This window comes from Primulina tabacum, chromosome 18, assembly GCF_025594145.1.
Source record: "Primulina tabacum isolate GXHZ01 chromosome 18, ASM2559414v2, whole genome shotgun sequence".
In the NCBI taxonomy this organism is placed as follows: domain Eukaryota; kingdom Viridiplantae; phylum Streptophyta; class Magnoliopsida; order Lamiales; family Gesneriaceae; genus Primulina; species Primulina tabacum.
Window position 1 is genome coordinate 23,615,944 of NC_134567.1, and position 72,089 is coordinate 23,688,032.

Sequence of the window (72,089 nt, forward strand, 5' to 3'; positions counted from 1 at the left end):
CTCTGCATGCTCAATCATATTCTTCGAATAAATCAAAATATCATCAATAAAAATGATCACGAAATCATCGAGATACTTCTGAAATACACGGTTCATCAGACCCATAAACACAGCTGGAGCGTTGGTCAAACCAAACGGCATGACAATAAACTCATAGTGTCCATACCTGGTTCTGAACGCTGTCTTCGAGATATCAGAATCCCTGACTCTCAGCTGATGATATCCAGATCTCAGATCGATCTTGGAATAAACTGAAGAACCCTGCAACTGATCAAACAGATCATCAATGCGAGGCAACGGATATTTATTCTTTACCGTTGCTTTGTTCAGTTGCCGGTAGTCGATACAAAGCCTCATCGAACCATCTTTCTTTCTCACAAACAGTACTGGAGCACCCCAAGAAGACACACTCGGTCTGATATACCCCTTGGCCAGTAAATCCTCCAACTGTTCTTTCAACTCTTTCAACTCAATTGGTGCCATTCGGTATGGAGCTCTAGATATCGGAACTGTACCTGGCATCAACTCAATGCTGAAGTCTATCTCTTGAATCGGAGGCAAACCAGGAATCTCATCTGGAAAGACATCAGCAAACTCACACACCACTGGCAAATCAGCCAATGATGGACTCGATTTCAGTAAATCAACTGAATAGACAATGAATCCCTCCGCTCTTTTCTGTAAAAATCGAGTCATATTCATAGCAGATATCAAAGGAATTCTGGATCGAGAACCCTTACCATAAAATTTCCACTCATCGGCCATCTCAGGTCTGAATCTTACAATCTTGTGGAAACAATCGACTGTAGCCCTGTACTTGGTCAACATATCGATATCGATAATACAATCAAAGTCAGATATCCCAAGCACAATACAGTCTAACTCAATTTCATGCCCATCATACTGCAGTATACACGATCTAACAGGCTTTACTGATATCAAACCCGTCCCCAACGGAGAAAAGACAGACAATACCGCAGACAATGATTCAATAGGCAATGCATGACTCAATGCAAATCGCTCAGATATAAATGTATGTGATGCACCAGTATCTATCAATACATATGTAGGATAACCAGAAATAAAGCAGTTACCTGCAACAACATCATCAGGTGCATCCTGTGCCTGCTCCTCAGTCAAAGCGAACACTCTGGCCTGCTGTCTCGGAGGCTGGCTCACTGTCTGGCTTCCTCCTGGCCTCTGCTGTGATTGAGTAGACGGTGCTGGCTGGAAAGAATGAACAGCAGATGGTCGTCTCCCTGTCTGAGCCACTGATCCAGATGACTTTGCACCCTGTGATCTCTGAGAATCTCTCTGAGGACAAACTCGAGCAAAATGTCCCTGCTGCCTACAAATACGGCAGCTGCCGAACACTCCTCGGCACTGCTCAATGGAATGCTTCCCTCCACAGGTGCTGCAATAAGGTCCTGTATAACTCTGGCCCTGACCAGTCTGTCTCGAGCCACTAGAACTGGTAGAAGTGCTGCCAGACTTCTTGAACTGCTTTCCCCTAACTTTCAGGAAATCTTTCATTGCACTCCCACTGCCACTCTCAAATCTGGGAGATGGTGGAGGCATCTGTGGTCTCGGTGCTGAAGGCACAAACGAAGCTCCTCTCTGTCTTATCAGACCGGCTTTGGCTCCCTTGGCTTGGTTCAGGGCATCAGTAAAATTATTCGGTCGCCCTGTGTTCACCAATGTAAAAATCTTGGGATTCAAACCATTGATGAACTGATTTGCAATAGCTTCTTCATTTTCGGCCACATGTGGAGCAAATCGCAGCAAGGTAGAGAACTTAGTCACATATTCCTCAATATTCAATTGACCTTGCCTCAAGTTTGCAAACTCCGCTCCCTTATCCTTCCTGTACGACACTGGAAAGAATCTCTGATAAAATTCAATTCTAAACACATTCCAAGTAATAGTCGTACCTCGATGCTCCAAGGCCCGTTTTGTTGTGATCCATCAATTCTTTGCCACATCATGCAACTGGTGCCCTATCAGTTTCACTCTCCTCTCATCAGTATAGTCCAAGGACTCAAACAGCATCTCGATATCATCTAGCCAACTCTCACAATCCACCGAAGTCTCGGTACCTTTCAGAGTGGGTGGATGAAATGACTGAAATCTTTTCAATAGTGTCTCCATAGGAGTGGCTGTAACATCCATGGGAGGATTCGAAGTGCTACCCTGTTCCGGTACGCTTCGGGGAGGCATATCTGCTTATCAAATAGGTTAGCAACAAAATACAACCAATCTGTTTCAGTCCTCCACCGGTCATCTTACTGCTGATCCAGAATCGGTGCTGATTCATTCTCAATAAAACATATTACCATATCAAATCAGATAAGCAAGTAACATGTATTAAAGCAGTAAGACATACTAGCATTCAAAAGCAGGAAAGAACACACATTCTACCCCGCTCACTAGCTCCTATCTCAATCTAAAGGATCTATCGCTCTGATACCACCTGTTGTGGGGACCCGGACACTAATCGAGTTCATAATCGTCATTGGGACCATTTAATCAATTATAATAAACATGGTCTAAATTTTTTTTTTAAAATGCGGAACGTAGTGGAAATCATACTAGTATACATATCAATATAACATAAGGTACAAGTCCTGTACAGCATACATTCAATACAGACGAAGGTTCAACAACTAGCTATCAAGTGTTCAAACCCTATCTACAGAAACATCAAAGTCCGTGGTCTCCACTCTAATCATGATCTCTCGTCATCTACTCGACCCCGATCCTGTCCCACATGTTGTCTTGCACACATACAAACACGACAACAGCCGGATAATTCCCGTGAGAATATAATCCCAGTATAAATCAACGAACATGCAATCATATAATCAATATAAAGCATGAATCAGATATCAGATATATATATAAAAGTCTGAAACATAAATAATATAAAACTATCAATCATACTCGTGACTCCACGACTCAGACTAGACTCAATCCTAGTCTAGGGATCCCGATTTTCAGACGTTGGTATTCCTATATCGACCAACAGTAATAGAAGAAACTCTGATTCTATCCACGTCAGGTATAACCAAACATCCAGTGTCTTGACCTATCCGTCACAGACTGTGGCACTATCGCCAATACACTATCTTGTGACATCGTGCAATGTGCCCGTGGCGATCCCACCACTATCAGGCACTTCTGTCACAAGATCACTCGACTAATACATGCTTTCCATACATCCATAGAACAAGCATATCAAGTCAAATCAATGAACATAGTAATAAGAAGTATGTGATTTGGGGAAACTCAAGTATATCCTACTTGAGTCGATCTCCCAATACCACATTGACTTATACCTTTCGTTCGTAGTCTCGGTCTGAAGCAATAACAGTTTTGAACCCAAGACTGTCTCTGTAAATCTGAAACGACGTATCGAGAATCATAATATCAATATTCCATTCTCAAGTCAACACTGAATCTGATTAATCTGGATTTAATTTAATTCGCGGCATAACGGCACAATCTCAGTATCCCCGTCAATACCATATCAACAGATATCAATTACAAATCATAACTCATATCCGATACAATCTGTAATTCATTCATAATCCAAATATGTCCGATTTCAAATCAGTATAATCAGAAAATCATAACAATTACATAATCAATCTGTTCTTCGATCCGACTTTGATTATGCAATGTCTAGTATTCCCAGAACACATCATAATGATCAAATAATAATTCTCCCAATACATAAATTTCAAACCATATCAGAAAGTAATGAAACTTACGTCCTTGTGTAGTAGGTGACGAGAGGAGCACAGAACTGTGTTCGGATTAAAAATCGGATCACCGGTACATGCAAAATCACAATTCTAGTATCAAATGAAGCTTGAGAGAAATTTTCTGGAAAGTCTCGATTCTTTCTTCCTGTAGATGCCGAGGGAGATGAGAATATATATCTCAAGCAAACATGGTATGCCAAGTGTCTCACTCAAGCCAATATTGCACTTTAGCCCCTGAATTCTTCACTATTTGCAATTTGGTCCTCAAATCTCTTTTTAATTCTCTTTCAATCCTCATTAATTACAAAAATCGTGGAATTTAATTCATCATTCCAAAATTCATAAATTAAATAATCTCGGATTGAAATGATATAATCTCGGGTCTTACAACTACTGCATCCAGAAAATGAGTGTTATGAGGGGCTCATACGATCTGATGGTTTTAAGCCATGGAGTGTAACAAAGCTCTATAACATTGACTCACACTATATTTCTGCACTACAAGAAAAACCGTCTTCAACAATGCACATACGACAACGGTTTTTACTAAAACCGTTGTTAAAAAACTTTTAACAATAGTTTTAGTGAAAACCGTTGTCGTATGTGCGTTTTTTAGCGACAGTTTCAGCAAAACCGTCGCTAATTAAAAAATAGCGACGGTTTTACTTAAAACCGTCGCATGTTTTAAATTAGCGACAGTTTCAGAGAAACTGTCACTAATTTTAGCAACGATTTTAGCGCAACCGTCGCTAAATATAAATATAGCGACGGTTTAACCAAAAACCGTCGCAAATTGTCTATAAATATCCGCACTTTTGGTCCACTTTCCTCCACACCACTTTACAACACTTAAAATTTTTCTCTCTTACACGATTTTACCACTTCACAACATTTAAAATTTTTCTTCTTACACAATTTTAGTTTCGATTTAGGGTAAAAAAATTTCGCTTTAATTTTTGATAAATTTTTAAGTGTTAGTTAAGATCATGAATACTGTTAGCATAGTCAAATTGTAAGTTTTTTTAGATTTATGAAATTATTAAAAGTAATTTTTTTATTTTACTGAAAATATTAGCGACGAAAATCATGAAACAATCGTCGTTAAAATTAGCAACAGACTTTATGGCACACTGTCGCTAATCTTAACGACGGTTGTGCATAAATCCGTCGCTAATTTTATTTGCTTAAAAAACCGTCGCAAATTGTATCTACCACAATGGATAAAAACCATTGTTTTTTAGCGCACCCTTTAACCATAGGGCGTTTAACAACAGTTTTACAGGACCTACCGTTGTCGTAGGCCCTTTTTTTTTGTAGTGCTTTTGCAACAGCAATTTAGTGTCAATTAGTAAAGGAAATTAGAAATTTATTTACTTCTGCCTTTTTGGGGTTATAATCTGAATGATTCCTTGTTTTGGTTTAATATAACAGACAGATCTAGATTTCTGTAGGCTTAGTATTTGCGAGAGTTTATTTTTTAAAATTGAGAACATGGTCAACATCGTGTTTTGGGTACAGGGCGTGATATTGTATATAGTCAATAAGTAGAAAAATGACTTGTTGAGGTAAAAAATATTGGAGAAATTTTTCTGATAAGATGCATGTGACTTGTGAGTTGTTAAACCAATATATATAGTTGTTCTTGGTTTAACAACTCACAAGTCACATGCATCTTATCAGAAAAATTTTTCCAATATTTTTTACGTAGCTCTTGTTGTAAATCCCTATGAACATTCTTCGATCTCCGAATCAGGTCCACGACTGAATTATTTGTTCATCTTCTAATTTGCACTAGAAAATTAGAAGATGTTTTGCGAAGAGATAAAACACCAAAAAATCGACTCAATACCCAAGCCGAATTTTTCTTTTCAAAAGAAAAGTGTTTCGAGAGACTTTTGAATTAGGAAGAGCCGAGAATAATGAATTTCTTGCCCCTTGATTTTCGGATGCACCTTACGTCTAAATAAGAATGATAATCCTCATTATTATTTCTAATAATTTCTTAACTTAATTAATCAAATTAATTAAGTTAATTAAATATTCCAAAAAATTAGCATCCCATTTATGGTGAATCTCGATTAATGCATCTATATATATTTGGAAAATATCATGCATTAATATTATATTACTTTGTGTGCAAGTTTTAAAATTATGGTATCATGAATATCTCCATATTGCATAAATCAATTTCATATTTAATAAAAACTTAATGGGCTATATTTTAACTCAATTAAAATATAATTAATTATTAAAGTCCATTTGAACTTTAATAAATTTGCATGATGTGCTTATACTCTTACAAGCCCACGATCCATGCTCCCATTACATTAATCTCATCATAATCCCGATCGACGATCCAATATCATCGATGTGACAATTTCAACTTGTTTGTTATTATGATGCACACTTTAATTTCGAGATCACCAATATCTAAATAAGACAGGTGTACTCCTTTGACTGTCTTAACAGTTATGCTCTCAAATTTCTATAAGCTTTTATAAACTTTATTTATAAGCTTATCGATTGATCATATCAAACTTATTTCTTACAAATTCAACTCATTGAATTTATTATCTCAATGGGAACAAGTAAATCAGTACTTGTGTGACCCTCAATGGTTCAGGGATACAGCTAGCCGTGGGTTCACAACTCTTTGTGATTCAGGACATATTCTTTTATTCGGGCTTACCCTTGTTAGCCCCATTCTTTTCATCAACACCTTGATTAAGAATGTCAGAACTCATTTCTGATTGCACCCATCGGATCATGGTAAGAGCGTCTAGTAGCATCGCCCCATGATCCCCTAGGTATCACTGATAGTGCCTGCAAGAACCAGTCGATTATGATTAACGTACAGTACGGTCCCATCATCTCATATATCCCGATCGAATCTGTAACTATTGGTTCATCGAGGGTTGCATATTAATTCGATAACTATGTGATACATATAAATAGTGGCATCACATGTACCATTGGAGAACTCCTTCTCCAATGTACATCTCATACTCTGGCCAGAGATTCCACGCACTATTATTTCATCAGATCACATAGGATATCCACACCCGTAGGTGAGCGGTGAATCCCCGACTACAATGCACTGGCTCCTACATGTGTCGCAAATGTACCCAACCTCGCCACCTGATGACTCTCCTGGAGTCGGTAAACGAGTCAAAGCACAGCTCTAGCATATAGAGCCTCAGTGTTGTCCCGATTCGTAAGGACTAATGGTGTACAATCATAACCACGGACTTATCCTCTCGATGAATGATAACCACTTGGAAAGTCCGAGGGAGGGTTGTTCGGTATAATCATCATATGACTACCCATCTGTATGTTTGGACATCTCCATGCCCTTACCAAGAAACGCAGTACACAACATCACAGATGCTAGTCTCAAGCTCAAGCGACCTTTATCCATGTTTTAGGCAGCTGAATCGACTAGGAACGAATTTAGAATATGCAGTGTTTACAAATGAGTTTCAACATCGAATTACGATTCATTTGTATTAAAGCATAATCAAGGATTTTATCTATGCTGTTTGCATGGGTATACAGATAAAGTATAACAAGACCATAAAAAGTTAAATTATATTAAAATAAAGATTGTTTATTTCCCTTGAGTCAATAAATTCCCTAGCCAACCGTTGGCTTGCAGGACATCTACTCTAACAATCTCCCACTTGCCCTAGAGCCAACTACCCTTAACTTTAATCCCATTACTTCGCGATGCTTATGAAACAATGGTCCTGGCAAGGGCTATGTAAGTGGATCAGCAACATTATCTGCAGAGGGGACTCATTCGACTGATATGTCTCCTCTTCCCACAATCTCCTGTATGATATGGAACTTCCTCAGTATATGTTTGGATCTTTGATGAGACCTTGGTTCCCTTGCTTGCGCAACGGCACCAGTGTTGTCGCAGTACACCGGGACTGGATCAACTCCATTAAAAATGACGCCCAACTCTTGGACAAAATTCCTCATCCAAACTGCCTCTTTGGCTGCATCAGATGCAACAATGTATTCAGCTTCAGTCATGGAATCCGCAACGGTGTCTTGCTTGGAACCTTTCCAAGAGACAGCCGCACCATTAAGCATGAATACAAAGCCAGAGGTCGATTTCGAATCATCTACGTAACATTGGAAGCTAGAATCAGTGTAGCCTTCCAATTTCAATTCTCCACCCCATAGACCATGAACAAGTTCTTAGTCCTTCTCAAGTACTTAAGAATATCTTTCACGGCCTTCCAATACATTGGACCAAGGTTCGCCTGATATCTGCTTGTAACACTCAAAGCATAAGCAATGTCAGGACGTGTCGATATCATACCATACATGATACTACCAATGGCTGACGCATATGGAATTCGTGTCATCATCTCTATCTCTTTATCAGTTTTGGGACACATTGCCTTATATAGAGTAACACCATGACACATTGGTAAGTATCCTCTCTTGGACTCTTCCATAGAGAATCGTTTTATAATGGTATCGATATAGGTGGCTTGGGTGAGTCCCAACATCCTTTTGATCTATCCCTATAGATTTGTATTCCCAATACATGGGATGCTTCAGCCATGTCCTTCATGGAGAATTTACTTACCAACCATAATTTAGTTGATTGCAGTAATCCTACATCATTCCCAATGAGCAGGATATCATCAACATAAAGTACTAGGAATGTCACCGCACTCCCACTAAATTTCTTGTACACGCATGGTTCCTCAGGATTCTTAGTAAAACCAAACTCTTTGATAGTACTATCAAATCTGAGGTTTCAACTCCTTGATACCTGCTTGAGACCATATATTGATCTCTGAAATTTGCATACCTTATGCTCACTTCCTACTGAGGTATATCCCTCAGGTTGAGACATATAAATTTCTTCTTTGATGTTTCCATTGAGGAATGCAGTCTTTAAATCCATTTGCCATATCTCATAGTCATATCATGCTGCTATGGCTAGTAGTATTCTAATGGACTTAAACATAGCAACTGGTGAAAAAGTTTTCTCATAGTCAACTCCTTGCCTTTGAGTATAACCTTTTGCAAGCAGTATTGCTTTGAAGGTCACTGTCTTCCCATCCGCCCCAAGCTTTCTTTTGTAGATCCATTTGCATCCTATGGGAACGATTCCCTCAGGTTGATCCACCAATGTCCAGACTTGGTTTGAATACATAGAGTCCATTTCTAACTGCATTACTTCAAGCCATTTGGTTGAATCAGTATCAGATATTGCTTCTTTGAAATTCATTGGATCACATCCAACACAATGCTCATCGTGGCTTTGTTCATGAAGAAGCGTATATCTTGCAGGCGGTCTAATAACCCTATCAGACCTTTTAGGAGCTTGTACTTCAACTACTGGTTCTTGGGAAATGGGTTCAACTTCTATAGTTGAGGGAGTATCTTGAATTTCTTCAAGTTCTATCATCTTGCCTTTCTATTTAATAGAAATTCCTTTTCCAAAAAGGTGGCATTTCTTTAAACAAACACTTTTGCTTCATTGGGATGATAGAAATGATATCCAACAGAATTCTTTGGATATCCTACAAAGTAGCACAAAATGGATCTACTATCCAATTTGTCTCCCACTGTCTGCTTCACGTAAGCAAGACATCCCCATATTCTCTTGTAAGAATATTTGGGAGTTTTTCCCATCCATATCTCATATGGTGTTTTATCAGCTGCTTTAGCGTAGACATTATTCAACAACATTGCCGCAGTTTCAAGCGCAAAGCCCCAAAACGATGTAGGCAATTCAGTGAATCCTATCATGGATCGAACCATGTCCAACAAGGTTCGCTTACGACGTTCAGAAACACCATTCAATTGTGGTGTTGCTGGTGGAGTCCACTGTGAGAGAATCTCATTCTCTTTTAGATAACCCAAAAATTCAGCACTCAAGTATTCTTCATCTCGATCAGATCGAAGTGTCTTAATACTCCTTTCTAGCTGTTTTCCTACTTCAGATCTGAATTCTTTGAACCTTTCAAATGCTTCAGATTTGTGTTTCATAAACATAAACAAACCCATACCTCGAGTGGTCATTAGTAAAGGTAATGAAGTAGGAATGTCTATATTTTGTGCTAACACTTAGCGGGTCACAAACGTCTGTGTGGATCAAATCCAGTAGACCATGCGCACGTTCCACGTTTCCATCGAATGGAGTCTTGGTCATTTTTCCTTTTAGACAGGACTTACAAGCAGTTAGAGAATTTTTGTCTGACAAGTCAAACATATCTTCTCCCACTAGCTTGTGCATCCTTCTTTGGGAAATATGACCTAGTCTAGCGTGCTATATTTGTGTGGGATTTGGATTATCTAACTTTATTTTGTTATTGTTGAAATCATGTTTACTTGGACATTCACTTATCATTTCCAGAACATTTCTGGCACATATAATTTTTTATGTCCGGACTTCATGCAGTGAAATAAATATGTTCTAACTTAGCGGGCTTTGTAGGCCTTTTAAGTGTTTTTCGGAGTTTGCCTCTTATTGGGATTGTTTTTCTTGTGAAGGGCAGAACATTTCTTTCCCTTACATTGTGGGTCATTTTCGTCTGACGAGAGGCCCATAAGAAAAACAATAATTTCCTGTTTTATGATGATCTCATAAGTTATAAGTGTATTGACTAGCTCTTCAAGGCTATCATCTATCTTATTCAAATTGAAGTTCACCATAATTCCGTCAAATGAGGAAGAGAAAGACAAAAATTTATGTCATCAATTAACTCGTTAGGAATCACATATTCCAGGCCCACCACATTTTCAATAAGCCCAATCATACGTACATCACGCTCATGGGCCAAAACCCTGTCTTGCATGTGTGTAGTCATGAGCTCCTTGAAAGTGGTGTGCATAGTTTCATGCACCATGCAACTCTTGCACGTGCATTCGAATGTCAGCAGCATTCAAAATTTCCTCAAACTGTCCCTACAGTTCATTTGACATAGAAGCGAGCATGTTACACTTTAGCATGTATACTATGGTCTTATCATCTTGCATGCTTTGTCAGTTCAGCAGGACTGACAATAGTGTGTATGTAATTTTCTCCGAATTTAGAACAATTTTTTTAATCAGTCTTGAAAATTAGATTCGGTTAGCTTGTTGATAACAAAAATGGATTACGTGACGAAATCGAAAATATACTGAAATGGAAACAGAATAATGGTTGCTGATTATTTTAAAATAATTTTAAGATATAAAATATGGATTTCATTTTATAAATTTTCCTCCAACTTTTTGACATTTTCACCACCCTCTGATGAAAAAGAGAAATCGTATTTCCTTAGTGGGCACGTAGAGTCCAATTAGCCAATTATAATCCCGAATAATATCAGCCAATTATAATTTCTAAAAGGTAGAATCCAATTGCATCCCTATGCAACCTCCGCGTGTTTTGCCTCACGTTTAATAAGGACCCAATAATATGACATCGTTTATTTTCACGTGTCAAACCAACCCATCAATATTGAATTGTAGTAGATGGTCGCCATGAGTTCCCCCAATAATATGAGCCGAAGTCATGGGAGTTCCACTCAATTCACATCATATGTCCGGTGGAAGTCATAGCTTTTCGGCGTACAGGCCTCCCCAATAATATGAGCCAGACACTGTCCGCGGGTAGCGATCAACATGCAACCACGGTTGATGGAAGGCAAGAAAAAATTAAACTCTTTTAATTTTTACTTTTACGGTTTGATATAAATTTTGATTCATATTCAAAATGAGGGATTTTAATTTTAAAATTTATCTCATCATTTTAATTTAAAAACGCGTGCCACAAGTTTGTATGTTTGCCGGATCCATGCAACTATATTATCTAATAATATACATACATGCATACTACTATATATCGCATATATCATAATATGATATTCAATCAATAAATAAGGATGATCGATCGCCACCACTATTAGATCCATGTGAGCCAAACATGGATCCAGGTCCAAAACCTAGGTGAATGCAGGGATGTAAATGCAACTATTACAAGAGCTTCCAATATTTTACATGTCTTCATCTCGTTCATCATGCCCACCATCTTCCAGTCTTGATCTCCCACTATTTCTAATAATTACATTTAAATAGCCATGGCACATAAGTGATACATCTCATGGGGTGGGAACGGACCATAAACCAGGCTCACTTTAATAATATCAAATATTAAAAAAACGAATAAAACAGTAAAATATCCTAACATACACCTAACACATTGGTCAAGGCTCTCGATCATCCTTCATGCATTTAATATCAAATATTAACATCAATTTAATTAAACAATTTAATTAATTGATAAATCATATATCTAATAATTTTATCACTAATCACCACAATTATTAAAAGATTTAATAAATTAAATAAACTCCTTTATTTAATTTCCAATTAAATCAATAATAATTGATTTCTTGTAAAAACTCATTTTTACCATAAATAATTAAAATCATATTTTAATTATTTATTTTACAAGAAAATTATTGATTTTTCAAAAATTAATTTTCCAAAATAAAAATTGAACCAATTTTCAAAAATATCAATTTTGCCCAAAAATTTGAAAAATCAGAAAATTGCACCCTGGGCCCAAACAATTCAAGCCCGCCATTCAGAACGCATCCCGAGACGATCCCGGGCAGCCGCCCTCGCTGCCCGCCTGCTTCCCAAACGTTTCGGGCAGTGGCGGCAGTCCTGCGAGCGCAGGCGCGCGCGGAGCGTCACGCCGCGCGGCATTGCGCGCTGCGCAGGGCAGCGCGCAGCGTGCGGACGATCCGCACGCCGCGCGGCGCTGCGCGCTGCGCACGGCGTGCGGACACTCCGCACGCCGCTGCCGCGCTGCGTGCACTGCCCTGCACGCGGGTCTGCCCGGAACAGTTCCGGGCAGATACGAATTTTTTTTTTCTTTTGTTTCTGGGAAAAATAATTTTTTTTATGGTGCTACAATTTTCTGTAAAAAAATTTTGTGTGGTTAGAAATAAATTATTCAATATTAAACCATACGTTTTAGAAAAAACCTTGGCTCTGATACCACTGTTGGATCTCGGTTTTCTACACGCCCAAATGCAGCGGAAGTTTAAAAAAAATTTATTTTATTTTGACAATCAAAATATGTTTTGCTTTGGGCGCTCGTATGATTTAACAAAATAAACATTCATAGAGCGTTAGAATTTTATACCTTAGTGAATAATTCACTTGGCTCCAACTACACCGGTATTAGCGGACGTAGCTCTTGTTGTAAATCCCTACGAACATTCTTCGATCTCCGAATCAGGTCCACGACTGAATTATTTGTTCCTCTTCTAATTTGCACTAGAAAATTAGAAGATGTTTTGCGAAGAGATAGAACACCAAAAAATCGACTCAATACCCAAGCCGAATTTTTCTTTTCAAAAGAAAAGTGTTTCGAGAGACTTTTGAATTAGGAAGAGCCGAGAATAATGAATTTCTTGCCCCTTGATTTTCGGATGCACCTTACGTCTAAATAAGAATGATAATCCTCATTATTATTTCTAATAATTTCTTAACTTAATTAATCAAATTAATTAAGTTAATTAAATATTCCAAAAAATTAGCATCCCATTTATGGTGAATCTCGATTAATGCATCTATATATATTTGGAAAATATCATGCATTAATATTATATTACTTTGTGTGCAAGTTTTAAAATTATGGTATCATGAATATCTCCATATTGCATAAATCAATACCATATTTAATAAAAATTTAATGGGCTATATTTTAACTCAATTAAAATATAATTAATTATTAAAGTCCATTTGAACTTTAATAAATTTGCATGATGTGCTTATACTCTTACAAGCCCACGATCCATGCTTCCATTACATTAATCTCATCATAATCCCGATCGACGATCCAATATCATCGATGTGACAATTTCAACTTGTTTGTTATTATGATGCACACTTTAATTTCGAGATCACCAATATCTAAATAAGACAGGTGTACTCCTTTGACTGTCTTAACAGTTATGCTCTCAAATTTCTATAAGCTTTTATAAACTTTATTTATAAGCTTATCGATTGATCATATCAAACTTATTTCTTACAAATTCAACTCATTGAATTTATTATCTCAACGGGAACAAGTAAACCAGTACTTTTGTGACCCTCAATGGTTCAGGGATACAGCTAGCCGTGGGTTCACAACTCTTTGTGATTCAGGACATATTCCTTTATTCAGGCTTACCCTTGTTAGCCTCATTCTTTTCATCAACACCTTGATTAAGAATGTCAGAACTCATTTCTGATTGCACCCATCGGATCATGGTAAGAGCGTCTAGTAGCATCGCCCCATGATCCCCTAGGTATCACTGATAGTGCCTGCAAGAACCAGTCGATTATGATTAACGTACAGTACGGTCCCTTCATCTCATATATCCCGATCGAATCTGCAACCATTGGTTCATCGAGGGTTGCATACTAATTCGATAACTATGTGATACATATAAATAGAGGCATCACATGTACCATTGGAGAACTCCTTCTCCAATGTACATCTCATACTATGGCCAGAGATTCCACGCACTATTATTTCATCAGATCACATAGGATATCCACACCCGTAGGTGAGCGGTGAATCCCCGACTACAATGCACTGGCTCGTACATGTGTCGCAAATGTACCCAATCTCTCCACCTGATGACTCTCCTGGAGTCGGTAAACGAGTCAAAGCACAGCTCTAGCATATAGAGCCTCAGTGTTGTCCCGGGTCGTAAGGACTAATGGTGTACAATCATAACCACGGACTTATCCTCTCGATGAATGATAACAACTTGGAAAGTCCGAGGGAGGGTTGTTCGGTATAATCATCATATGACTACCCATCTGTATGTTTGGACATCTCCATGCCCTTACCAAGAAACGCAGTACACAACATCACAGATGCTACTCTCAAGCTCAAGCGACCTTTATCCATGTTTTAGGCGGGTGAATCGACTAGGAACGAATTTAGAATATGCAGTGTTTACAAATGAGTTTCAACATCGAATTACGATTCATTTGTATTAAAGCATAATCAAGGATTTTATCTATGTTGTTTGCATGGGTATACAGATAAAGTATAACAAGACCATAAAAAGTTAAATTATATTAAAATAAAGATTGTTTATTTCCCTTGAGTCAATAAATTTCCTAGCCAACCGTTGGCTTGCAGGGCATCTACTCTAACATATATATATATATATATATATATATATGTATATATATATATATATATATATATATATATATATATAGTTTGATCTCCTGGGCAATCATGCATGTAGGCATCTATGTGACTATCGTTGAGTTGACGTCCACTTATTGGATGCGATGAATAAGTATGTTCGAAAATTATTTAGATAGGAGATCTCATGTTCATTTGGTTGGGATTCAGTTGTTATTTATTAGATTTCACTTCAATCTTTATAGGTTTATGGAACTTCATGCCCATACAGCCAAAGTAACCTATCAAGTGGATTTGAATGAGACAGTTCGTTCTTCTAGTAAAAGTAAGCTTTCATAAATTTCGCAAGTAAAATTAAAAGTCATATTTTTTAGTACAAATTGATAGTTAAACTGAAAAGGAAATATATGTTTTGCATGGGTACAATACTTAGAAGAAAGAACAACCATGCATGGAGAATTGCAGATCTATGATGTAGGGTTACTGCAAGGTTGGTATACAGACCGTTTTCGCAGGAACCTACACGGGGTTTTTTAATTTATAAAATTCTTGAACTCTTAAATGATTCCCATTGCTTTTTGTTTTTCGAAAGTTATAATTGGTGATAATTATTTATTGAATTTTTAAAATTATATGACAATTGAAACACTAATTTTTAATTGCTTCCCTATGATAATTATTGTTTCGAAACAATTTATCTCATTTCGATAACTTTACCACCTTGCAATTCATTGCTATCGAATATGTGGAGACCCAGTGATGTGCGAGCATTATTATGGATGTTCTCTTCTTTAGAGGATAGATATAGATGGTGTGTTAGAGTAGATGTCATGTGAGAAAACTGTTGGTTAGGGATTTTATTGACTCAGTTGTAATAAACAATCTTTATTTTAATATAATTCATTATTTCATGGTTTGTTATTTCTTTATCTGTATACCTATACAACATAGATAAAGACTTTGATTATACTTTAATACAAATGAATCGTAATTCGATGTTGAAACTCATTTGTAAACACTGTATGATCTAAATTCATTCCTAGTCGATTCAGCCGCCTAAAACATGGATAAAGGTCGCTTGAGCTCGAGACTAGCATCTGTGATGTTGTGTACCGCGTTTCTTGGTAAGGGCATAGAGATGTCCAAACATGCAGATGGGTAGTCATATGATGATTATACCGAACAACCCTCCCTCGGACTTTCCAAGTGGTTATCATTCATCGAGAGGATAAGTCCGTGGTTATGATGTACACCATTGGTCCTTACTACCCGAGATAACACTGAGGCTCTATATGCTAGGGCTGTACTTTGACTCGTTTACCGACTCCAGGAGAGTCATGATTAGGTGGCGAGATTGGGTACAATTGCGACACATGTAGGAGACAGTGCATTGTAGTCGGGGATTCACCGCTCACCTACGGGTGTGGATATCCTATGTGATCTGATGGAATAACAGTGCGTGGAATATCTGGCCAGAGTATGAGATGTACGTTAGAGAAGAAGTTCTTCAATAGTACATGCGATGCCACTATTTATATGTATCACGTAGTTATCGAATTATTATACAACCCTCGATGAACCAATGATTGCAGATTCGATCGGGAAATATGAGATGAAGGGACCGTACTGTATGTTAATCATAATCGACTGGTTTTTGCAGGCACTATCAGTGATACCTAGGGAATCATGGGGCGATGCTACTAGACGCTCTTACCATGGTTCGATGGTTTAATCAGAAATATGATTTTTTTGACATTCTCATGATCAATTGCATAGAACGAGGCAAATTAGAGTAAGCCCAAATAAAGTATTACATCCTAAATCACAAAAGTTTTCGAACGCACGGCTAGCTGTATCCCTAAACCATTGAGGGTCACACAAGCACTTGATCATTTGTTCACGTTGAGGGAATAAATTCAAGAAGTTGAATTTATAATATGATATAATAAATTCAATGAGTTGAATTTATGATAATTAAATTTTGAGAGAATAAATTCAAGGAGTAGAATTTTTAAAATTTGAGAATTTAATTTATTAAACTCAAAAGTTGAGTTTATTAAATATTAAATTTTGGAGGTGATAAATTCAAGGAGTTGAATTTATAGTTTAAATATTAAATTCAAATGTTGAATTTATAATGGATTTAATTTATTAAGATCAAAAGTTGAGTTTATTAAATTAAATAAAGTGGGAAGTGTGTTTAATGGTCTTGTAGGAGTACAAGTCCAACATACTAAATAATTAAAGTTTTTAATGGACTTTAATTAATTAATTAAACTAGTTGGACTAGCTCAATTAATTAATCAAGCCCATTAATGTTAATTATGATTATTAGGTCATGGCTTAATTATAAAAGGTAGTAATCAAGTCATAACTCTAGCCTCCATCCCATTGTGATTTTCGAAAATCACCTCCACCTTTTCTCTCAAATATTTCGGTCATCACCTTTATTAACTTCAAGGATTTTTGAGACATCTCTCGTTTTAATTAATCTCTATGCAAAACGTCCTTCAAATATTCTAGTGCTATTTGGAAGAGGAACAAATCTTCCAGTCGTGGACTTGATAGACGCATTGAAGGAAGGAGTTCTTGAAGAAAGTTTGAAGGGAATTCATCAAGAGATATATCCGCCTATACCGGATTAGTTGGAGCTAAGTGAATTAATTCACTAAAGGTATATTTATAAACTCCCTATGAATGTTTAATCATAAAATCATACAAGCGCTCAAACAAATATATTTTCATTGTCAAAATAAAAAAAATTTTAAACTTCCGCTGCTTTTGGGCAAAAGAAAACCGAGATCCAACATGGTGACTCAAGAGCTTTGTATATCATTAACCGATGTTGATAGACAATTTTTGTTTTCTTTTATCACTCTTTTTGTTCTATCTTGTTTTCATATTTTGTAAGTATCTATTCAAAGAAGAAGATATAAGACAAAGAGACCATATAAATAAGAGTGTATATGATAAAAAGCGATGATGAATATAGACGCCGCAGGATAGCAAGCTCGGGAGTTGGTGATTTACTTCTAAGAGATCAAGTGCTCAAGCCAAGGCGTATTGCTGTGTTGCCATGGACTGTTGAAGATAAGCAGACACAACACCTAAACATAGTGCTAATTAGAGTGTTGTTCATCAAACTGAATTTTGTCTTCACGGAAGTTGCATCTATTGTTATTTGGTTATTTTTGTGATAAGAGTTTTGGATGCACTTTGCTCCATCACTTTGTTAAATTATTTAGATTTTTTGATTCATTAGTATTTCTTTTGTGTAAATTGACAATACTTTCTAGTTAATCTTTTGGTTTGAGACACAGCACAAGTGTATACACCTGTATATGATTAATTATGTCTTATTTTATTCATCAAGAATAATTGTGTGTTAAATTAAATTATTCTGTTATATGTTATGTTAAGGTGTTACAACACTTAACACAACACTTTATCTTATTCGTACAATTATCTATTTATTTAGTACTTTATATCAAACAATCCATTCAATTGGTATCAGAGCGATACTTGACATTTACTAAGTGAGATTCTTGTTATTTTTGTTTGAACGGGAAAAACTACTATGGACGTGTCAATTGTCAACACTTCACTACGACCACCAGTTCTAATGGATCCAATTACGCTATTTGGAAAGTTAAAATGAGGGTCTACATCAAATCAATTGAAGAAAGAACATGTAAACGTGTTATAGATGGTTGGACTCCACCAAATTGTTGATTAAGATGATGACACTTTGATTAAACCAGAAATTGCATGGACGACTGATGAAGTTTCGATTTTGAACTTCAACTCAAAGGCACTCAATGTAATCTTCACTTCTGTTGTCATAAACATGTTCAATCTAATTACCAATGGTTCTCTGCTAATGATACATGGAAAATCTTTCAAAGATACTCTGAAGGATCTGAAAGCATGCGAAGAACCAAGCTAATGATGTTGACCACAAAATTTGAAAATCTAAGAATGAAAGAAATCGAGACAATTACAGCATATGATCATCGTCTTCGAGACATTGCCAATGAAGCTTTTAGTATTGGTGACGTGATTTCAAATAAGAGATTGGTGAGCAAGGTTTTATGATATCTTCCAGAACGTTTCAACATCAATATTTGTGCAATTGATGAATCAAAATACACCACTAAACTTGGATTGGATGATTTTATAAGCTCGCTTCAAATGTTTGAGATGATTCTTGATCTATAGAAGGACAAAAAAAAAGACTATTGCATTCCAAGTCTCAAAAGATTCCTACAATGATTTATTTCAACACTCTAAGAAAGTCAATAAATATGCATGATCTATGAGAAGAGTCTATCTCATTGATCACAAAGAAATTTGAAAACTACCCGAAGAAGATAAGGGATAATAAAAAAAAAATTCCAACCACCCAAAATGCCAAGTTAGTCGATCCAGAGAAAACTCAGAGATTCTCACCCATTCATGGACAGGTAGATCGAGAAATGAAGGAAAGAATAAATATATTATCAATAGGTTAGAGTCAGTTCAATGCAAAGAATTTTCTGATTTTGGACATTATACTAATAAATGTGCTAATAGACTTCACAAAAACAAAATATTGAATGTCTCCTTAAGTGATGGAGAATCTGACAAAGAACATGAATCCAATGAAGGGTAGAACCATACGTCTTTATTTGCACAATTGGAGAAGAAACGTTAAATGAAATTTAATTCATTGGGTGTTTCATCTGTTGTTGTAACACCTGATAGAAACACCTCTACAAATTCATCAAACCTAAGCTGCCTCAATGTGACAACCTCAACTGATTCAAGTCATCTAGAGACTCTGGAGGTATATGAAGAAGTCACTCTGGAAAGCGTACAAAAACTTAATTTATGAGGAACTATATGCTGATTGACAGATGTTGCATCCATTGTTATTGGTTATTTTGTGATACGAGTTTTAGATGCACTTTGATCCTCACTTTGTTAAGGGAGTTAGATTTTCTTTATTCACTCATGTTTATTTTGTGTAAATTGACATTATTTTCAAGTGAAAATTTTGTCTAAGGCACCGCACAAATGTTTACCCTTGTGCATGATTAATTTGTCTTGGTTTTTTCATCAAGAGTAATTGTATGTATGTTAAATTAAATCATTTCGTTGTATGTTGTGTTAAGATGTTATAACACTGCACACAACACCTATATCTGATTCACACAATTATCCACTGTCAACAAATAGTTGATTGGATGGTTCCATCGTTCATCTGTTTTGGATTTAGTAATTGATCTTTTATAAGTTGATGTCTTAACAAAGCTGATCATATGATTTCTCGGTTCCTTGTTTACACTAAAACATATCATCATATTAGCGTTGATATGATAATGTTCATACATCGTTATGTCGTTGTCACGTAGGAAAAGAAACTAGAATTGAACTACAAATTAAAAAGACAAAAATTGTGTAATAAACTAAAATATGACAACTTATATAGAAAATCCAAATTATTAATGGACAAAAATAAATCGTCAAAATTGTAATTTTCTCAGAAATTAAATTAAGTAGCTTATTCCAAAATATTCAATACATAATTATTAATAATCGGTTCCTATCCTTTAGTAGAATTTAATTATTAAAAAACATGCATTAATATTCCCACTTATTTTTATTAAATTGAACGTGTACTCATCCAGAAGTAGATCCACAAAATCTCGTCCTTTGAAAAATATCCTGATTGTTTTTTAACGAACTGCATTCGCCCATATAACATAAGTGCTACGTTTTATAATAATATTAAAAAGATGTTTGAATAAACTAATTAATATTTTTGTAACTGTTTGACTTATATGAAAAAATGGTTAGTAAAATTTTTCAAACAAGCTTATAAGACGTCAAAACATGTGTATTTATTTTATCATTATTTTTTTAGTATTATATTTTTTTTGTTATAATTATTATGATAATAAATAATTTTATATATAAAAATACTAAAATAATTCGTAAATATTAGAACTTATAAGGCATGAAAATAAGTTTAGCTACATATATACCCTTTAAGTCGTGTTTATTAATAAGTCCAAACTGAACTGTGTAGTACATTGATAATGTTAAAAGTAAAAATTTACGATAAAAAATAAAAATCTCAAACTCAAAAAATATATTAAATTACACACTTTATAAAATTTTGTCTACTCAATTGTGTGTTTTCTTCACAAATTGAGAAACATATTTATAGAATTTCTTTGGAAATAATCCAAAATTAAATACATCATTACATATATCATCACACACTAATTTTCAATATTTACAACTCTTATTTTCAACATTCAATAATTTCAACTCTTATTTTTAACAGATAAATCATATGTTTGGCCAATAATTCAAATTTTATCAAGAATTTTAACAAAATAAAAGATGGGCTTTGAATGATATCTCACCGAAACCTGTAACTTCTTGTGGCAAGAAAATCGCCACACCGATTTTATGGGCCAAAATTTTGCATCTATATATAGCAATTCTGATAGTAACATCTCACAGAACTAAAATTTATGTATATTTCCTTTCCACTTAAAAACTTTTATTAATTTCATGGATGAATTCAATGTAAGTTTGCAGAACCCTAAACCTCCACTCTCACAAATGAATTCAAACATAGAACTATTCAACAACTTGGTTTCGATCGAAAGTTTCAACAGAAATCTCCAAGGGATTGGACCCTCCACGGTATTCAATGATGGATTCTTTTATCATCACGATCAGAATCAGTTTCCAATACAATTTAATGATGAAATTCCAAGAACAATGGAGACTGGCATTCCGGTTTACGATCCAGCGTTTCATCTCTTCCCTCCAAGCCATGGATGCAACAACAAAAGTATAACGTTGGAGCCCGGAAACTTGGTTAAGCCTCCTATCAGTTTGTTCTGTGGAGCTGGTTTTTTCGGACCAAACAAGGTTAAGTATGTTAATTCGTCATCTTTCTGCTCAAGAATTATGAGGAGAACCCTTTTTACACTCTTTTCTTGACAGAATTGTAATGGAAAGAAGAGAAAACGAACCAGAGAACGAGAAACGGAGAAGCCTAGAGAAGTTGTTCACGTCAGAGCAAAGAGAGGTCAAGCAACAGACAGCCACAGTTTGTCTGAAAGGGTATTGTAGTAATTTAACGCAAATATCATGTCCGATTCCTTTTAAAATATAAGAGTTCATAATATAAAAAATTTGGTTCCGCCCACGCTCATTTCTAATATTCGGGGAAATTATAGATTTTTGTTCTCTAGATTGACATAAATTGGATTATGATCCTCTAATAAATCGAAATAAGGTCTTAAATATTTGAATTCAGAATATAAAAAAAATTGGTTCTGCACACGTTCATTTCTAATATACGGAGAAATTATCATATTTTTGTTTTCTACATTGACATAAATTGGATTGTGATCCTCTAATTAATCGAAATAAGGTCTTAATGCAATAACTTTTGTTTCATGTGTACTTTTAATCATTTTTTTACTGAATGTTTCACTTTAGAATTCCAGTGAAAAAATTAAAAATGTAAGTATAAAAAGTCAAGTTATTACACCAAGGTTCTTGTTTTCAACCAACTAGGAGACTAAAATTTAATTTAGGCCAATTTTCAGGATCAATTTTGCTATTTTCCTGTAAGTATATATTTCAACAATGTTTTTGACATTAGAACAATTTGTTAAGATTTTATCAGCTTTGTTCAAGCAAATTTTATTCATTTTTTTCTTGTACTAGTTACGACGAGACAAAATAAATGAAAAGCTGAGGTTCTTGCAAGATCTGGTCCCAGGATGTTATAAGGTAAGACTTTTCTTTCAAAAGAACATTACAGAAATAAAATTTTCATTTTGTCTAATTTATGGGACATCGTAAAATTCACTGAGAATATGTAATTTACAGACGATGGGAATGGCTGTCATGTTGGATGTAATAATAAATTATGTACGATCTTTGCAAAACCAAATTGATGTAAGTAATACTTATATATATATATATATATATGTATATAACATATTATTTCTGTTTTAAATTTTGCAATTTATTATGTGGTTCCGATTTTTTTTTTCAATATTGTATTTTACTGATTATTTTTTTATTTCCTTTATTTTTCCACTTTTTTCAGTTCCTTTCCACGAAACTATCTGCAGCAAGTTTGTTCTACGATTTCAACTCATCGGAGGGAGAAGCCATAGAAGCAAGACTGGTAAAGAGGATTTCTCCATGATTTTCATCATTTTTTATAAAAAATAAATAAATTATTTATGTTTAACTCTTGGTTCGATCCTCTATTTTTCATGTACAGACAAAATTTAATAATTTCATGTATTTTTGTCCAATCATTGTTCCATTTGTGAATTGAGGTAATAATTAGATTTACAATAATTGGTCTTCCAGTTATGACACTGTTAAATCATTTCTATTTTCATGCAAACAATATTTGCTCAATTATTTAAAACACTGGGAAAAAGATAAAACAATGAACTCGTTTATTTAATTCCTACGATTTCTCCATCATTAAATTAATGCAAACGTTGGATTTCTATAATTTTGTGAACTGAATCATAATTAAATTGTGGTACAACAGGGAACTACAGGATATGAAGTACAAGCTGGGATGGAAAAAAATGCAGGAGAAAACTATGGCGGATTCTCTCAGTTCCAAACATCTTGGCCTCTTTGAGTTTACTTTATATTCTAATTTATACTGTCCTCTATATATATACACACACAAATTTGTGTGGTCATCCAATTTAATTACATCAAATTTGCTTGCTTATGCACAAATATATAATTAATTCGATGCTTCAGTTGTACAAATATATATATATATATTATGTTCACTTCAAATTTAAAAGTAAGGTTTATAAGTTTATAAAGGTAAGTTTAATTTGGTGTAATCGGGTTGGATCAAAATAGTTTTTACAGGGGAAAATTTTAATTAATGAATACGTGCATGATCCAGACTCCTAGAGTACAGAAAGATAGCGCCAAGAGAATGGAAATAATTAGTGAAAACTTCTAAATACTAAGTTGCTTGCTCAAATAGTTGGATGACGTTCTACGACAGTTGACGTAGGGATGCATCGAAGTGACTTTTCATTAGGATTTTTTCATATATGCAGTGTAAACATATGATTAAGGCCCTAAGTAACATTACAATCCCTATTCTGATGGCCCTCGATGGGATTTAAGGGATAAGGATTTTATTTTATTTTTTGACAGGGAACTCGCAACCATTATCTGTAAGTGCACGCTGGATAAACTATAGATTGAATGCAGTAGCTTGCAAATTAAACCATGTCAACAAGGTAACAACACTAGTTAAGTCTTGTGTGACAGACTCGTCCAAAAATATATTGATAGAGAATAGAACATGTGACCCCAAGTGGTCACAAGTATACTTATTGCACCATTTTGGACACCCCTCAGGGACGATAAGGATTGTTATTAGTTCTGTTATTGAAAGGTTAGCTAGTGAATATAATGTTGAATCTCGGTTCTCTCGTGCCCAAACGCAGCGGAATTTTTAAAATTTTTATTTTATTTTGACAGTCAAAATATTTGAACACTCGTATGGTTTTGATTGAATAAACATACATATAGGATGCTTAGTATATACCTCTAGTGAACAATTTTTCATTTGGCTCCAACTATGCCGGTATAAGCGAACGTAGCTCTTGTTGTAAATCCCACGTACGTTCTTCGAATCTACTTTCTTCAATCTTCGAATCAGGTCCACGATCGGATTACTTGTTCCTATTCTAAATTGCACTAGAAATTTAGAAGAATTTTTAGTTGAGATTAATCAAACGAGAGGAAACTCAAAACGTAACCCTTTGAAAAAACAAAAGTGGTGGCCGAAAATTGTGAGAGGAGAGGAGGAAGGATTTTTCGAAATTCCTTGCTTGGAGGCTAGGGTTTCAAAAATTGCATGAGTTAATTCTCTTTAACCCTAAACCTTATATATATGTGTATATATATATATATATATATATATATGTATATAGACACACAAACATGGGCTTAATTTAATCAATTAATTATGCTAGTCCAACTACATTAATTAATTAATTAATCCTTTTAAAGTCCAATTAAGAAACTTAATAATTTGTATGTTGGTCTTGTACTATTACAAGTCCATAATACATAAATCCATTACATTTAATTTAAATCCTTTTTAAATTCAATATTTGAATTTAATATGTAAATTATAAATTCAATTCCTTGAATTTATCACCTCCAAAATTTAATAGTCTTGAATTTATTCCCTTAAAATTTTAAATATCATAAATTTAACTCCTTGAATTTATTCTATAAAATTTTAATTATCATAAATTCAACTCCTTCAAATTTACTATATCATAATTTTATATATAAATTCAACTACTTGAATTTATATTCTCAATGTTTTCTATAAATTCAACTCCTTGAATTTATTATCTCAACGGGGACAAAATACTCCAGTACTTGTGTGACCCCAAGTGGTTCAGGGATACAGCTAGCCGTGGGTTCACAACTCTTTGTGATTTATGACATGATCCTTTGTTCAGGCTTATCCTAATTCGCCCCATTCTATGTATCAACAATTGATCATGAGAATGTCAAAAATCATATTTCTGATAAACCCATTGAATCATGGTAAGAGCGTCTAGTAGCATCGCCTCATGATTCCCTAGGTATCACTGATAGTGCCTGCAAGAACCATTCGATTATGATTAACGTATAGTACGGTCCCTTCATCTCATATATGCCGATCGAATCTGCAACCAATGGTTCATCGAGGGTTGCATAAGAATTTGATAACTGTGTGACACATATTTGAGAATAAATAGTGGCATCGCATGTACAATTGGAGAATTCTTTCTCTGACGTACATCTCATACTCTGGCCAGAGATTTCATGCACTATTATTTCATCAGATCACATAAGATATCCACACCCATTGGTGAGATGTGAATTCTCGACTACAATGCACTGGCTCCTACACGTGTCGCAACTGTACCCAATCTCGCCACCTGATGACTCTCCTGGAATCGGTAAACGAGTCAAAACACAGCCCTAGCATATAGAGCATCGGTCTTGTCCCGGGTCGTAAGGACTAATGGTGTACAATCAATACCACGGACTTATCCTCTCGATGAATAATAACCACTTGAAAAATTCGAGGGAGAGTAGTTTGGTATAATCATCATATGATTATCCATTTGCATGTTTGGACATCTTTATACCCTTACCAAGAAATGCGGTACACAACATCACAGATGATAGTCTCGAGCTCAAGCGACCTTGATCCATGTTTCAGGCGGCTGAATCGACTATGAACGAATTTATATCATACAGTGTTTACAAATGAGTTTCAACATCGAATTACTATTTATTCGTATTAAAGTACAATCAAGGTCTTTATCTATGTTGATCACATTGGTATACAGATAAAGAAATAACAAACCATGAAATAATAAATTATATTAAAATAAAGATTTTTTATTACAACTGAATCAATAAATTTCGTAGCCAACAGTTGATTTACAGGACATCTACTCTAACATATTATGCTGCTCTTTGTTCCAAGTTTCATTTTATGCTTATTAACTTATTCGACGAAATATGTTTCTTGTCACGCCTTATGTGCCTTTGCAAAAAATTTCTAAAATTGGTCAAGAATTGGTTTATACGGATTTTTAGTTTCGTAATTAGTCAAATTTGATTTTAGTGTAGTATATTGCTTTTTTGTGCATTATTGTCATGGGAATGACGTCCTATATGTGGTTTTATCAAGCCTTTTAGAGACACTTTGACAAAATTTATTTTGTTGTCAATATTTTGAATTTCCTTTGGAAAATCAAGCGTACTATATACATTTTTATCAAGGAGCTTCTGTATTTTTGGGGAAAATAACCCAAACGGTCCTAAAAGTTTGTCCATTTTTTCTTTTGGACAAGTAAGTATTCAATTTTGGGTTTCAGTTATGTAAGTTATATAAAGTTTTGATTTTTAGCCATTTTTCATGGAGTGCTATCGTAGATGTTACTAAATACTGGTGTGACACTGAAAAATGTTGATACGACATTAGAAAATACTGACGTGTACTTCATCACTCAATACAAAAATTACTAAAAATCAAAACATAACCTAACGTACAAACCAAAACCCAAAATTAAATACTTATATTACCTAATTATAAAATGGTCGAACTTACAGGATCATTTAGTTATTATTATGCACATTCACTTTATAATGCTGCTAGTAATTGATGCTTCTTTAGATAGCAAAATGGATCACCGTAACGGTCGTAGAGTTTGTCGTTGAGACTACTGTTACGATTTCATTATCATTTCGCGGAACGTCGCGGTGTGAATTTTTAAAAAAAAATTAGAAAATTATTACACTTCGAAAATATATATAGAATACATTAATAATAATAATAAAATATAAAATACACGAATCATAAAAAAACGATACATCAGTATATAATGTCTTCAAAAATACATAATATATGCGACTCTATCATATATCATCCCAAAAAATTAACAGTAGAAGTTTCAATTTTACCAAGATTCTACATGTGAAGCCGGAGCCGAAGATGATGGGGAGTGATGGCCGGTGCCATGAGGTTGCATGGACAATGAACGGCTCTTGGCAGGCTTATAGGTAAAGGAAAAATAAATAAACCGATCTCACAGTGGAATGAGAGAGATTTCAAAAACTTTTCAGGTATGAAATTGTGCAGTTGAGGATTACTTAAAAAGATTTGATAGGTACTACTCATATCAAGAAGTTGCATCTTCTTTTCGATAGATCATCACATAAGAACTCCAGAGCTAAGCATGTTTGACTTAGGACAATTATGAGATGCGTTACCCCCTGTGAAGTTTCCTAAGGTGCATGTAAGTGATGATATAAATATGTTGGAAAGACTCGTATTGGTACATTAGGAACAGTCGTCGTTGAATCTGGGGCGTTACAATTGGTATCAAAGCCGACCTCTCATAACACAGTGTTGTTCGGGGACGAACAGAGCGGAAGCTGGTGGGCATGTGAAGCCCAAGGCCGAAGAGGGTGGGGAGTGATCGGTAGTGCCATGACGTTATACGGACAATGAGCGGCTCTAAGCAGGATTATAGGCGAAGAGAAAATAAATGAACCGGTCCCACACCGAAATTAGAGGGATTCCAAAAATTATTCAGGCATGGAAATGTGAAATTGAGGAGTACTTAAAAAGATTTGATAGGTATTATTCATATCAAGAAGTTGTATCTTCTTTTCGGGAGCTCATCACATAAAAACTATAAAGTTAAGCATGCTTGACGTAGGACAATTCTAGGATGCGTGATCCCTTAGAAAGTTTTCTAGTGTGCGTGTGAGTGATAACATAAGCACGCTGAAAAAACTCATCTTGGTACAGTGGGGACCAGGCAGTCATCGAATCTGGGGCGTTACAGTTGATATCAGAGCCGACCTCTCTTAGTACGGTGTGGTTCGGGGACGAACCAGGCGGAAGTTGGTGGGCATGTGAATCTCGAGGCCGTAGAGGGAAGGGAGTGATCGCCGGTGTCATGAGGTGGCACGAACAATGAGCGGCTCCTTACAGGCTAATAGGCAAAGGGAACATAAATGAACTGATCTCATATCATAATGAGAGGGATTCCAAAAACTGTTCAGGTATGAGACTGTGCAGTTGAGGAGTACTTAAAAAGATTGATAGGTACTACTCATATCAAGAAGTTGCATATTCTTTTCAGGAGGTCATCACATAAGTATTCTAAAGTTAAGTGTGCTTGATTTGGAGCAATCTTCGGATGCATGACCCTCTGAGAAGTTTCCTAAGGTGCGTGTGAGTGAGAACATAAACACGCTGAAAAAACTCGTCTTAATACAGTGAGGATAATCATCGAATCTGGGACATTACACTATAAACGGAAACATTCAATATTAATTTTAAATAAATCTATATATACAAATAATTTAATGTTATTTAATTTAGTTAAGTAAAAGCACTGGAAGGTAAAATTCCACCAATATATAATTGTGAACTAAAAAATAAAATAACCCTTGATAAATAAATCAAGGTTTTGCTCGAATTCCATGCGAAAAAACGTAACCTAGACAACCAGTATCAAAATGATACTAATGCTACTGGTGAATCTTTGCTTCAAATTATATGAAATATTTCCTGTTTTTGTTTTTGTGTGTGTAATCTTCTTATTTTTGCGTTGTCCCAATTTCCAATTTTCAACTTCATGCTTAAACTTTTCATTGATCTCCGAGCGTGAAAATTTAGATGGAGTTAGAAATATGAGATTGCTATTCTCATGTATTTTTTTTAACTTTATTTTTCCAAATAATATTTGATACTTTAAAATTGTCTCATAAGCTCTTATTTAATATACGTGTTTTAGGGTTTATTTCATCCTACCCATGTGGGCATTGCCCCCATGATAGGATGGATGGTCAAGATTTGCCCATGCATATATAGGACCCATTTTTTTTTTTGAAATTGTATGTGTAGCAAGATCTTACCTATTGAAATGAAGTGAAGATAGTGCCCACATAGGTAGGATCTCATTAACCGTGTTTTAGGTATCTCAAGTAAGCGAGGTCATTCCGTTAATCCTAATCTAAACAAAACTCTTTCTTGTTGTTTTGTAAATAGATATGTCAAAACGTCCTAATCGGACGTGTTGTTCAGGTTTTTTGATGGGTCGAAAAATTACAAACTTAACCCACAATTTTAGGTGACGAGACGGGTTAGCTCGTCATCTCGGTGGATTGAGAAATTGTCAACACAATTCATTCATTTTATATGACGGTCCTAACCCATTTTAATATTTCTACTTACTGACAAATTCCAACCAACAGCTGAAATTGAAGATTTCAACACAAATGAAAAAAAAGTCAATTTATTGCATTAATTCAGATTCTAACCTATCGGAATATCAAAAGCCTATATTGTCGAATTTAAATTGAATAATTTCTTATAGAAGAATTTATTTGAACAATAAGCTAAGCTTAATTGCAAAGTGGAATAGAAAAACGGAAAGAATTCAGTCACTTTAATTAGAAAACTCTGTATAAGAATAGCAAAAAATGTTCAATGATCCATCAAAAAATTATTAATAGTCCCTCTTCATCATCTCCGACACACTCTCAGAATTCAGGGAATCCCTTCATGTAATCCATGAAGGAAGGAGACATGGGGTTCCCCATGATAGAAGAATGAAAAACAGAACCAGCCCTGGATGAACACATGTACGGTTCGTTCGAACTCGGCGCGAAAAATGGAACCTCGACAATGTATGGATTAGGCATATGGTTGTACAATGGCGGCGACACTATCGACGTCTCCGGCTTAAACTCATTAACATATTTCTCGTCCGTCAAGACCGACGATGACGTCTCATGATCCTCGTACCCAACAACATTCTTAACCCTACAATCGTTCTCCCCGTCCTTGGTCGTCATCTCCGGTTTCACGATAGATCTTCCCTCCTCCTCCTCCGAACGCGAATATCCCGTTAGTTTCTGCACCAAAGCCATGAAATCACTAGCTTGAGCGTGGATTACCTTCGGCGAGTGCGTGTATATGATCACGGGCTGTCGTTTCGTTTGACTCTTGGGAGCAGGAACGCTACTATTTCCTGCATTTTCGACGAGTGGCTGGTGCGAAGAAGGTGATTTGTGGATTGCATGGGAATCTCTATTGATTCGTAACGGTGATTGACGGGGATTACAATTGATCATCAACCCTTTCGGAGCCTCACTATCTTGAAATTTCGTAGGACTCATGGATTCTTATTTCACAACAAAATTGGAAGTTAAATGGAATTTCGGTCTCTGTCTATGTGTATATATAAAGGGTTTAAATAATTTTTCAACGAATTGGCCATGAATTAGCGGAAATCAGTTTTGGATCAGATAACATTTGCCAGCATGGGCTTCATTCTCGCACGGGTGGGGACGGAGTAGCTGGCGGGTGGCAGCTCCCAGCTACTCTTTGTATTATCACATGTTAATTAAACAACGTAACTACTATAAATCCATTAAACTCAACTTTATATAATTACAAATAAGGAAACTAAGCAAATGAAGCGATATTTTCGCTTTAAATTGCACTTCAAAACAAGAATATATCCTTAATGATTTAGGCATGTCTAAAGCAAAAAAAAATCCAGCGATGTAATATAATGCAAGAAAATATATAGAATATCTCTCTTGGCCAATGGTTTCCTTCTATCAACACATTCTCGGACGAGTTTGTCACATAGAGCTCGTCAATTGTGGTTTGCAAGATATTGTGTTAGTCTGATAGTTTATCCAATGCACACCGAAAGATAGCGAAAGTGGGTTTTCACGTCATAAAAAAATGAAAAATATATTCTTAATGATTTAGGATTATCTTTTCATAAGATGAATAATATTTTTTTGGAAAATGTTTTTTTATCCACTATTTTATCCCGTTTTGGGTTTTGATTTAGTAAGTTTTCAAATTTTGGTTTGATATACTAAGTTTTATTTATTGGCTATTTTAGTTCAAATGCTGACTTAGTATCGGCCCACCTAGATTTTTTTAGGCTTAGCACCGACATGGAATCAATCAAAATAGTGCTAAATTGTGTTATGACATATCAGCATGAGTACAATTGAAAAAAATTTGAGTTATTAAAAATTGAAATATATAAGAACAAAACTTAAATTTGACAATATATATATATATATATTACTAAAATTGTCAAAAGAGACAAATATATACGACCAAATTTATATTTCGCCTAAAAAATAATTTGATGCATGTCAAAAACACCTTCTGTTAATTTATCAAAAAAATCATTCTCTAATAATTTATTACTATGTTGTAATTTTTTGTATTTATTTTATAGATTATTTGACCAAAATCTAGATAAATTCAGTATATTTAATTTCTGCAAACTAATTTCGAGTGAATAAAATATTATTAATAAATAAATAGTCGATTGGAAGGTGGACTACAACGAGGAAAGTGAAAAGTCACCATCCCACGTCGAAAAAATAAGATTGATTGACTTTGGTTACAACTTACAATCTGAACTTTCGGATTACGATCAAATGGATCAAGTAAGCTAAAATTCCCAAAAAAAAAAAAAAAAAAAAACACACACAGACACATTTCATTCAACTCGTTATGGTTTGAACAAATCAAAACAACCATCTCCCACGATATTATAGAGTACCGGTGGAGTAGTAAACGTTTGACCAATTGTCATAGGTTTGATTTCGCATGCCAACATCTTCTCAGGCGAGACATAAGACTTCTCCGGTGCTGTTTACTTAGCTACCGTGATTTGCAATTTATTGGGTTATCCCAAAGGATTTCTCAACACACGCCGGAAGATAACGGTTGCGAATTCTCGATATTCAAATATGTCATATTTTATTTTTCGATATTTTTTTATGCTTTTAGAACAAATGCATGTGTTTGTTCATGTTTAAATGGTAACAAGAAACATCTTTAAAAGATGAAAAGACAAAAGACCACTAATAACAAGAGTAATTACAATATTCCGAAGGTAATAAAGTACGATTAAAATGTGAAAATCCTCGAAAAATTTTTAGTTTTCCTTAATCCAGTAGGTAGACTTAGGTCTGGACTTTGCTGCGTCTGGGCTTCACTTTCATTGCACCATGCTTTTAATGTTTCTGTTGAACTATTCGAGCATGTCAAAGTTAGATATGTATTCTTCAACCTTTTAATTTCAAATAAAATCCTAATATTTTTGTCAATTCATTGGAATTAACATAATTCGTACTTTCAAGAAGTCATGTTTTTGTCTTGCCTCCTTGGTTATTTTAGTCATCAAAATTTGAATTTAGTCCAACAAGTGTATCTTTTTTAACTTTTAGTTCCTTTTTGTTAACATGATGACTTATCAATACAGAACTTTACTGACATGTCGGATGTAGGACTAGTTCGATATGGTATACATATATTTTTCAAAGAAAATCGTATAAAATTTTAGTACTTGAAAAATAATACTGATATTATACCAAAATTTGATATGATAATCGGTTAATACTAGGGAAGTAAATGAATCAAACCGAAAATTCGGTTTGAAGTTTAATATAATTGATCTCATCCCCTACAAACACTAGCGGTGTTCATGGTTAGGTTAACCGTCTGAACCAAACCGAAAATTCGGTTTGAACCATTAGATCGATTTTTGGTTCGGGTGAACCGAAAATTCAGTGTGGTTCGGATTAAATGAACACTCATATATATACCACACGTTCTTGAACGAGTATTTCGAACATACCTTACTCAGTGTGATTTATTTGTTTAACATAGTTTGCATGATATTATGTTATTGTTAAGATTTATTCAATACACACCGAAAAAATGGCAACAGGATATTCTCACGTCATAAGAAAATAATTAATAATAATAATAATTGATATCATTCACAACTTATGACGGTGAGACCAAGAAAATAATTCTTTTTTTAACAGTGGATATTTGGTCAACACAACTTACTGCAATAATTTTGCATACCAGCTGTTTCTCGACCATTTTAGCTGGCTACATGTGTAATTTTCACTCGTTTCGCTGAAATTATGCAATCGCAACAAATGGGATAAAGCAACATTTGACAAACCACGATTTGTAGTTCAAAATAATACTTAAATTTATTAGTCTACGTAAATACTAAAAAAATACCCAATATATATAAAATTTACCCCCTAACTACTAACTAATTAATTTGGTTTCTAGTATATTATCATTTTCTAAATACCATCATTCTCTCATTAAACATATTAATTTTCAAATGATAATCCTAATCTCATCTCACAAACAAAATACACATATATATTTAATATATTAGCTTAATTATTTATGCAAATATTTACACTCTAACTAAAAATATTATAAATATATTTTATAATTACAACATCATTTAAAAACAATACTTCATTACCGTACATAATTTTAAAAATTATAACAAAATAATTACAGATATTTTCAATATATATTATTTGTAATCTAAATATTAACTCAACTTCAATAATAATTTTCATAAAAAACGAATTATATATGTTAGAGTAGATGTCAGGCAAGACAACGGTTGGCTAGAGAATTTATTGACTCAAGTGTAATAAACAATCTTTATTTTAATATAATTTAACTCTTTATGGTTTTGTTTTACTTTATCTGTATACACATGCAATCAGCATAGATAAAATTCTTGATTATACTATAATACACATGAATCGTAATTCGATGTTGAAACTCATTTGTAAACACTGTATGATCTAAATTCGTTTTTAGTCGATTCAGCCGCCTAAAACGTGGATAAAGGTCGCTTGAGCTCAAGACTAGCATCAGTGATGTTGTGTATCGCGTTTCTTGGTAAGGGCATAGAGATGTCCAAACATGCAGATGGGTAGTCATATGATGATTATACAGAACTACCCTCCCTCGGACTTTCCAAATGGTTATCATTCATCGAAAGGATAAATCTGTGGTTATGATTGTACACTATTAGTCTTTATGACCCGAGACAACACTGAGGCTCTATATGCTAGGGCTATGCTTTTACTCGTTTACCGACTCCAGGAGAGTCATCAGGTGGCGAGATTGGGTACAGTTACGACACATGTAGGAGTCAGTGCATTGTAGTCGGGAATTCACCGCTCACCTGCGGGTGTGGATATCCTATGTGATCTAATGAAATAATAGTGCATGGAATCTCTGGCCAGAGTATGAAATGTACGTTAGAGAAGTATTTCTCTAGTTTTACATGCGATACCACTATTTATTCTCAAAGATGTGTCACATAGTTATCAAATTATTATGCAACACTCGATGAACCAATTGTTGCTGATTCGATCGGGATATATGAGATGAAGGGACTATACTGTACGTTAAACATAACCGATTGATTCTTGCAGGCAGTATCAGTGATACTTAGAGAATCATGGGACGATGCAAAAATATTTTAAAGTGGTACAACCGCGTTTGTCAGGTCAAGAAAAAGACTTATAGCTAGTTAACAACAGTTTGAGTCTTGTTTGAGAACCATTGCAAGCAAAAATACTTAGAAATGAATTTACAAAATTTATTCACTCTCGTTTAAACTCGATCCAAAAATTACACTATAGCCTAAAGGACAGAGTAAATAACTTTTAAGTTATGATATTTTTTTTATAAAACAAAATATTTATCTTCTCAAATTAAAAAATAATCTGTTTTTATTTAAAACAATCATAAAAACTTATTTAAAAAACTTATATTTCATCCATAATCATCGTATCTTAATAAAATATTCATTTATTTTTATCTATATTTTTAATTTTTTAAATGATCGTATCATCAATAGCATAAAAAACTATTACACGAAAACAATTTTAATAAAATCTCTAGACTTTTCGCAAAAAAATTATCTAACACAAAATTTTAATATATGTGTATGTATCGCGTGTCAAATGGTACTAATACATAATATCTACACTATATCTCAACATGATGTCTCATATACTAACAAACTTTTTTGGCACAGTCCGAATTTTGATTAAACTCTAAATACACCTTTATTTTATTTAACATTCTTTACTAATAAGAAATCTGTTATTGTAAATTTATTATAACACAAATCTATTTAAGTCTTATCTTAATTCAAATGTATATGATTTCTAAATAAAACCAAAATCATATAAAAATCGTCTATAACTTGTTTTAATTGATTTTTTAAAGTTTTTACCCGTGCACAAATAGCGTAAAAATATAAATATAAATATATATGTATATTTGTTAAATTTATCCCCTTAACATTTTTTGTAGGGAAAGTTACATTTATTTTTCTTTAATGTGCATTTTTCACTTTTTATATTGTTAATAATATAATGGATTTGTATTTTAGTCTTGTAATTTGAATTTTTCATTTTGATCATGTTACGGTGAATTTTCATTTTTGATCATGTAACATGTATATTTTTCTTACTTTTGGTCTTATATTTTGGCCGAAGTCCATCGTGTTTGTCGATTAAAAGAAGATCAAAAATAAAAATATACAAGTTAAAGGATCTAAAACGAAAACATATACATTTTACAGGAAAAAAATAATTAATCGTAACATTATAAAAATGAAAAAAAAAAATCATGCAAAGTACAAGAATTAAATTGAAATTTCATAAAAAAGATGAAAAAGGTACAAATCATATGACCAAAAATTTAATTTTCCCATTTTTTATATGTTTTTATCTATTAAATTTATTATTTTCCTCATAAAAAAGTAATTTGTAATATCAATTGGACGAGGGTGTCGTACTTTTACATAATAGTTCAGATATCTTTTGGTTTCGAAGTTAACGTAAGAATAGTTGTTCGACATATATGAATAAATATATCAACAGTAGTATAAAATCGTAAATTTGTGTTTTATCAGAATTAAGTGTTGTGTCAAATGTTACAACATTTACGACAACATGCAGCGGAATATTATATTTTGTAACACAAATTCACTTTAAATAAATAAATGGACGTGATTAAATATGCACAAGTATAAATACTTGTGCGGTGCCTCAGGGTAAAAAATAATCACTAAAAAACCAAACCGTTTACAAAAACCTATCACTAGTGATTTTCACAAAAATCAATTTCCTCAACAAAAATAAAAACTTAAACAAGGAAGCAAAAAACGTGATGCCAAAAGAGGAGCCACGAAAACGATCTTCAGGCAACTTCGTTACGGATGTTGTCTAAAAATGTCCACAGCATTCAAGGCAACACGTGGTATATGCACTCTTCAAAACAACACGTCCTTGAAGAAATATTTCTCTGAAATCTATGACGTGCAAAAGTGCAAACGATATGCAACCACGAAAACTTCCAAGCGAAGAGTGAAAAACAAAGCGGACGACTCCTCTTCAAAACAACAACGCCTTTATAGGATGTTTTTCTATGAGAACCATGACGTGCAAAGTGCGTGTTTATTGATTGAGAAGAGAGAGCAGCCGCATCAATGTCATTGATCTCTTATATATAGACATAGACTTTATCTCCACAAGAAAACATATTTCACAAGGAAAGTAAGAGTTTAATTAGGAATAAACTCTTTTAAATCAATAATACCATATTTTGAAAATTATTATCATAAATATCATATCTAGAAAATATTTGCATAATTATCTCATTATCTAGAAAGGTAAAATCTTTATTAAATATTATATTCAATCAAATCAACTAGGAAGAGATAATATTAGGGAAATCTTTTAACTTAAGAAATTATATCAATTAAATTGAGAAATAATATTTCTCTTCAATCTCTCCTTTTTTGTCTTTCTGGACAAAATGAGATCAAACTCATTTATCCTTATAAGCTCAAGTCATCTCCCCCTGAGTTAGAGAATTTTTATCCCCCTGAATAAAACAAAGTTAGCATGGGTGTTGTTAGTTGTGTTGGCAATACTTGAGACAACACATGCAGGAGAAAAGTTAGGTCATTAGAACAGAGCAACAAAATCATTTCAGAGAAACAAAACTAACTAATAACAGACTCAGCAAAAACAGTAAAAGCATTAACATGAGAAAGTTTTCGAAACAAAGCATCAGAGCATCAAGAGTTTCAAGTGATCCTCCCTGGGTGGTTGTTTGAGCTTCACCTCCTCCCACTTTTTGTCCAGAATGGACACCAACATCCAGGAGTATCCGGTAATGAGCCACTTGATCTTAATAATGGGCGATCAAGTCCTTAGCACGTACAATCTCCTTTAGAGCAAAATTAATTTGAGCTTGAAGGACGGAAGGAGCAAGATGAACAAAATCAGATGTGGAGAACGGAGGTGCGACATGTTGTACAGTCTTAGGGGCAACATCAGACATAACACTTGGTGCAACACGGTCAGCGCACCATGGCAGATCAATTTTCCTATTGCCCTTGAAAAAAAACATGAGCTATCTTTAATAATTCACTGGTATCAGAAAGAGGCTCGGCAATGTCACAGACAAATCCTTGAGAAGACAAAATGCCGTAGATCAGAGATAGAAACGCAAGTTTTGAGGCCTTGAGGCCACCCTCGGCATATTGAAGAATCGTCTGGAAAACCAGATCGTTCATCACCAACGTCGGGTGATAAATTTGTATAAAATTCAAGTACAAGACTACGACAATAAAGAGTGACAGCAGAAACAGTCGAGTAAAGCTGGCAGTGCTTGAGAAAAGACACCAAATTTTGCCTATTAAAGGCATTTGAATCCACGTTCTTTTCCTCTAGAAATTCTCTATATTCATGCAAAGCCCACAGAGCACCAGCTGCTTCAGTATAAAACTTATCACTGAAGGTTGTGCCCAAGTCATAGTCACTAAGGTCTGTGTTGTCCGCAATGTGGGCAACATCTCCAGCAACATCCTGCTCAGCAGACTCACTTTCTTCAAAAATGTCCTATTGTTCAACAAACTCATCAGTAGAACTGTCAGACTCTCAGTAAGCAACAGCAACAGACGGAATTTCAGCTTTTTGACTCTTCAAGTTGGCCATAACCCTTGCCTGTCATTGATTATGAATTGAATTTCAAGTAAGGCAGGAAAGACAAGACAAATGCAGAGAGACGAAAGAAATTGCTCAGAAAGATAATAATACAGGTAACATGAATTTTGAAGAAAAAGAGTACGGATTAAAAGATAAGCAAGCACAATCACCACAACGGTAACAAAATCAGGATTTAATCAATCAATCTCTAAGATCCTAACAGTAAAAAGATTTATTGTGAAAATTTTAGCCGTTAAGGTCTCCCAAGACTACCGAGATAATTGCGTCCAATATATTTTCAAAATAAATTTCCAGAATTGAAATCCACATCGAATTAACACCACTAAAACATCAAAGATCATACATATTCAATTTTTCGTAAAATCTGGATTTTCATCAAATTTTCTTTGTCGAAATACTCATGTCCTCGTGACACAACAATATTCACAATGTTATGTTTATGCATGGCCTATTTATGCCTAATAACAGAATGTAACAGAAATAGAAACATGAAAACAAATATGAGATATGTTCACAAATGAAGTGTTTTCGCAAATGTTGGCAACATCTTCTGACAACACGTCCAATTTCAAAATTTATTTCGATTTTTCTGCACACTTAGAGACTTATCAATTTTCTGATCATAGAAGTGGTAGCTCCCACACTAGAAGAACGGTCTTCTTTAGGACTCCTCTAGGTAGCTTTTTCCAACTTCGTATGTTTTCCTTTCTGTATTAAACTCAAAAGATGTAGTTCTCACACTAAAAGCACAGTCTTCATTGGACTCTTTTAGGTAGTTTTTTCTCATCTTTTCTTCTGATACAGAGCATATGCAATATGCATAATTGATTTATCTTTTTACTCTATCTTGTTAGATCACTTTTCGTATGGGACAATGTCATGGAGTACATGATCATCCTTCAAGTACTTTGTGATTTAATCAGATTGTTAAGCATATCCAAGTGTGTTAAGTTTAGATAGAACAAGAAATTGTAAGTGCACCAGAAGATTATGCAACATTGTGATAACACATCATATAACAGTATTTATGCAAATGCATTATGTCAAAGTCTTAGAAATGCACATTCATGTTAGGTGTTGTCCGAGATGTTGTAACATCTGAGACAACATCTATGTATGATTAAGCAGAACACATGCTGAGAGATTTCCTAATGTTGGAAAATCTCTCAAAATCTAATTCTCTTGTGAATATGTCAGCCAGTTGGTTATTTGTACAATCAAACTTAATTCGAATCAATCATTTTTCTACTAAATCTCGAATAAAATGATGTCTAATGTCAATGTGTTTTGTTCGAGGGTGTTGTACTGGATTTTTTTGAAATATCAATTGCACTAGAATTATCACAGTACACAAGTGGCACCTGGAATTTGTTGATTTTTGTGACTAAGTGTTTAAACACATCAAACGTGTCCGATTTCTCTCTAATGAAACTTACCCATGAAAACCGTGAGAAATCATCAATACACACAAAAGAATATTTCTTACCTCCACAGCTTTCCACTTTCATAGGACCCATAAGATCCATGTGTAGTAGCTCCAGACATCGTGTTGTCCCAGATGTTGACAACACTGGGTGTGACACACGAGTCTGTTTCTCTTTTTGACAATCTCCGCACACATATGATATACCAGATGAAAGATTAGGAATACCTTGTACTGCATCGTACTTACACAGGTTTTTCAAGGTTTCGAAGTCCACATGACCGAGTTTCTGATGCCAAAGGTCAAGTTCAGTAATTTGTGCATGGTAGCAATTGTCCGAAGACCTTGTACCTGTCATGATGCATATGTTAGATTCATAAAAAATTTCACACGCATGTTTATTAAACTTGACATGCAAATTATCATCGCATAATTGACTTATGCTTATCATATTTGAGTTTAATCCTTCAACATGGAGCACATTGTGGTGCTTTGGTAGTCCTTCGATATTCAAAGTTCCCTTTCCAACAATCTTTCCTTTAACTTCCCCTCCATAGGTTACTCTGTCACATTTTTGTTCAACATAATCGATGAGATATTCTCGTGACCCTGTCATATGGCGTGAGCTTCCACTATCAAAGTACCAGTAACCTGCAGTGTTAGTTTTTAATGAAGTATAAACAACATTACAGTGAAGTTTTTCCTTTGGTACCCAAACCTGTCTTTCTATAGGTCGATGCTTGGAGGTGTTGCGGGAAGTGTTGTGCCACATTTGAGGCAACATCCAGCTTGACTTTTGGTTCATGCGGTCATCCCTGAGTTTAAAACAATATGGCCTGATATGTCCAGCCTTAAAGCAGTAATGACATACATACCTGCGTTTTCTTCTCTTAGGAATAGGTGCAGTGGATTATCTTTTTGGTGGAGAGCTTTTGGTTGAAGGTGTAGGTTGTGGCGGTGTAAAAGTTTCAGTTTTTCCTTTCACAAAAAAGGTGGATTTTGAATATTCACTAATTTCATGTACATTGTCTTTGAACCCTAAACCCTTCTTGTCATCTCTTCCCATTGAAAGTATGGATTCAAGCTTGGATGTGCCCGAATTAAACTTAGATAAGGTTTCAGTTGCCTTTTGAAGTTCTTCTTTGGTCTTACCCAGTTCTAAGTCCTTTTTGCTCAGAATTACTTCAAGTTTGGCAACCACAGTTTTTAGATCAGTGTTTTCCTTCATAAAAGTTGAGTTAACCTTGTTTCTTTTGGTCCAATCCTCAAACAACTCTTCATAAAGCTTTTGAACACTCTCAAGAGTCATCTCTTCATCATCAGCTTCCAATTCATCATCTGTAACCAGCGATTTTCTGTCAATAATGCTGTCAAGGAGGTGTGATTATCTTCATCATTGGATTTTTCCTCCTCATCATATTCTTCATCGCTTAGAGACGCATTGTAGCCTTTGTTCTTGCGTAATATGTTAGCACATTCATTGGTATAGTGACCAAAACCATTGCACTCTCTACATTGCATCGAGTCATACCTTTTCGAATTGAATTGTCCCTTGCCTTCATTCCTTGATCGAAACTGTTGTTGGACAGGAAACCTTTGCGGTCTCTCGGGTGCTGGAAGACTAGGAAATTTCGACGGTTGTGCATCATTCTTCTTATCTCTGATTCTTTTCAAGTAATCCCCAAATATCTTTGTGATATAGTCAATGGAATCCTCAAAGAGATCCGACTCATTAACCTCTTGAGATATTTGAAAGAGATCATTGTAAGAATCATTTGATACTTGGAAGGCAATCGTTTTACCTTTGTCCTTCTTCTGCATATCCACGTTCATCTCAAAGGTGCGAAGTGAACTGAAAAGATCTTCCAAAGTCATCTGAGTCGTGTCCTTAGCCTCATCTATCGCACAAATTTTTATGTTGAATCTTTCGGGCAAAGAACGGAGAACCTTACTAACTAAACGTTCATTGGAGATGGGGTCTCCAAGGCTGAACGCCTCATTAGCAATTTCCCGTAGGCGACGATCATATTCCAGTATGTTCTCAGATTCTTCCATCCTCATCATCTCGAACTTGGAAGTAACCATCATCAGTCTTGTTCGTCGCACACTCTGAGAACCTTCAGAGTGTCTTTGTAGAATGTCCCATGCATCCTTGGCCGAGACACAATTAGTAATAAGTCCGAACATGTTCTTATCAACTGAAGAAAAAATGGCATTCATTGCCTTTGAGCTGTAATTTGAAATCTGCACTTCATCAATAGTCCAGTCACTTTTCGTTTTTATCAGACTATCACCATCTTCGTCTATTCTCCTTGGTGGAGATCAACCGCTTAGAACTCTTTGCCATGCTCTCGCATCTATGGATTTTATATGAAATCGGATTTTGACCTTCCATAGACTGTAGTTGGTTCCATCTAAGACCGGTGGCCGAAGTGCGGTGCTTGCGAGTGATGGATCCATTTGATATTTCTATCAAACAAAACAAAAAACAGAATCAACACTTAGTATATCAAGAGTAGGCTCTGATACCAATTGTAAGAATCGTTGTTCAACAGATGTTAATAAATATATCAACAGTAGTATAAAATCGTAAATTTGTGTTTTATCAGAATTAAGTGTTGTGTCAAATGTTACAACATTTACGACAACATGCAGCGGAATATTATATTTTGTAATACAAATTTACTTTAAATAAATAGATGGACGAGATTAAATATGCACAAGTATTTATACTTGTGCGGTGCCTCAGGGTAAAAATTAATCACTAGAAAACCAAACCGTTTACAAAAACCTATCACTAGTGATTTTCACAAAAATCAATTTCCACAACAAGTTGAGAAAATAAATGCTTTTTAAAACAAATGACCAGAATAAAAACTTAAACAAGAAAGCAAAAAACGTGATGCCAAAAGAGGATCCACGAAAACGATCTTCAGGCAACTTCGTTACGGATGTTGTCTGCAGATGTCCCCAACATTCAAGGCAACACGTGGTGTATGCACTCTTCAAAACAACACATCCTTGAAGAAATATTTCTCCGAAATCTATGACGTGCAAAAGTGCAAACGATATGCTACCACGAAAACTTCCAAGCGAAGAGTGAAAAACAAAACGGACTACTCCTCTTCAAAACAGCAACGCCTTTGTAGGATGTTTTTCTATTAGAACCATGACGTGTACAGTGCGTGTATATTGATTGAGAAGAGAGAGCAGCCGCATCAATGTCCTTGATCTCTTATATATAGACATAGACTTTATCTCCACAAGGAAACATATTTCACAAAGAAAGTAAGATTTTAATTAAGAATAAACTCTTTTAAATCAATAATACCATATCTTGAAAATTATTATTATAAATATCATATCTAGAAAATATTTGCATAATTATCTCATTATCTAGAAAGGCAAAATTTTTATTAAATATTATATTCAATCAAATCAACTATGAAGAGATAATATTAGGAAAATTTTTTAACTTAAGAAATTATATCGATTAAATTGAGAAATAATATTTCTCTTTAGCTAACACTTGTTGAATTTTTTTTTTTTTTTCCCTTTTCAAAAGGTTAGTTAAAACATTATGTCGCAAACCAAATGTGAAATGACCACCACCAAAAACATTTTTCTTGGAATAAGGAAATGCTGCCTAACTTTTGACAGCCTCGCGTACTTTTAATCAATACACGATGCTAAAAATTTATTTGGACTATTAAATGTACTACCATAAACACATCTTCCCCCATTTTTAATCAATATACTCGATCGCCTTTGTATACACGTAATACATCTTCGTAACGAGAAATACACATGTGTCCGATTTAGTGAAGTAATTGAACGTTTGGTTGATGTTAAGATATTTGGTTTCATCTATCACTATTTTATTGGACGAATTTGTTATAATATACTTGTTCAATATGGTTTACGTATTATTATGTTAGTTCAGAAGTTTACTCATTGCGCATCAACATCGAAAGATAGCGATTGCAGGTTCTCACGTTATTAAAAATATAGTAAAGGGAAATATCTTTATGTAATATACCCAAATGTTTTAGAAATTATAACAAAATTATTTCAACCAAATATAAAAATAATATATGATATAACGTAAATGTTTAAATCCATTCTTGCATGTCATTTGAGTTAGAATATAGTCTGATGAATATTGAGAGCTTTATATTTATTTTAATTTTTGTTGAAAATTAAACAATTTAAACTACTATTTTAGATTTGTTGTTTGTGATGATTATTTTTTTATTACATTTTCGATTAGTCTTACGGTTAACCATTTGTTAACCAAGATATCTTCTGCATGATAATATCAATAAATCGTGTTTTCATATTTGATGGTCAATTAGTTGATAAGTTGCTAAATTTGATTTATTATTTTTACGGAATTTTTTTTATCATAAATTATATTTATAAAGCATGCAATAACCATTGTACGTGAATTAATATTTATCGTTCGGGAAAATTTAAAAATGATTATTTTATTTTATTTAATAATGCCTTAATCAGTGGAAGCTACTTCATGGTGGGAAGTTTTTTTTAGTGGATATTGTGAACTTTTCGTCGCTAATTGTCTAAGGCAATAGTAGTTTTGATTAGACTAAGATTTTTTATATTCAATCGTGATATTTTCCATGGAATTGAAATCCAAAGACAAATTGATTCCACCATTGACTTTTTGTAAGAATTAGATCCAGTTTCACCAAATGTGTGACGACATCAATTTTAAGATTGCATACAATGGTATTTGTTTATTAAACTAACATGGAACTAATACCCGTTAAAATTGTCTGATATTAATATATTAAACTATTAAAAAATGAATTATAAACTATAAAATGTTACACCACTTAATAAGAAAATTTTTTGAGATGAAACACTTATTGGTTAATAAAATAACATTGGTGTTCTCGTTGGAGCAGACGTAACAGATCGAATGACCTCGAAAAAGGTTACCATTGAAAAAAAGTGAGTGAAAACCGTGTAGAATAGGCTGCCGTGGACGTCGATTTCTCAAGAGGTCGGCAATGTTATACTTGCCCAACATTGACATATTAAACTAATAAAAATGGTATACAAACATGAGTAGGTCTCTTGTGAGACAGTCTCACAAATCTTTATCTGTGAGACGTGTCAACCTTACTGATATTCACAATAAAAGGCAATAATCTTAACACAAAAAGTAATATTTTTCATGGATGACCCAAATAAGAGATCTATATCACAAAATACGATCTGTGAGACCGTCTCACAAAAGTTTTTGCTTACGAACATTAAAAGCTTACATCATCAAACAGACAAATTTTCTGGAATGGAACACGTCTTGAATTTACAACCTAACAATACCACTCCCGTGTATAATTAAAAAAAAAATTAGCTATACAATTGGACATCCTCTAAAAATGTGTTGAACTCAACCCCAAATGGAAATCGTCTAACTCGTAGTTAAGTTGTAACATTCTCTATTTTTATCATCTAATTTGTCAATATTGGATCTTGGTCTTGCAACTTTAGCTGTTGATTTTTTATTCTATTTTGACGGAACATTGATGTGATATCAGAAAATTATAGATATCCAACATCGTTTTAGTACCATGTTGAAATAGGACTGAAATCCAACAACAACAAAATTATTCAACTAAGACCAAAATCAAACAAATTATACGACGGAAACATAAAGAAGACAATTTATATGACTAAACTGACTATTTTTTTTAAAAAAATAAACGACGAAAACAAAAAAATTAATATTAAATAGACTATTTTCAGGGTCATAACTTTCTTTTGTCCTAATTAGACTGATGCCGTGCATTTATTCATCGGAATTAATTGAAACACGTCATTGAATCATAATGTAGAGCATAAATGCACGGTGTAAATTAATTTGGAAATACAATTATCAATCAATTAAAATTCGAGAATTCAGTGAACAACGCGTAATTATGCATAGGTTTTGGCATCCCTATTTATTTATACGTGTATTATTATTATTTAATAAAGTTCTATTAACTAATATTTTTTTTATCAGTATAATATAATATAATATAATGTTATTTAAGCAAGTTGTCTCCCACATTCTAATATTATTATTATTAATCATTAATATTTTTTACTTTATTTGATTTGATTTTTGGACTGTGACATTTTTTTTATGTTTGTAAAGTTCTCCATATTCTGTCATTCCATGTCACATGTGTATAAAATTCCGCGAAGCACATCCACTCCACACTCCTCTCTTCTTACCCGAACCAGACCATTTTCTGTGAGCTTTTCTTTCTCCAATTTTTCAGTTTTCTTTTTCTTTTTTTCGTTTTTTTTTCTCTGTGGAATCTCCCTTTAGGAGAGGGAGTCTTGATAATCCTTTGCAGCTCTCCAGCCAGGTAAGATTGGACCTTTTTTTTCCTATTTTCTGTTGTAATTGATTTTTTCCCCTAATTTTTTGGATGTTGGCAAGGGTGGTGGGCTAGTTTTTAAATTTTTCTTAAGATATTTTTAATTTCTGGAGTTTTTGTGTGTGATAAATTCTGAAAATTTTCCTACATATTCCTTCTGATTGTATATGATGACAAGGGTTCAGTCTTAAATTGTTTCTTGGAATCGAAAGTTAGGTTCTTTCGATATTTTCAGCTGAAATTAGTCTTCAATCTTGTTAACTTTTGACTTGAGTCGAGATATTTTGTTTGGTTTGGTTTATTTTGCCTTCAAGTACCAGGCGAGTAATTCAGAATGAGTGATGCAAATTGATTTGCAGATTTTTGTAGCAGACCTGTATATTTTTCATCTTGAAATAAATACGTTTAAAAGATAAAATACTATGTATTTTTGTCTGTAAGAACAAGTGTAAACTCCCTGCCCCGCCCGGATCTTAACCTGACCGAATAAATCAATTTTTGATCATTATTATGAGAGTTATTTTGTAACCAAGATTTTACCTTTCCTTGCTTATGGCAGGTCTAATTATTCAGTATCTTGAAAAATGAATCACTGTGCTATTCAGCATAATTATTTTGTTGCCCGTGAAGAGCTGAGAGGAAGTGCCGCCGCCGCCGCTGCTGGCGGAGGATCTGTGGAGAGGAGAGAGACCGTAGTTTGCCCCAAGCCGCGGCGGCTCGGCCTAAACCACGCTACCCTTTATGACCTTTATCCTATGAGACCCCGCAGATGGCATATTTGGTAAATAAAAAAATTACCTTTACCTCTATTTTTCAGTTCTTTTGTCTTATTCTTGATCATGGGTTATTGTTTTTTTCCATTTTTTTTTTTGGTGTTTTTTTTTTTTTTTGGGGTAAAGCCATCAGCAAGAGGTTAGTGAAGCAAATGCTGCTAACGAAGTGCTGGACATCATTCTTGCAAAGGTTTGTTTTCAACTTTTTCTCCACAGTTTAATTTATTTCATGGTACAAATCCTTATCATTCGATTCATAAGTTTACCTGCCAAATCTGAGATTAAAAAAAAAAGAATTGGGTTTTGAATCAACAGGGTAGTTGTGGTGCGGATCAATCTGTCGCACAAGTAGCCTCATCGCCCCCATTTTTTCCGGGGTCACCGCCAAGGAGAGTATCTAACCCACTAATTCAAGATGCACGGTTTCTGAACGAGAAACTCATCCCCGTTGCACCACATGCTATCCCAATCACATCAGGCAGATTCGTCCGGGAAAGTTTTGGCAACAATCCGGCCTCTAGGATCGAGGGGTTCGACTGCCTCGGTACTGATAGGCGCAATTGCCACATCCCTGCCTTGGCTTGAGTGTATGTTTGAAGCGCTCGAGCCCACTTTCGACGCGATTCACTTTTGTTCTAGCTAGAAGAGAAGAAATTTTTATCGGCCTGGATCGAGTGAGCCAAGTAAACGGGAACATTAATCATTTTGTATAGTGTGTGTATATATATATATGTTATCCATTTGGAAGTATGACTTGAAGTTTATGCCCATAAAGTAAAAATAATTCTTATATTAGGTACGAGGAGTAAGCTAAGCCCTCTTTATCAAAAGGTGTAATTATGCTCAGAAAGGAAAAAGGGGGAAATTCTTGATATTCTTGTCTATTTTGTGATTATTGTCGAGAAATCAGCTTGTGGGCTTTGTGAGAAATTGCATTTTTTTTGTAATCCTAACGCTTTGTTATTCGAATATATTGAATATGAACATTTCTGCTAATTTAATACTTCATCCGTCTCAATTATTTTTGAGAATTATATATTGTTTGTCTCAAATATATAGACCTTTATCATGTTTAGTAATATTTTTTCTACTCTTTTACTAATATATTCATATTAACAATGCCTTGAAAACCATGCAACCATTTTTCGAATGCATGAAATAGGAATAAATTATAGAAAGTTAGTATATAATTTACTTTTGAGCTGGACTCTTGTAAGATGGTCTCATGAATCTTTATCTACGAGACGGGTCAACCCTACCGATATTCACAATAAAAAGTAATATTTTTAGCATAAAAAATAATATTTTTTCATGGATGACCTAAATAAGATATCCGTCTCACAAAATACGACCTATGAGACCGTCTCACACAATTATTTGTATTTGCGCTTTTTTAATAATTTTTTAAATCGGTGTAACAAAAAGTAGATTATATAATAGGGAGGGAAGGAGTATTAATAATGATCCACGGATTATGCTCCCTGATTTTTTGTGTTCATACATAAATTTGAGAATAAATAATTCCAGTGCGTCCAAATTTTTTAATCAAACAAACCTCCAAGACTCGTAACATTCAAAAGATATATTATATATTTTGCATCTATGTGAACAAACTAACCTCCTTCTTCCCACTAGCAGCCGCCCTTGTGCTCCTTTAACTGGCGGTTGTGGTAGGCGGGCCGTGAATTTGAGTAAAAAAATATTATTTTTTATATTAAAAACATATCTTATAATATATATTGATTTGAATGAAAAATATATTAAAAATAATAATATTTACTAAATATAGATCGGGTCCATCGATCATACTCTTCAAATAATTGGTTTTGAGCAATTAATTGACTCAAATAATCATATTACCACCACTCAAAAAATAATAATAGAAATCATACTATCTAACACAGTCACAAAAACTTTGTTCTCAACAGAATAACATATGACACGAAATTTTTTAGGAGAAAATCTCACTTGAAAATATAGCTGGAAATTTCTTTGAGTAAGTCTCTTGTGAGACGGTCTCATGAATCTTTATCTGTAAGACGGGTAAATCCTACCGATATTTACAATAAAAATTAATACTATTAGCATAAAAAATAATACATTTTCATGAATGACCCAAATAAGAAATTTGTCTCACAAAATACGACCCGTGAGACCGTCTCACACAAGTTTTTGTCAATTTCTTTTTCCAATTAGGGCGGCACGGCACGATAACAAATTTGTAAGTAGGTCGATTTGATTTTCTTATTATTATTATTATTATTATTATTATTATTATTATTATTATTATTTTAGTAAAAGTGGTGTATTTGATCTTGTGGCATATACAAATATGTAGATTGTATCTTTTTATCGTCCAATATATAACATTTCTCTACGTAATAGACATTGAGGCATATATTTGTGGGGACGGAACCAGGAAATTGAAACAAGAAGATGAAAATACTTAGATATCAAAAAATATAGATTTAAATATAGTACTTGATATTTACGTATAAAATAATAACCACTATTAATATTATAACAAAGAAAAGTTATTATGAAAACAACCTCAATTTTAAAAAGTTGTTACGAAAAAATTTTAAAAATTAAAAATCGTGGCATTAAAATAAATAGTAATATTTTTTGCATAAAAATAATGTGACTCAAATAAGATATCCGTATCACAAAAAAGACTCGTGAGAGTGTCTCACAGAATTGTTTTGTGTAAAATAAATTACATGCAACAATAGGAGAACCAGGTATACAACAATATCAAAATTTTCAACTCTTTATTCAATGTTCGTATAAAAGTTTAAAAGATAAGCACCTTAAAAAGCTGGAAATATAAAATTCAAAAATCGTGCCGGAGAAAACAAAATTAGAAACAAGGGAAATAAAGGTAGGAAAATTGGAATAAATTAGTTTAGAATTTGTATTATATTATTAGTATTATTATTTTTAATATATTATTCTTATTTCCAAGGCCACGAGAAAATTATATATTCATTTTCCAAGACACAATATAATACATATCTTTCAATCGGTATTCTAAATTTATTGATCGAAATTAAATTTCTTGATGAGCATTATGACCCCATTATTACCATTTCGAATATCACTTTACCAAATCTGACATTAATTTGTTAAGGTTAAATTCGTTAAAGGTGCTTCAAGCGTAAGCTAGTAATAACAATCCAACCTTTATTCGACTCCGTCTAAAAAATATTTTTTTTTTGAAACAGTCTAAAAAATATTTTAAAAACCTTTTTAGTGTTTTATATGTGAAAAAATTAAATAATGAGTTTCGTCAAGATTTTTAGGAAATTTTTTTTAAGAAAATTGTTCTCTAGGTATATTTTTTAGAGGACAATGGAGGTGTGTGTGTTTTTTTTATTATTGTTTTTAGAATAAAAAAATGTGGGTCAAACATGAATTAAAATGGTTTTTTTATATAATAGTAATCCAAACATTATCTTAATTATTTTTAACAATAAAATTGTTTTTATAAATAATTGTCCAAACATATTTTCAACTTAAATTTTTTTTTTATAGAATATATAATTATCTAAACGATATTTGTTTTTAAACAACTTTTGAAACGTTTTATAAAAAAATTATGAAAACACTTTTATAAAAACGTTTTATAAATATATGTTAAAATGGTTGTATTACCATAATCTATTCAATATCTACTTATCAAGTCAGTTGTAATCGAAGTTTTGGTAAAAATTTGTGTGAGACGGTCTCACGGGTCATATTTTGTGAGACAGCTCTCTTATTTGGGTCATCCATGAAAAATTATTACTTTATATGCTAAGAATATTACTTTTTATTTTGAATATCGGTAGGGTTGACCCGTCTCACAGATAAAGATTCGTGAAACCGTCTCACAAGAGACCTACTCCGAAGTTTTTATAGCATAGTTTGATGCAAATGATGATTTTCACACATCTTCGCATCTCTCTTTTTTATTCAAATTTTTCAATAATTGAAATTTTAAAAAATAGCAATATCATCTTTAATTTTCAATTTATGATTAGTTATCATGAACCATAATATCGTTGTCTTTCTATATATAGATTTTAATATTCAGTAAAACCCTTGTAATTCTAAAAGAAATTATTCGCTTGGATGCATTTTTTAGATGCGTTCCTTCACAAAAGGTTTAACTTGTATTGGAAGCGAAAGAGGCGCAAAATTAGCTAGCTGTAGGCAGCAATTTTATAAATTACAAAATAAATAAATAATTTTTACTCTCTAAAAAAAATTTATATTTAAATATTTTCAGTTAAAACAATGATTTCATCAGCAGATGTATGGATGGAATTGACCATAGTCGAGTCGAGCCGAACAATATCAAATTTGAACTCGGCTCGTTAAAGATTAGTATAAGCTCGAGTTCGATTCAAGCTTTTATCATAAGATTCGATCTTGGTTTGTTTAAAAATTATTAAGCTTATGAATAGATCGAGCTCGGCTCAATAATAGCTCGTTTATCATGTATAACTAGTTTGGCACGAGCTCGGCTCGTTAAACGGACTAGTTAAACAAGCTCATTTTCGAGCTCGTCGAGCAATCTTAACGAAAAAGTCATCGACTAAAATATGAGAATTTAAGGGGTAGGCTTCTATTTTATGTATTTCAATCGCTTCTCTTACACTTAAATTTCGAGTGAGACAATGCAAATTATTATTGTACACTCAAGGCCCAACAAACTAGTCGAGCTCAAGCTCCACATAAACAAGTCGAATAACCTTAAACTCGAGCTCGGATCGATAAAATTGTCGAGCTCGATCTCGTCTCGATAAGCTTAACAAACTATATCGATGAACTTTTGATTGAGCCGAGCTCTGAGTAGCTCGTAAGCTGTTTAGTTCATTTAGATCTCTATTCAGATAGACGGTAAACATGTCACACTACCCAATAACGTGTTGCGTTTGCATTTTGATTTCAACCATCCCTTTCTATGTTCTGTTGGTGTCTGGTTTTTAGTAGGATCTCATTAAAAGTATGAAATCAATTGGAAATAATCGAGGGACCGCGAGGGGAATAAAGTTGATCATAATGGAGCACTGTAAATAGTAAGCCTTTTATTTTATCATTTAATTTAATTTTAAATTCCAAACAGTAACACGTACCAAATGGTCCAGTTCGTATTGTATTTTTCGGAGTTAAATAAACAAATTCATTTATTTTTCAAGAATTTTAGTTATTTTATGGATATAATAATTCGGGGTGATTTTTTAGTTCAAGTTGAGGTGTCTATGTTAATTACTAATTGATTTGGTGATGCATTATATAAAATTAAAATTATACCCTCATTATATAATTTTATTATTGAAATTTTATTATTATTTTTCTAAAACTGGTCTTTCTTTTAAATCTTCAATTCTATTTTTTTAATCTTTAAACTGAATCATATTTTTATCTATATATTTTTATATATTTATATCTTTAGACGATCAATCACTTTTAATAAAAACTATATAGAAATTTTATTCATTTTAAATAACAAAAAGTATCATGTTAAAATAAATATTTTTTAAATAAAATAAATTATTTTATATTAAAAATTGTCTTAGTTATTAATTATTGGAGGTGATCATCATGCCACGTAATCATAGATTTCTAAAAAGTTCGAGGGATTCTATGACATCAATTGAATTTTGCAAACATATGTGCCCTTGTCATCTATTTTAATATATTTATAGCTTACTCGTAACTATTATATCTTATTTTTTTTCAGAGGAAAAAATCACCCATTACCTATATATAAATTAGAAATATATTTAACAAAATGATTGTAGGGATTCTCCTTAATATATTCATTTGAACCGCAACCTGAAGATTACTAAACTTGTGAAGATATGTTAGCAATTTGATGTCGAGCTGAGAAAAAATTTTATGTGCTTAAGACAAATTTTCCCCGCACATGGTGCTCACCAAGATGACAATCGTCTTCCAAAATGCAAAGACTTCCAACTTCTGATAGTAACTCTATAAATCACAAGTTTCATAACCATGATATAAAACAAACTCCCTTTTGAGGAAAAAAAATTCAAAAATGAATGAAAATGTTTTTCTTTTGTTTGATCCTCTCAAAGTTGATGTTATGTTGTCTCTCTTTATTTTTTTCATTTATATCTGTTGGGATGCAACCAAAGTCCCACATTGGAAGATCTAGAGAAAGATCATGGATTAATAAAGATGAAATGATATCTCCATTGGTATGAGGCCTTTTGGGTGGTTCCAAAAGCAAAACCATGAGGGTTAAAACCCAAAGTGGACAATATCATACCACTGTGGAGATATCCGGATTCCATTGGTCCTAACAAGTGGTATCAGACCCATGGTCTAGATCGAGCCATGTGGGTAGAATCCTCGATACCTAAACGAAGGAGGTGAGGGCTCCCGGTAAAAATTCTTGATTGAACTCTCGGGGTGGTTTATGCTCCCAGTATTCATGTAAGGCGTGTGCTCCAACGCAGTGAAGTAGAGTAACCTCGATTGGAGGACGAATAAGGCTTGAGGGGAGGCTCGGACCATGAGAATAATAGTGGAACTTCGTTTGAGGGGAGGATTGTTGGGATGCAACCAAAGTCCCACATTAGAAGATCTAGAGAAAGATCATGGGTTAATAAAGATGGAATGATATCTCCATTGGTATGAGGCCTTTTGGGTGGTTCCATAAGCAAAACCATGAGGGTTAAAACCCAAAGTGGACAATATCATACCAGTGTGGAGATATCCGGATTCCGTTGGTCCTAACAACATCGATTGATATTTTAGTAAAAATCTAAAATAGACACTTTTTGGTGACGAAGATACATGAAAACTCACAACTCTTGGTAAAAAGTATCGTCAGGCGCCTATGCATCTCCCTCTCAGCCATGAAATTTCCAGGTCAAAAACGGAGGCGCTAAGGCACCTTTCCGGTTGCCCTGGAAATTTCAGTGCAGAGAGGGAGGTGCCTAGGATCCTCTGTGAAGCGCTAAGGCACCTCTTCCGCTGCTTAAGAGCGTCAATTTTTCCTTCAATGTTTTCATTTAGAGTTTTATATCCCTATTTCTTAATTTTCATTGATTAAATAAAATATCCAACATTTCTTCACATGAATGAATTAATGCATGAATGCAGTGATGTCAAAAGAGAATTTACACTGAAAATCATCGCATCAAGAGAAGTGACTTTTGGCTCTGAACCTTCCTTAGTAGAATATTATCAGATTTACTAGGCCACGAAATGAACATGATATCTTGAATTTCTTTGTGTTTTGTGTAAACCAGACAACAATATGTCCACAACATTTTTTCTATCATTTTCTTTTGGTTTTTCGACCGTTTCTGATTTGGCCATGGAAAACATCTTGGCTTCATAAGTGTTTCTTAAAGATTTTTTGTCCTCACACTCACATAGGTGATTTTCTTTTAAGAATATCTTACCATACTCCACCTTTTATAGGTTAAAGAATCATTAAAAGTACAATACTTAATTTTACTACATTGGTAGGTTATAATACTCATCATCCTAGGAATGAGAAGAGAAGTTCTCATAATTTTGTTGTCATATTGAACCAGAATCTTGGGATCACCAACCAACAAAGTTGAGTTACTACTTTGAAAACTTTATTTTTTAGATTTTAAGTTATTTCTTTTTGCAATCTATATGCTTTATCTTCATTAAAGGCTTTATAATACAGATCTATTAAGTTATCTTATGATTTCACTCAATCAAAAGATAACATAATTGAAGATTAAGTTTAGCATGAAATTCTATATTTTATGTACACATCCAGACCTATCATCGTTCATTTAATTTTGTGTCATATTTTAACATGATATTTTTATCTTAAATATGGCACGTCCCACACTTCGAGTTATTTGTAAGAATTTATAACATTGTTTAATTTACACAAATTTTTAAATGTGTAGAGTGCTATAAAATTTGAATTTTAAGTAATAAAACTTATAAATCCAAATAAAGAATTAATTTTTGCAAATTTGGATTTAAGAGCAGTTGCTTAAAGAATTCAAAACAACTCTATAATATAATTATAAGTTCGAATTTTAAGCGCATAACTTAGAAAATCCAAACTCAATAGTTTATATCTTATAAATTTTGGATTTTTAAGCGCGAAAGCTTAAAAAAATTCACATGTAAGATTAAATTATAAAGAGAAGATGAATAAGAATGTTGTAGTTCAATTACAATTGTTAAAGACTTCCCCACGAATTTGGGCAAGTATAATTTTATTAAATTCTAATCTATATGAACTCACACATCCAAATTCAAGATTTTATATCTTGTTAAGTTCGAGCTTAAGCGTCATTGCTTAAAGAACGAAAACATTATACATTATTCTCAAATTTGACAAAAATGTATTTTCCAATTCAATCACTTCACTTGTTGTTGGATTGGTATTGAAACTTCCAAGTTTCCAAGATATAGATCTCATGTCTTATATTTTCATAAATTAATATGATGAACTACTCGTTTCTCCTATCAAATGAGCCATTTAACTTTCCAATAAATGGAGTGAAATAATTTGTGTTCCAACACATATATTTTTTTTATGCTCTAAAATTTTAGAAATTTGATTGATTATCTTTTTTAATCCATAGTCTAAATTTAAGATCTCGAGTCTCATTTCAATTTTTTATTTCTTTAATTTTAGAATTTCCTTTAAACCAATACATAAAGTATTGAATTCTTGAGCCAAGAAATTACTTGACCGAACTTACTCATTTCAGTGTTCAACGTAATCCTCGTCATTCATAATTACAAACCTTTTATTTTGTCACAAGAAAATAAACATATTCATAGTTCTTCTTCAATCAAATGATTCGAAAGAACATCAAATTTCAGAACTATTAAAAAATGATGCAATTAAAATTTCAAAACTTGATATTTGAAATTAAGTTATTCACAAATCGTCGTATTGTCATGAGACTGTATAATTTGAAATCGTTCACGTTCATTGTCATACATCTTCAAAATTGCAAAAAAAAAAAAAAAATCCAAAAAATAAAAATTGGTCTTAAGATTGTTGGTGGAGATTCTTCTTCACACGTTCATTTGAATTGCAACCTGAAGATAACTAAACTCATGAAGATATATTAGTAATTTGAAATCGATGCAAGAGAAAACTCTTTATCCTTAAGACGAATTTTCCCCGCCTATGGTGCTTATGTGATATGACAATCGTATCCCAAGATACAGTGATTTTTAACTTGTGATAGTATCATTACAAATCATAAAGTTTCAAAGTATAAAATGAAACAAACTTCCTTTTGAGAATAAAGAAGAAGAAGTTCAAATTGAATACAAATGATATTCCTTTGTATGATCATCTCAAAGTTGATGTCATGTTGTCTCTCCTTACAAGTTTCATAAGTATAAATGAAGCAAACTTCCTTTCGAGAAGAAGATGAAAAAGTTCAAATTGAATGCAAATGATCTTCTTTTGTTTGATCATTTCAAAGTTGATGTTATGTTGACAATCCTTATAGATAATTCATTTAGATAATGGATTGATATTTAAGCTATAAATCTCGAAAATATAACTTAGAGACATCTTTTAGTGACAAAGATCCATGAAAACTTACAACTCTTGATAAATAGTGTAGTCAGGTGCCTAGACGCCGCTTAACATACGCCTAGGTGCTCGCCGCTCTACTATGGAATTTCCAAAACTTAATTTTCATTCATGAATAATAAAATATCCAACATATAATTGTATAATTATTTTTCTTAAAAATAACTCATCATCATAATAAGCACAAATATTTTCATTATAAGTGTTTTAGTTTTATATAAAATTGAATTAAACCCCAAAAATAATTTACCCACAAAACTTTATTGTATTATTTGAAAAAAAAATTATACTAACAAAGTTAAACTTTATGTAAAAATTAATATATTTATACATAAACTGTGCATGTACTGTGTGCCAAGGGACGTGACTATATTTGAAAGAGAGAAATTTCACCCGTCAGTGGGCCTTTTAATTAACAAATGGAAAGCTCGACCACAAGTAAGTCTGATTCCCTAAACTATTGGCCGAGAGATTTTATTTTGGGCTTTGGCTTTTAATTCCATCTTTAAATTTTTGTTATACGTACTTGCAATTTAATCTCTATAATTTAGATTCACGCCTAAACTTTTTTTTTTACCCATCTGATTCATATGTGTTTAATCTCTAAACAGTTTAATGCAATATTTTGATCTCTAAGGTTTTTAAAATATCAAGAAACTAGACATAATCGTTGACGGAAAAAACCGAATATGTAATACGTAACGTTTTCAAAAGTTCAGGGATTAAAAGTGTCAATTTGAATTATTTTTTTCATGTTTATAATATAAATACAAAATTTTTTATGAGACGGTTGTACGTGTAAATTTTATGAGATGGTTTTTTGACGCGACCTACTTTTATTATAATTATAGATCGGATCGATCCGTCTCACGAATATTGATCGTTAAAACCGACATACAAAATAAATTTCCATAAATAAATAATAATTTAAAAGAGTGTGAATACATACAGAAAGTTCAATAACGCGGAGCACATTGGCTGTTGGGTCGAATCCTTGCATCTTTTTCGAGATAAAATATCGTACTATGCGTCAAGCAGAAGCACTCATAATAAATGACTTTGATATTTCTTGGTATGTCTTTTAAATTTTACTAAACTATATATATCTCTAATAATTTGAAATTGTATCAGGAATATTTTGTTTTTTGAGATGAATAATTTGTTATATTTAGCTCTCAAACTCGAAACCAACTCGTATGTTCTGAGTCATTAATATCACCGAGTCTATATTTTTTACTAATAATAATTTCATATATTATTTATACTAGTGTCTTATTTATAAAAGTGTGTTTGTGCACGCGTTATGTGTTTGTATAATAAATTTTTTATGGGACTTGTGATTATCTTGTTATAGATTGTAATTATTATTTGAATAATAACGATGCAACTATACTAAACATGTAGTTCATAGAAACCTAAGAATTTTTAAATTTTTGAAACTGGATTAGAGATGATAATTTTGAGTAATTTATAAGTGTATCAAAATAGGTTTTTATGATATATTTTTTTATAAAATTTTAAAAAATTATTTTTAAAATTAATAACAATATTTCATAAAAATCAATTTGTGTTACAAATTCAGATCACTAAAAGACTCCATCTTTATATATAGAATATATATAGTGTATATATAGATGCATTTTTTACTCCATTTTCCTCAACTTCAATATCAGATGAGGTTCACTTGAAAAATTCTAGAGACCCTCGAACCCGATCGATCCAACATCATCAACGTAACCTACTGCCATGAATTTCAATCATATCTGAAGATGGGCATATTTTTTAAACAGTCGTCCCGTAATCAAAATCGGTAAAATGTTTGTTGCATTGTTATAAATACAAAAGGGAAAGGGGGGGCAAGCAGAAGATTACAAGAAGAGGGAATGAAGCTAAGAGATAAAGTGTAAAATAGAGCAGTAAAAAAAGACATGCTTAGGATTTAATGAGATGTAAGAAAGTGGCAAAATGAAGAGTAAAAGACAAGGAGAGAGGAACAAATCCAAGGTACAAACCTTAAAGGCTTTTAACTTTATTGTTGTGTCCTCGACTGTTGACGGCAAAAGCCTCTTGCATCTCTAAGCTTGTTAAATTTTATTGGTTCTTTTTTTGTTACTCAATCCAGCTTTTTCAGAGTCAGAGCCGAACAATCCTCACTTTCTGCAACAAAACATAAATACAGAGTTATTGCTTAAAAAAAAATAAAGAATAATAAGGATTTGTAATAATTAGTTCTACACTGTGTATGCAAAATAAATGTCAACGTATAATTAAATATGAGAGAACATAAAAATATAATATTTGAGTTTCAAATAAAAATAGGTATGCTAAAAATAGTTTCTGAGCTTTTTGAAAATTTTAAAAACGTATACGCTCGTCCACTAAAATTTTCCGACTTAGTATATTCTAATATAAATATTATGTCTATGAGAAGTTACAATATAAAATAGACGAAAATGGATTCTTGATAAAGTTAGTTTATTGTATGTACAATAATAAAAACGTATTATGCGATGTTTTTTAAAATGATAATAGAATTTACAACTGCTATCTTTTGATGTATATTGAGTAAACTTTTGAGCTAACGTAGTAGTTTGTAAATAACGCTAGTAAAGTAAGCAACACATGACAAACACTGTGTGATAGACTTACCCAAGAAAATATTGATAAAGAATCGAACACATGATCATTGATCAAATTTTAATTTTAGTTCACAAGAAAATTGTTTTCTTGCAATTTTTGTTCTTTTTTCAACTTGTCGCTTCTGACCTAATCAATGTCAAAAATAATTATCTATATTTGGAGAGTAATTGAAACATAATGATTAGATTGATGTACGAATGAAAATATCTGAAACAATCACTCAATGATATATTAATATCATATTCAATGTCACGTGTTTTATTATCAAAGATTACAATTATTGAGATGATGATCGATGGAAGTACGATAGTTGAGAAACGATAATAACCTTGCCGGAAAACCATCAAAATATGATGTTCTATCTATTATAGGGTTTAGATGACATTTGTTAATAGGTAAACACTTGCATAAAATATTAAATAAGGTGCCAAAAACCAGTTAACAATTCCCCCATGTCGAGCGACGGAACAAGAGTGTATTTTGAGGTTAACATGAGTTGGGCCCCTCCATGCATTACATTACTCCCCCCCTCTCTCTTTCTGCATCTAACATTCCTCTCAAATTTAAACCCAAGCCCATCAATTCATACTCGAGTGCTTCTGAGGAGCTGGTGCGTGCATCTCTGCTGGACCACCCTTATTCTCTCGCCGGAAATACACATTCTAGAGAAGAAACCCTTCATGTGGGTTCGCCGGATATGTCATTTTCCGGCCGAAAAACATGGGTCTTGCCGCTGTTCCTGGTGATCTCATTTCTGCATATTCTTGATTCTGGCCAAACCAAAGTAGGCGCAATAAGGATATTACCACAACACATGGAAGCTCCTTCTCCAGAGAAGAGTCATACAGAAATCTTTAGAGAGTATTTCAATGGCATAGTGTCTTCTGATCTCAACAGTACGGGAAATGGTACATTTTTCGATTCCAAAAGAAGAATACCCAGCTGCCCAGATCCCCTCCACAACTAGTAGTCTTAGTTCGTCATCTGTTGATTCTAGTTATTTTTTCATTGTTCTGAGTTGGATTTTTCCCAGTATACCCACGTTTTCCTCTTATTTTTACCCATCTCAAGGAGTAAACCGTGGGTATTTTGGTATTTCAAGATTCGCCTTTTTTGTTCCAGATATCAAGAAATTGGTGATCGACATGTATATACAGATCTATGCTCTTGAAATTAATCTACTGGTAATTATTTATCGATTTTTTTCAGGCAATTTTGTTGGTAACGAGTACGTTTGATTAGTACGAGACAAACACACAAAATTTTAAGAGAGTGGATCAATTTTGTGAAAATAGTTGTCAATAAAATATTAATTTTTACTATAAATATAAATAAAATTAATATGTCTCACAAATCAACAGTACTACTTGACAATTAGTAAAAGAAAAAAGACAAAAGAGTCAAGAGTGTACTGATGATAAAGATAAACTATGATTTTTTTAGTGGGTTTAATAAGTTTTCACTACATTGATCTCAAAATCAATTTCTTTCACAATTATGGCAAAATTTAGTGGGTTTTTTAGCTTCGCAAGATTGGAAACTTCATAGATTTTACTTCTCCTTTTATGAGCTATTGATGAATGACTTTATAAGAATTTCGGACGCAGTTAACGTTTTTGGTATTGCTTGGAGTAGTTGCCATAGTGCACAGAGTAGCAAGAATTTTATGTCGTTTTTCAATGGTTGTGTTGCCACATTTCCCACAGCTGGTGAGTGTATACTACTTGTATATAGTTTATACTAAGAGATTAGTAAATGATTGTGAACTTTTCTTTTATAAATTTACAGAATTTGTAAAAGAAAAATATATAATTACTGTTTTTAAACATTTGCAAACACTGTCTAAGACAACATTTTTTCTTTAAAAAATTTAGTTTCTTGTATAATTTTTTGAAGGGACAGTAACGTTTTTTTTTGGATGATTGAAAAATAATCTTTGGTTCACCAACTTGTTCAATTTCGAGTTTTAATTCGCTAAATTTTCAATGTTTGATTTTTATACATTAACCGTAAATATTTGATTATTTTGGTCTAATTGTTGATATAACATCAAACAAGATAGTAGTTTCTGATGTCATATTAGTATTTTTTCGGTATCAGGTCAGAACTTATTCAAAACAAAAATGAAAAAAAAGTCATTGTGGAGAAGCAAACTGAGAAAAGTTAGTAGATTAAAACCCAAAATAGGAAAAATTAGTTTACAAAAGAATTATTTTCATTTTTTAAAATAAGACCAAATTTCGCCTCCTTCCATGCAATGCAACTAGTCACAACACAACTTCTCCTTTCTTGAAGGAGACTTAATTCACTACCTGTTTAAGGACATTGAAGATATAATGGCCCAACACTGAATCGACTCCTGGGGAAAGAGTTCTCGGTATTCGGCCAAATCATCCAACTAGTCTATCTGGAGATCCCGACCTCCAAAATTCCGGCGGCCAATTACCAGCTGCATGTTTGTGCTTTCAAGGCCTTAATGCTTAATCCAAAAACTGTCCATTCGAGCCTTAATTTTCTAACTATTTACCAAATTCCGTCTATCAATTCATATCAATCGGTGGATAAATGCTGGGGTCCGTCTCTCTAAATTTGCTGTTGAGAATGTGATTTTGGTACGAATTGTGAAAACGATGGAAATTGAAATGTAATCATGTGTTACCAAATGGGTACGTACTATATTGTCTCGAGAAAATATTTTTTTTTATTTTTTCAAAACTCCGAAAATGCATATTCATATATATTATTATTTGATCATTTTATTTGAAATATATATTCTCTTCATATTTTTATGCAAATATGATTCATATTTAATACATTCTGAGAAATTATCATTTGTAAAACATTAGTAACACAAGTATTTTATTCTCAAGTATATTAATTTTTTATATAAAAAATACACATTATTTTATTATTTATTTAATACATTCTGAGAAATTATCATTTGTAAAACATTAGTAACACAAGTATTTTATTCGCAAGTATATTAATTTTTTTTATATAGAAAATACATATTATTTTATTATATATATATAATGCCATTGAGATGATGGAACGCTGTATAACAAGACAACCTGAGTCACACAAAAGTTAAAAAATAATAAAAAGAGAGAAAAAAACACGACCCCAAATTTAGTCATCACTGAAATTTATATTATATTATTGTGTTGTAGTAAACTCCTTGTCCTCTTCGCTAAATAATACAGTCAGACAAAAACATTTTCAGTGAATGTGGCCAAGGTTACAGGATCGTGTCAGGTTATTATATAGATTAATTATAAGAACTTTAGACTTGCTCTTTTTCCTTTATTATTATCGCTAGAAAATACGTTGAACTGATGTTATTAATTGACCAAAAAGGTTGAAAATATTGAAATTAATGTCCAACTAGCAATATATATATATGCTTTTTTGGTCACATCAAAATGGTTGAGATCCGATTATTGGTAGGGCTCAAAATTAGCTGGATCGATTGGTCCAGAAGTTGAAATTTAGCTCGATCCTATTCGTTTTCTTCTAATTATAATAGATGTGACTGTCATATATGAATTAGAAACTTGGGATTACTAACATTATCTATATATAGAGAAAGTTAGTAATTCCAAGTTTCTGATTCATATATACTAGCTACTGTGTACACGCGATGCATGTGTTTATAATTTTTTATATAATTATCGAGAGACTAAAGTGAAATTTGACAAATTATCGACGGACTAAAGTGCTATTTGAATTATTGTAATTAAAAAAAATAAAAAACAAAAGTATTTGTTGTAATAAAAAAATAAAAATAAAAGTGTAATATTGGTATCACATAAAGACAAAATTGGAAAAGACAAAATTGGAAGAGCCAAAAACAGATCAAGACACTATTTTTGTCTCTATTATAGAGATTCTTAATAATAGTAATATATATATATATATATATATATATATATATATATATATATCATATTTAGAAGGTTGGTATTCTGCATTTGTGCTCACGTCTATGTTAGCTAACTGAAAGAAATTCATATGATCAAAATCAAAGTAGACTATATCGATAAGTTCGGGTTGATCATAGAAGGCGAAGTTTCGATTTTGATCCCGAATACATGAAGTTATATATGTGTTTGAGCGTCAAAATTAGTATTCTATAGAAGCTGGACTATAACAGTTGAATACATGGGACCAATTTTGTATCCAGTTGATTAACTAAATGATTAAAACTAACCACAATTAAAATATTATATGACAAATTTTGATATTGGGATGGATAAATGACTAAAATCGAATGAAAGTATCTCACTTATTTCTATATTTATATTAGATGTACAAAATGAATAACTGTTCCTGACGCATACATCAATGATCTAGCTTACATGAACTTTTATTTCAATCAAAATATGTTATTTAACCCGTAGGGTGCCTAGTTGTAGAATTCGTGAGCGTTTTATAAATGATCAGGTAAATCACACATTGTTTATTTAGTGTGATTGATAGTGCGATTTACCATACTATCGTGATTTGCAAGCTATCATGTTAACATGGAAGTTGACGAATAATATTGGTCGTGTGTTCTTATGTTGGAGTATCGTTTTTTTGTATCTAACGCACATAGAAAATTTTAATTTTTGTTTCGACCTTTGAAACGTTCTTGGGCGTCATATGAATTTAAATATCATAGGATGTTTAGAATTGTTACATTTTGCGTACATAACAACGGTTCCAAACTATTCTGATTTTTAAGTTGAGATAATCCTTTTTCTATATCCTTTCGAACATTTCTCCCTCATTTTATCATCAAATTAAGCCCAAGATAGTAGATTGAATTCCTTGTTTGGATTGTACTAGAGATTTCAAACAATTTTTTGCATTGAGACTAGGACACTCAAATTTAAGAAATCCAGAGTCGGTGCAGTGACAACGAGAGGACAACCGGAAGTTCTCGACCAAAATTTTCTTCCTCAAAATTATGTTGGCCAAAATTTTATTGAGAGGGAGGAGGGGATTTTGTTGTGTTTGTGTTGTATGTTATGTGTTATCAACATTTGATAACATACTTATTAAAATAAACAAGTCTTATGTTACTAAGATTTCTAATCCTAATGTCCTTAAGACTTTTAATTTTCATTAATTAAATTCTCATATTACATCTATACATGGACATATGCTATATGCATAGACATATTATTTTTTAAAAAAATTATTATTTAATTTCCTTACTTAAATTATTAGTTAATTAATTTTATACTCCTCTAGAATATTCTTTTATGAGAATTTTGTACATATTAGTAATAATTACTAATACTATTATTTAATTATTAATTCCAAATTCACAAAATAAATAATTACGAACTCATTATAACTCTGATCGATGATTTGATAATGCTATTCATCAAGGATACAAATCTTGTTCATATAATGAAAATTGGAAATTTTGAAGATCAAAATTTCTACTGATCAATTTTTTGCAGCTGCAAATTTTGTGAACCCATTCATCAAAACAGACAGTTCCACTCTCTTTACTGAATTAATAGTTAAGCTAACTTCCACTTGTTTCATCATATGAAATCAACTTATAAACTTCTTTATAAGAATTATCTATGTTTAATCTTCATCTCACCAAAACAGACATTTTCACTCTCCTTACCCAATTAGCAGTTAAGTTAACTCCTACTTGTTTCATCATATGGAATCAACTTATAAACTCCTTTATAAGAATTTTGCTTGATCTTCATCAAACTACATTCGTCAAATTCAACTCTTTGATCTTTGACTATCTGAACGAGAACACATAATCTGATACTTGTGTGATCATCAATGATTTAGGGATACGACTAGTTGTGAGTTTGGAACATCCTGTGTTTCATAACATTTATTCTTATTGGGCTTACACTAATTAGCCTCATTCTTTTCATCAACACCTTGATCAAGAATCTCAGAACTCATTTTTTTGCACTCATCGGATCATGGTAAGAGCGTATAGTATCATTGTCCCATGATCTCCTAGGTACACTGATAGTGCCTGCAAGAATATTAAGTTATGGTTAACGTACAGTGCGGTTCTTTCAACACATATGTGAGGTCCTTAACTCCTAATCGGTATTACAATGCAATTTGATTAGAGTTAATTAATTACAGCGGAAAACGAGTAAAAATTTTCTTTACAATGAGCCCAAAACGTGTCAACTATAATTATAATACTAAAAATAGTATATCATATAGTCTCGTCTAAACATGTCACAATATAAAATAAGCCCACACATAATCTAGATCAGCTACATACAAATAAACTCATAATCCTCGGGACATGTCCCTTTATATAGATACATATATATACTTTGGGAAACAAAACATGAAACCTCAGCTCAACTATGACTCCCTCTAGAAGTACCCTCTCCTGTCTCCTGGTATTTTGGAGTACCTGTCATTATCCACATACAAAGAAAACAACAATCCCATCTGGGGTGAGCAAAGCTCCATATGAAACAACCAAATATATATAACAAATATCTAAACAATAATATATAATATGCAATGCATGTATGTCGTGGAGGTATCATGTTAAATGCCCATCCACTGAACATATATTAGAATCAATCGAATCGCTATCAAATCAATGCTCGAGCTGGCACACTGACCTCAATCAAGTATAAGGGATAATCGTATGATGTCGGCAAAGCGCCATCAAATATCAAATCTCAATCAATCATCGGGGCCACAAATGACTATGTTTTTAAGGGCCACATAATGTCAAATATAAAATCGTGTTCACAAACCTCAGAATCAAATTCAATCATATCGAGGTATCCAAGGATCATAGCTCAACGTGCATGTCATGTATGCCACATCAACTCAACAAATAAGACATATAGACATATATATTCAGTCACATCAATCAAACATATATAATATGACAGATACATTTCGTATGTTACTCGGTCGTAACATACCTCAATTCTTCGTTCTCGGTCCACTGTAGCTTGATCCACAATCAGGATTTTAACACAGATAATCAATCTACATCATTAACATATTCATTTCAATCAATAAATTCATTCAAATTCAACAATATAAGTTTCAAATATCTTTTGAAATTTTGAAAATTCATATCAAATCGAAATCAAAATATAATTTAATTCCGACTTTGAATACGAGTTTCTTGTCGGTTATTCTACCACATATATGGATCTCTACTTCAAATATATGATATTCCAGCATTTCAATAATTAAAGCTGCTGAAACCAAAAGAATCTTACCTAAAAAAAAGCTCTCGACACGAGGATTCTGAAGATATAATTTGTTTCAAGTTTGGACGACGTTTCGATATAGATTCGGACGATAGAACTCGATTTCTAATTTTTTTCTTCGAACTTTTAGAGGAAAAGGAAAGAAGCTTATCTATCAATTCATTCTTATCAACCTCAAATACTATGCAGCTGAACGGTGCGTGCATAGGTGCCAAAACACGCGCAGCCGCAAGCCCCTTGCTGTCCAGAAAGTTACTTTGCGCGCGGGCGCGGCGCTTCCTGCACAAGGGCATACGTTTTTCTGTCCGGAACGCTATTTTAGGTTTTGAATTAGCAAAAGTGGTCCACATGAAAGTTGTAGAGCTATGTATTAGCTTTCATCTTCAACTGACCTTACTCAATTTGGATATCAACGCTATAGTTATGCTCATTCTCCCAAAATGTGTCAGTGCAGAAATTTCAATGCACACGATACACTTCGGGATGATTTTGCCCATATTTTCAAATGGATTTGGACAAAATTCAAAACATGAAAGTTTTAGTACTATGTATTAACTTTCTAATGAAATTGGTTTCATTTTATTTGGACTAATACTCAGATAATTATGCTAAAAACTGTAACATGTATCACTTTTCCATTGCGGTTCAGCATACTTTTCAAGCACAAATCAATTTCTAATATAATATTTCATTATCATCCCCCCTATTTTCTCACTTTCATTGTCAATCATATACTTCACACACTTAATAGAATAACAATTTCTTGGATTCTCGATAATCAACATATGATTTACGATAATAAGATACACGGTCCTTACAACATATAACCCGATCGAATATGCAACAATTGGTATATCAAGAGTTGCATATGAATTCGATAACAACGTGATGTATCTTTGAGTACTAATAGTGACATGGTAAGTGCAACTGAGAAAACACATTTTCAAAATGCACATGTCCTACTGTAGCCAGAGATTCCTCGCACTATTAACCTATTAGATCACATATGATATCTTCACATGAAAAAAAACAGTGAATTCCCGACTAAAATTCATTTGCTTTTACGTATTTCGAAACTATACCAACCCCGCTACCTGGTGATCCTCAATGAAGTCGTTAAACAGATCAAAGTGCATGCTAATACATAGAGCTTCTACATTGTCCAGAGTCGAAGGACTAATTGTGTACAACCATAATCACAAACTATTTCATTCCATAAATGATAACCACTTAGATAATCCGATAATCACTCATCTATATAAATGAACTTCTTCATGAAGTTACCAATGAAACATGAAATTTACATAATAAATACTAGTTTCAAGCTCAAGCGACTTTTATCCTTATTTTAGGCGGCTGATTCGACTAGGAACCTGTTTAGAATAAATAATATGCTTCCTAATGAGTTTCATGATCTTACGTTGATATGCATACCTCATGGTACCTATTATATATTCAAGAACTTTATCTATACAGCTTGTATTAGTATACATATAAACTAAATGTCATAATTGGATAAAATCGTAAAATATTATTAAAATAAAAATCGTTTATACATTAGACTTAATAAAGTATAAGCCACAAGTTGGCTCGCTGGACATCTACTCTAACACCTACGTCATAAAAATGCTATTTTAATCAATATTATTTTTAGACATTTACTCATATTTAAATTAATATTTCATAACATGTTTCATGTCATTGTTACAAAAATTATAAAATGCATCATCACTCAACTGTTCCCTTTTTTTGTTGACAAAAAAGAATCATAAGGCTTGCCTATAAAAAATTGAAAAAATTGTAATTTTTGTAATTATTGATTGTTTCTTTACAATTTCGATAATTTATGCTATCAACATTACAATATTAATTATGTATTTTTTTAAATTTTTTAGAAATTTTAGTATTTTTCATTGATAATGTCGACTTAACACTATACACGTTAAATTGTTGACGTCATATCGATACCACTTCATTACTAGATTAATGTCACATCAGCACGACGTCAGAAAAATGATTAAAATTGTTGGAAAATAGGTAACATTTTAAATGTGTTAATAGAGATAAGCAAAAACAAATACATTGAAAAGGCAAGATTTCCAAAATAAATAACCACTTAATGGCATAACCTATTATTTATTTTGTTGTTAGATATATGTTTTCTTCATTAATTACTAGTCTTTGGTGTGAAATTACACACGTGAAAAAAAAATAAATGGGAATGGAAATCGAGGTTAGAAAGGTCACGTATGCGGCGGATCCTCGTCGAAAAAGGGGTGTGTGTAATTAAAAGATTTTGTTTGGTAGTAATTTGGAAAGGGTATCAAAAGTGAGTGTCCCGTTGTCCCATTTGCATGAAATTAATCAAAACTTCAAAGTCAATATTTTATGAATTTTTAGTACAATAAGTTCACTTCATGCATTGATGCTTACGTTCTATTTAATTAATACTTCACACGATAATCTAATTAATAATATATGCATTCAACTTGTTCCATTCTTCTTTTTCTCATTAGGTCTTGATTTTAACTCATCTAATTTTTTAGGCTTCGTACATTTATAGCCTTATTATATTTGTGATGAATCATAAATTCAATTTCATTGTTTGGTTCATTTTGTCTAAAAAAGCCCAAGTCAATTAGATACTCTTTAAAAACCTATAAATAGAGGATCATCTTCATTCAAGGTACATACTCTCTCATTTTCTTATATTTGAGATCTCCAACTTTTAGAGAATACCCCTGAACTGTTTACTGACTTGAGCATCGGATTATCTACGTCGGACAACCTCCGGCGTCTCTAACATCTGTTTGTGGTGTAGGTGACAACCCACAGAGTTTGTTGTTTGTTGTTTATGACTACAAGGATTCATATGCATCAGTCATACACACTCGTTGTCTAAGCCATTCGTCAGGACAAGTACATTTTTTGGCTACATCAGCTTGGAGTAGTTCTGTGAAAAAATGTCATCTAGTCATTGAGAATGCAGACGCGATCACACGGAGCTCGTCACACCAATAATGATCCAGGGCGTACGTCTCCGCTCCCCGACAACAACAGGAGTTCCTTATCACAAATCAAGTGAGGATATCTAGGAACTTTATGATAAATCTCACGACCAACAGAGAGATAACAAGCGTCATGTTGATAAGGAGGATGAGAGCTTGCCTATTGAAGCATTACTATAGTTATAATTGAGGGGTCCTATAGTGAGGACACGGGAAACGCGATGAAAGTTCTTCTGCAAGTTGATGGGAATGGACCATCCCATCACGACTGCCTTCTCATCTCAGCCAAAAACAGCTGAAGTGCAAGAAGATTTTTTGGGTGAACAAGGACTTGTTAGATTTCAAAATTTGTACATTCCTGAAGTTAGTAAAGATAATTCACACAGCATGCTACAAAGAGGACACAAGTTTTTTTTTTTTATTGTGAAGTTTCATTCCTTGTGCAATATCATACTAAATAGACCGAGCCTCAACTTATTATGGGAAATAAGATCCACTTAACACCTCAACTTGAAATTCCTTAACTCCAGTTGGAGCAAGCAAAGTTGTTTGAGATAGTGAGTTGACCACATAATGTCACACAATCATTTTGCAAAGATCTATGGCAAATCGAAAGAGGAAGAATGCAATTGAAGATCCCTTAACATGGAGGAATCAGAAACTTGTTTGTAATTATAGTCAAAACCTGGTGCATCTTGTAAGAAGAGAAGATAAGGAAAATAACATGCTCACCACAACATGTTCACTAGATGCAAGACTAGGAAGTCCGACGAAGACCCCTAAATTGGTAAGGACTTTGATAACACTCTCACAGTACAAGATGCAAAGATGCATTACTAGAGATATCATCTAAATATGGGTTCCATAGCGTCAACATAAAACCAAAGTTCAAGCTGATCAAACAGAAAAAAATTATGCACTTAGGATGCAAGTTGAACAAGCATATTATCATCTTTTATTTTCTTGTTTTACTTTTTATCAACACTTTCGAGTGTAATCATCAACGTTCTGAAGGTCAACTAAATTATTGTGTTCTTCGAGTGATCGCCTTATTTTGCTTCGCGAAATCCCATTTACGATGCTTGACTAAAATTTCATGGACCTGTGAAGTTGGAAGGTGTTATCCATGCGTAAGAGGCCAGATCAACCCCGCATGAAATATAAAATGTCGACACTGTAAGAGATCGTTAAGCGTTATGTTATTTCTCATGAACCAATAATAAGAAGCAATAGTGACAAGAAGTCATATCGACTAAAAAATGCAACAAGTCAAGGCATAAGTCATAACGACTATAAACAAGGGAAACACCGGTAAAGAATATTATTTATTCAACAAAATAATTGACCGACTATGGCAAAGTATAACAATTTCCAAACTATCAATGTATAAAGTTACCCAATCAAAGCCATCTACAAGGTCTAGAATAAAAGACTCAATCATCATAATTATTTCTCAGCGACCAGCCAGCTTTCTTCTCAAGACTAATTATTTTCAAGATATGTACTATCCATCACCCCTAGTTCATTGGCATCTCTCAAGATTAAGATGCCTATGATGTGTTATAAATTCAATTTCATTATTTGGCCAACTTTGTCTAGAAAAGCCCAAGCCTATTAGACGATATCAAAAAACCTACAAATATATGATCATTTTCATTCAAGATACACACTCTCTCATTTTCGTATATTTCAGATCTCCAACTTTTAGAGAATATATGTGAACTGTGAGAATTTCTATGAAGTACAACACCCAATGTCCATAATGTTTGTTCGTGACGCAGGTGACGATCCACGAAGTTAGTTTTTTGCTGATTTACAACTACAAGGATTCGCCTGCATCAGTCCTTCCCTCGGTAAGGTGCAGGGACTAGTTTAGCTGTCGTTTACGCCACTCACCTATGCCAAAATTCTACGTCAATCGTACACATCAGTCATCTACGACTTTGTTTACCCATCTGTGAGCTAATCGTCTACGACTATCTAGACCCGTTTTTGAGTCAGTCGGAGTACCAGTCTACGACTACTTGGATCCATTTACGATCCAACCGGATCTTTCCATGGTTTACGTAAATAGTCTTAACAAGTTCATTGTTTGTCTATATAAATCCGTATAGTGAGTTTTGTATGGAATCGACGTGAAAATTTATCTTCTTAAATTTTTATTTTATATTATATGTTTATGATTAAGAGAGAACGATAACATATCTTTACGGGTGTGTTTTTTCTAAGTTCTATTGCACCGTAGTGAAAAATTGTGGTTGTGATACATAACTCTCACGTGGAGATTGAACCACTATAAATCTTATGTGTGCCTTTTTATGTTTTATTTTTTCCCTAATTATTAATGTTTATAATATTTGAATTAGGGTTTTAATGCTACAAGTTGATGGTTGAAGCAAGAACTAATGGATCATTAGAAATCATATGCTCCATCCACAAAATTCTTCAAACAATGTTATCATTTCCATATATATTTCATCTATTTTGTTGATTTAATTTTGTCGTGTTTGTTGAGTTTTCTCAAATATAAGAATCTTTTTTTTTTGTTCTGAATAAAAATTTCTTATTCCTTTTCTCT

General features: G+C 33.2%; 4 protein-coding genes across 4 annotated transcripts; 2 read left to right on the forward strand and 2 right to left on the reverse strand.

Moving 5' to 3' along the window:
* The first annotated feature begins 21,475 nt into the window (after positions 1 to 21,475).
* Positions 21,476 to 23,722, forward strand: LOC142533303 (transcription factor BEE 3-like). Its single transcript, XM_075640029.1, has 6 exons — positions 21,476 to 21,873; positions 21,949 to 22,068; positions 22,681 to 22,746; positions 22,846 to 22,914; positions 23,069 to 23,149; positions 23,531 to 23,722. Exons 1-6 carry the CDS (start codon positions 21,508 to 21,510, stop codon positions 23,624 to 23,626), a joined length of 798 nt encoding a protein of 265 aa, XP_075496144.1. The 5' UTR covers positions 21,476 to 21,507; the 3' UTR covers positions 23,627 to 23,722.
* A 6,181-nt stretch (positions 23,723 to 29,903) lies between these two features.
* Positions 29,904 to 30,757, reverse strand: LOC142533427 (VQ motif-containing protein 20-like). Its single transcript, XM_075640185.1, has one exon. The coding sequence runs from the start codon at positions 30,730 to 30,732 to the stop codon at positions 30,094 to 30,096; it is 639 nt and encodes a 212-aa protein (XP_075496300.1). The 5' UTR covers positions 30,733 to 30,757; the 3' UTR covers positions 29,904 to 30,093.
* A 10,434-nt stretch (positions 30,758 to 41,191) lies between these two features.
* Positions 41,192 to 42,106, reverse strand: LOC142532389 (uncharacterized). The gene has a single exon (XM_075638699.1). The coding sequence runs from the start codon at positions 42,104 to 42,106 to the stop codon at positions 41,192 to 41,194; it is 915 nt and encodes a 304-aa protein (XP_075494814.1).
* A 3,957-nt stretch (positions 42,107 to 46,063) lies between these two features.
* Positions 46,064 to 48,053, forward strand: LOC142533623 (uncharacterized). The gene is made up of 4 exons (XM_075640449.1): positions 46,064 to 46,272; positions 46,844 to 47,065; positions 47,184 to 47,247; positions 47,373 to 48,053. Exons 2-4 carry the CDS (start codon positions 46,869 to 46,871, stop codon positions 47,640 to 47,642), a joined length of 531 nt encoding a protein of 176 aa, XP_075496564.1. The 5' UTR covers positions 46,064 to 46,272; positions 46,844 to 46,868; the 3' UTR covers positions 47,643 to 48,053.
* Positions 48,054 to 72,089: the final 24,036 nt, after the last annotated feature.

Coding starts and splice junctions, on each gene's coding strand:
- LOC142533303 (XM_075640029.1), top strand. CDS start 21,508: ATGGATGAATTCAATGTAAGTTTGCAGAACCCTAAACCTCCACTCTCA. Junction 21,874..21,948: donor GTTTTTTCGGACCAAACAAG/GTTAAGTATGTT, acceptor TTTTCTTGACAG/AATTGTAATGGAAAGAAGAG. Junction 22,069..22,680: donor GCCACAGTTTGTCTGAAAGG/GTATTGTAGTAA, acceptor TTCTTGTACTAG/TTACGACGAGACAAAATAAA.
- LOC142533427 (XM_075640185.1), bottom strand. CDS start 30,732: ATGAGTCCTACGAAATTTCAAGATAGTGAGGCTCCGAAAGGGTTGATG.
- LOC142532389 (XM_075638699.1), bottom strand. CDS start 42,106: ATGAATGCCATTTTTTCTTCAGTTGATAAGAACATGTTCGGACTTATT.
- LOC142533623 (XM_075640449.1), top strand. CDS start 46,869: ATGAATCACTGTGCTATTCAGCATAATTATTTTGTTGCCCGTGAAGAG. Junction 47,066..47,183: donor CCCCGCAGATGGCATATTTG/GTAAATAAAAAA, acceptor TTTGGGGTAAAG/CCATCAGCAAGAGGTTAGTG. Junction 47,248..47,372: donor TGGACATCATTCTTGCAAAG/GTTTGTTTTCAA, acceptor TTGAATCAACAG/GGTAGTTGTGGTGCGGATCA.